The sequence below is a fragment of the Schistocerca americana genome, chromosome 3 (assembly GCF_021461395.2).
Source record: "Schistocerca americana isolate TAMUIC-IGC-003095 chromosome 3, iqSchAmer2.1, whole genome shotgun sequence".
Lineage (NCBI taxonomy): Eukaryota > Metazoa > Arthropoda > Insecta > Orthoptera > Acrididae > Schistocerca > Schistocerca americana.
In genome coordinates this window covers 759,821,991-759,882,938 of record NC_060121.1, presented here as the reverse complement: position 1 = coordinate 759,882,938, position 60,948 = coordinate 759,821,991, and the positions used below count along the sequence as shown (strand labels likewise).

The following is a 60,948-nucleotide window of genomic DNA, read 5'->3' as shown; positions in this document are numbered from 1 at the left end:
AAATACACAGACTGCTACAGACGGTTTGCTGGGACCATCCGAAGTAGGACGTAATAAATGAATACATCTTCAGATGACAGCACCAGCCAGCAAAGCTTTAGGCACTTCAACTCTTATGATGGGGACATCTCGAACTACTAGGATGCACTGGTTTGAAAGAAAGTGCGGGTGGCACGAAGTCACCTGCGCGGCAAAACGTCACCCCGGTTTACGATAGTGAAATTCGTTCATCAAAACATAGAACAACTATTTCAACATTTCGCTTATTTTGCCTGTATTCGATGGAAATCGTTCTTTGGTACATCTACATCTACATACATACTCCGCAATCCACCATACGGTGCGTGGTGGAGGGTACCTCGTACCACAACTAGCATCTTCTCTCCCTGTTCCACTCCCAAACAGAACGAGGGAAAAATGACTGCCTATATGCCTCTGTACGAGCCCTAATCTCTCTTATCTTATCTTTGTGGTCTTTCCGCGAAATATAAGTCGGCGGCAGTAAAATTGTACTGCAGTCAGCCTGAAATGCTGGTTCTTATATTTCCTCAGCAGCGATTCACGAAAAGAATGCCTCCGTTCCTCCAGAGACTCCCACCCGAGTTCCTGAAGCATTTCCGTAACACTCGCGTGATGATTAAACCTACCAGTAACAAATCTAGCAGCCCGCCTCTGAATTGCTTCTATGTCCTTACTCAATCCGACCTGATAGGGATACCAAACGCTCGAGCAGTACTCAAGAATAGGTCGTATTACTGTTTTATAAGTGGTCTCCTTTAAAGATGAACCACATCTTCCCACAATTCTACCAATGAACCGAAGAAGACTATCCGCCTTCCCCAAAACTGCCATTACATGCTTGTCCTACTTCATATCGCTCTGCAATGTTACGCCAAAATGTTTAATCGACGTGACTGTGTCAAGCGCTACACTACTAATGGGGTATCCAAACATTACGGGATTCTTTTTCCTATTAATCTGCATTAATTTACATTTATCTATATTTAGAGTTAGCTGCCATTCTTTACAAAAATCACAAATCCTGTCCAAGTCATCTTGTATCCTTCTACAGTCACTCATCAACGACACCTTCCCGTACACCACAGCATCATCAGCAAACAGCCGCACATTGCTATCCACCGTATCCAAAAGATCATTTATGTAGATAGAAAACAACAGCGGACCTACCACACTTCCCTGGGGCACTCCAGATGATACCCTCACCTCCGATGAACGCTCACCATCGAGGACAACGTACTGGGTTCTATTGCTTAAGAAGTCTTCGAGCCACTCACATATTTGGGAACCAATCCCATATAAACTCGTACCTTAGTTAGGAGTCTGCAGTGGGGCACCGATTCAAATACTTTCCGGAAGTCAAAGAATATGGCTTACCCTTCATCCATGGTTCGCAAGATATCATGTGAATAAAGGGCGAGTTGCGTTTCGCACGAGCGATGCTTTCTAAAGCCGTGCTGATGCATGGACAGCAACGTCTCTGTCTCAAGGAAATTCATTATATTCTAGCTGAGAATATGTTCGAGAATCCTGCAACAAACCGATGTTAAGGATATTGGTCTGTAATTTTGAGGATCCGTCCTTCTACCCTTCTTATATATAGGCGTCACCTGTGCTTTTTTCCAGTCGCTCGGGACTTTACGTTGGGCAAGAGATTCGCGATAAATGCAAGCTAAGTAAGGAGCCAATGCAATAGAGTACTCTTTGTAAAACCGAATTGGAATCCCATCAGGACCTGGCGATTTATTTATTTTCAACCCATTCAGCTGCTTCACAACTCCAGAGATGTCTATCACTATGTCCTCCACACGGGAATCTGTACGAGTCTCAAACGGCGGTATGTTTGTACGATCCTCCTGCGTGTAAGATTTGTCAAATGCTAAATTTAAAATTTCAGACTGATCAGTGAGTGACTGGATGAAAGCCTTCGGCCCGCTTACCGATTTTACGTAAGACCAGAATTTCCTTGGGTTTGCAGCAAGATCTTTTGCTAAGGTATGACGGTGGTGGTGGTTCTATGCTTCGCGCATCGCTCTTTTTACAGCAGCACAAATCTCTACTAATTTTTTCCTGTCCTCATTCTCCCGATCTTTCTTGTACCGCGAGTGCCACTGTCTTTGCTTCCTGAGCATTCTCCGAATTGCGCTGTTAAACCACAGTGCGTCTTTTCCGTCCGTAACCCATTTTTCGGCACATACTTGTCCAATGCGTGATTTACAATGTGTTTAAAATTTGCCCATAATTCTTCCACGTCCATCGTACTGGAAGTAAATGAAATCGATTCATTTACTAAGTGGGATGCTGACAACTGCTTATCTGCTCTTTCTAGTAACAATACTCTCCTAACCATCTTGACCGACTTTTTAACTTTCGTAACCATAGTCGTAATGACATCATGATCACTAATCCCTGTCTCAACACTCACACCGTCGATGAGGTCTGGTCTATTCGTGGCTACCAGATCTAAACTATTTCCATCATGTGATGGCTGTCGATTCAGCTGCTCAAGACAGTTTTCGGATAATGTGTTCAAAAGTTATTCTAGGTAGGTAGGTTGAAGTCGCCTCCGACTAATATAGCATGATCCAGGTACTTCTGCGATACAGAGTGTAGAGTCCCTTTGAATGATTCTAGAACTGTCACGGTGGAACCTAGTGGCCGGTAATAACACCCAACAGTTAACTTTATTTCCCCTAGCCCTGTTAAACGTGTCCAGATAACTTCACAATCACACACTACTTCGACCTCAGTAGACACAATATTTTTGTCAACTGCAATGAAGACACCACCTCCTACGGTGTCTAATCTGTCTTTCCGATACACGTTCCAACCCTCACTAAATATTTCAGAAGTTCCTATCTCAGGTTTGAGGCAGGTCTCAGTCCCGAGAGTAAATTGCGCACGACACGCTTCCTGGAGGGCAGTAAATTCAGGAACTTTATTCCGAACACTCTGAAAATTTTTCTGCTAATATCTTGATAGCACTTTAAAAAAAAAAAAAGAAAAAGAAAAAAGGAAAACCACTTTAAAATGCAGTTCGTATTTTGCGATACTGTCGCTATCGACGCTTTTGTCCGGGAATAGTCGAAGTATCGATAAAATTATTTCAGGTACGGATATCGATACCGAACACCGGGCAGTGGCAGTGTGTTGTTGTTGTGCGGCCAGGTCGGGGTCTTCGGGCAGCCGCGGCCGGCAGGTGTCCGGCAGAGGTGCCGGCGCCGTGGCGGGCGCCGCTGGGGACGACAGCGACCCCAACAACGAGGGCTCCGACTCGAGGTGACCCCGGCCCGCCCCCGCTGACCCCGCCGTCCCCGTCGCCCCCACGCCGGCCGCCGCCTGACCACAGCGCAGTCCGCTGCCGCAGCGTCCGGCCGCAGCTGTGAGTACCGCCTCACGTATTACACCTCAAATGCTCTCCGCAGTGCCGTGAAGATTTCACTAACCTGGGCCCACCAGATACCGGCACCCGAGAGATCTCGTAGCTCGCCCGCTGGGCAAGTTAGAGTACTCCCACGTGGTCCTATTGCACCGTGTTCAGGCCTCGTTCCGTCACGTGCGCACAATGTCTCTGTCACTGATACAACTAGTTGTGTAACTGACATTCGCTGCTCAAAAGAATTAGGAAACATGACTCTATATTTACTAAGATGGTGTCTGTTCTTTCGGACATGTCCGAAAGAACAGATACCACCTTAGTAAATATATAGTTAAGGCTCACCGGCCACTTGACCATCTTCTTCTTCTGTGCGAATGCACAAACAGTGCCCGATCTCTTACGGGAATCGACAACGCGCCGCGAGTAATGAGTATAATGGGCGGGGGCACTACGAATGTAGTGCGGGACAATACGTTGAGAATGTGGGTTTCGCTGGAGGCGTGCCAGAGATAAATCCCTGCAGTCGTGCCATCCTTTGCGTCTTCGGTGGTTCAGATGGATGGAGCGTCTGCCATGTAAGCAGGAGATCCCGGGTACTAGTACCGGTCGGGGCACACATTTTCACCTGTCGCCGTTGACGTGTGTCATCGCCTGTAAGCAGCTGAGGGTGTTCAATTCATTGTAAAAACATGACTCTGATCATCTGCCACACTCCATTGAGCAATAATTGAGGACCGGCTATGTTACCCAACTACACCTTTGTTGTTGTTGTTGTTGTTGTGGTCTTCAGTCCAGAGACTGCTTTGACGCAGTTCTCCATGCTACTCTATCCTGTGCAAGCTGCTTCTTCTCCCAGTACCTACTGCAACCTACATCCCTGTGAATCTGTTTAGTGTATTCATCTCTTGGTCTCCCTCTACGATTTTTAACCTCAACGCTGCCCTCCAGTACTAAATTTGTGATCCCTTGATATCTCAGAACATGTCCTACCAACCGGTCCCTTCTTCTCGTCAGGTTGTGCCACAAACTCCTCTTCTCCCCAATTCTATTCAATACCTCCTCATTAGTTATGTGATCTACCCATCTAATCAGCAGCCTTCTTCTGTAGCACCACATATCGATAGCTTCTATTCTCTTCTCGTCTAAACTATTTATCGTCCACGTTGCACTTCCATACATGGCTATACTCCATACAAATACTTTCAGAAACGGCTTCCTGACACTTAAATCTATACTCGATGTTAACAAATTTCTCTTCTTCAGAAACGCTTTCCTTGCCTTTGGCAGTCTAGATTTTATATCCTCTCTACTTCGACCATCATCAGTTATTTTGCTCCCCAAATAGCAAAACTCATTTACTACTTTAAGTGTCTCATTTCCTAATCTAATTCCCTCAGCATCACTCGACTTAATTCGACTACATTCCATTATCCCCGTTTTGCTTCTGTTGACGTTCATCTTATAGCCTCCTTTCAAGACACTGTTCATTCCGTTCAGCTGCTCTTCCAGGTCCTTTGCTGTCTCTGACCGAATTACAATGTCATCGGCGAACCTCAGAGTTTTTACTTCTTCTCCATGGATTTTAATTCCTTTACATTTTACAAATTCAGTACACAATAATACATCATTACATCCATGATTGTTTCATAAAAAAGAACTGAAATGTCTGACGGGTGTCGAAAACAAAGTGGAAAAAATCATTCATCCCATCGTCCTGGGTGCTTTTCATTGGACTTTGAGAGCTTCAATAACACGTACGCCCTCTGTGCCTGACTAAGTGGCATGCTCCAGTAAGGACGCGGAGGTCCACATTCTTCAATGTGAGCCCGTTACAACTCTTGTAGAGTCTGTGACCGGGCACTACGACCACGAACACGCCTGTGAAGCATGTCCCACATAAGCGCGATGTGATTTAGGTCGGAACCCACCGCCGGCCATTCGACTACTTCATTATCGTGACTACGCAAGACATCCCTACTGACGCCCGCCAGATGAGTCCTAGAATTAAAAGGAATTCAGGGACACCACCCTATGCAGCAGCCAGCGGTCACCACATGGTCCAACAGGATCAGTTTAATGTACTGCCTGTCATTACGGTGACCATGAACATCGAGAAGTTCCATACGGTCCATATGGTGTCAACACTGAAGCCTTCCCGTGACATCACAGAACCTCTTAAATCTGAAGAAAAAATTTGGCAGGTACCGCTAACCATGGGTCACCGCACACGGATACGGCCATCACCTTCCGTCAGAAGTTATCTGGACTCGTATGCGAATAGCACGGTTTGCCAGTGACGAAGTTGCCCGTTGACACTGGAAAAGCAGAACTGAAGGCGATCTGCAAGGTGTTGTCGTGTCAGGCGTTCTATTCGAACAGGACATGTGGGTCGTAATATCGTTCCTGTAACCTGTTCATTACAGTATGTTCGGACACAGTAGCTCCAATACCCTTCTGACGTCGTCTTCGATTGGGCTGGCGATAGTCGTACGACGCCGCAATGCACAGTGGCCAGATATCGGTATTTACGTGGGGTTTGTGTCTAACTCGCCATGTGTACTGGCGTGTCTACCTGTAGAGCGTTTACAACCTTTAAGTGACGCATGGAGAGGCATTTGCATCTAAGAGCACAACCGAAGGTCCATCCTTTTCTTGGTTAAACGAATCACCCGTGCAGGTTGCACTGGATTAAGATGTTGCTTTGCCTGTGCTTGGATGGATACAACGTCCACAAGTGACAACCGACGTCGGCGCACCTCAGTAAAAATCAATTAGACACCGGTACTCATTTTTTTCCGAGGCCTGACACTGTAATGCATAACATTGCCAACAGATGGTGAATGATTTTAATCGTTGCCTAAATTGAAAGCGAAGTTTCCAAGCCATGCAATAAGACCACAGGTATCGCCTGTATCAAAACGGATGTAACCTATCGGTCGTAGATACACGTGCTGCTCTAATTCTTTTGAACAATATGTGATAACGCAAGGAAAGAGTCACCTGGCTCATAATGTACGTGACAAAATTAAGGGTTATAAGAACCAACTGCATCTGTTTCGAAGGCAGCTTTGTAAAGGTATCTACTTTTTTCGAATGTCTTTCATTCTTACAATCCCCTCCACCTATATGTTACCCAGTTTACTAATGAGACGTTGTACAACTTTGTCAGTATTTTGAGGCACGGCTTCATGACTTGCTTACCAAAGAAAATGCGGTTGTTTACCACCTCGTTATCAGCTGCTCCACATTCTGTAGCTTTCCAAATGCAAATAGAAGTGACACATTTTCTGAATAATTGATACATTTTAAATGGAAATAAGAGACCTTATAAATGTTTGTATATAATTTATTATGTCAGGACCGCCTAATAACTACAACGGTCACATTAAAGCTTTCGGCAATTTGTTCCGTAATAATATATGATTAATCGACTGACAGCTTCGTCATCACATATACATTCAAGTTTGCCCTCTGAACGTCATAAACCGGTTTAAAATATATCAATTAATTGTACATCATGGTGTCACTAGTAAACATCCATTTTAATACGGATAATTTTGTAAATCAGTCACATATGCATTATTCATTACAATATAATCGCCTAGTTACTACAACGCTGTTATTACTGGTTTCGGAAATTTACTGCCATCTTCATATATGGTGTACAGGATGAGTCACGTAAGACGTAACACCCTTTTTCTTTCGTGAACGGTTCCAGACATCAAAATGAGATTTCCTGCAAATGTTAATACGCTAAGGGGTACTCGATAATACTTTAGTCTATAATAAAGACGCCTAACTCTTGTATCGAGCGAGATATTCAACCAAGTACGATTTTTAAATGGAATGATACATTTCTTTTAATGGCCTCCGAAAGCGCTTGAAAAGGCGAGTACAATGATATAACGCTTGTTAATTTTGAGGCTGAAACTTTCGCAAAACAACCCTAGGTATATGCTGAAATTGGAAAGAAATGCGGCTAGAGTTGTTTATCGCGGTGTAAACGCCACCCAGCAGAACTCCGTCGTTATATGCAGCAAGACATTTCTATGCTACTAAATTAAAATCTCATTTCCTGTTCGACGTAGGTACAGGGTCAGTTGCAGTTTCTCTATATGGATCTACGGCATATACTAGCTTCTGCCGCATCACATGGACCTTAGAAAAACTGTTTCAAATGTGTCTACGTTTCCAGATTTTGGCGGTAGCAGCTACAGTTTCGTCAGGCAGTTTCCATTTTAAACTCTCCCTGTCGATGATAACTTGTCACAGCCAAAATAGAGACGTGGTTCGTTTATATTTCATAGTGATAAATGGTCCTATTCACAGAAAAAGGAAACTAGTTTATTAACTTTCTGAGGCTTAAAAATAATAGTAATAATAATACCTGACGTCTCTTTGCATGAAGACGTCTGCATACCTATTAAGAGTAAAACACCTGCTGTCGGACAGATGAGTCTATATATACTACTCGAAATTGTAATTAGACGGAATACACTTCAAATAAACTAAATATTTTATTCAGAAAGGCTGACGTCATGTCTCCCACAAAATACCCACTCTTCTTAATTTTACACTTAAGCATGTGTTCGCATTGTTTACCATCAACTGCAAGGCACATATGAAATTTTGAGAACAGTTTCAGCCTCAGAATCAAGAAGCATTGTATCAATGAACCCATCTTCTCAAGCACCTTCGAATGCCGTTAAAAATGTTCATCATTCCATTTTAAAAAATCTTACGTTGCATGAAAATTTCGATCGATACATGAGTTAAGGCTCTTTATGACACACCATATTAGCGTTCATGGATCGAGGTCCGGGTTTGGTTCTGAGAGAGCTAATAGATTTTAATTCTCTGCTACCCTCTTCCCACCCCGCCCCCCACCTCCGCCCCCCCAACCGCCCTCACTGCAAATAGTACTTGCAGTCGCCCACACTTTTAACGTGTTATATATGCGTAAGATTCAATAATAATAACAATAAAATATGAACAGTATAGAATGTCTTAATATACATAGCAATACAATGTAACATCCGCCCTTTAACATCATTTTAAAAAACGTTCGAGATATTACAGTCCTGAGAATCAGAATACTTCAAAAACACCAGTCATTTAATTATTTTAAGAACCGTAATAGCACGAAATTATCACAAGTCTGACAACGTCATAATTTACACAATATAAAATGGAAATGTGCACTCATCTCAATCACTATTTCACTTAACAGTACGACTATGGAAATAAGTCTGAAGACTATGAAGTATGCTATTTTAAACATGGCTTGTAGTTTGAAAAATTGCTTAACATTTTCATGCTACTTTCCTGTCCCAAAGTTAGCAGGGAAATCTGGGACTTCATGCACGTAAAATCTTAAAAATGTCGAGTCAAATATGTTCAGGGATTTGTTTTGCGATTGGAATCACGACCCTAAATGCCCCCTCCTCCCGGTTGGATCCACATGTGCACAATAACTATTTTTTAGTGCCTGTCGTCAAATCACAGTCGTCGTGCGGCCAACTCCTTGGCGATGAAATCAACGGCATTCTTTGAAAAATTTGTATTTGATTTGAAGTAACTGTGTTTTTAAATGAATTTAATACATCACAGATGCCTAAATAATGAAGCTCCGTTTCTGGAATTAATATGTGTAATTGTATTTTGGCAAATTCAAGGTATCGGACAAAGGCGTTAGAGAAGGTTGCAGCATTTCACCCACCCTTTTCAACATTAATTTAGATGACACAATCCATAAATGGAGGGAGATTTTTAACAAGGGAACTAAGATTAATAGAAATTACCACTTGAATTATCTTTTATTTACAGACGACGCCACATTGCTGGCGGGAATGAAGATGACCTAAAAGGAGCACACATTTGTCAGATTAGATTTGTGAAGAGTACCATTTGACGACTTCGCTCGGTCTATGACGTTGGTGTTTTGTTGATAAGTGGGGTCGGTTTGTTGGTTTGTGGTTTGTGGGTTTAAGGGACCAGACAGCAACGGTCATCGGTCGATAAGTGGGGTCGCGTCAGAGATTTGGTCAAATTTTTTTTTTTTTTAATTGTACACTATAGTTTGGTACTTACTTTCTGCTAGCGGCTATCGAGACGAATCCTATGATGTGTAACAGTAAGGTCTTTGAAGGTCAACGAAGGTCAAGAATGTTGCATGAACATCCATTTACAGAAGGTTTTCTAAGTGATGACAATTGGTATCTATGCAGTGCCGCAATCTTCTTATCATGGCTTGAGTGATATTCTTTATCACTTCGCCACTTATCGAAGCAAATGCTCTGACAATTCTCTCTCTTATATCGTGCAAATAGTAAATATTTCCCGAATACTGCGTATCCATCTACCGTGCCATTGACATGTAAATACCATTCGACGGTTTCGCAGTACAACACTAATAGGAACGATAAGACTAATATCGTCGAATCAAGCGAATGTGAATGGTGTATTCCTTCGAAGAACAAGTCAATATGCTTCTCATTTAAGGAGAATGCCAACGAAATTCAGTGAGAGCTAGAGGCTTATACGCTGGAAGATATCCTCAACCAACTGACCGTACACGTCGTCCATTTAAATATGTGTACGATAAATTGAGAACAACTGGATCTTTCACGCCCCGGAAACATATCTGGCAAAGGAAAGTCACTAACGAGGAGACGGAAATTGGTACTCTTACCACTGCAGTTCGAGATCCTTGTGTTAGTTCGCGTCGAATCGCAAGGGGATTTGGCTTGAGGCAGAGTAGTGTTGCTCGTGTTCTGCATCGCCATAAATATCGTGCTTACCATATCAGTCTCCACCAAGAATTAACTGGTACGGATTGTATGCGTTGCATTGAATTCTGCCGATGGGCTCAATTTCAGATTCAGAGCGATGACACATTTATTAATTTGATTTGCTTTACTGATGTGGCTACATGACGAACCATGGAAATGTTGATTTGCATAACATGCGTTATTGGGCAACTGAAAATCCATGTTGGCCGCAACAAGTTGCACACCAAAAACCGTGGTCGGGGAATGTGTGGTGTGGGATTATCGAGGACAGGAAGTACACCACATTCCTGCAAGAAACATTAGGTCTGTTATTGGAAGAAATACCTTTAGGAACAAGGAACAGAATGTGGTATCAGCATGATGGGTGTTCATCACATTTTTCGCTGATGGCTAGAAGTGAGTTGCAGAGACCATTCCCAAATCGTTGGATTAGACGCGGAGGAGATGTGTCGTGGCTTCCTCGTTCGCCAGACATAACGCCTCTGGATAAACATTTCGAAAGAATGAAGAGCGAAATATTACCTGCCTAGATTCGAAGCATTGGTGAACTGTCAGAAGAAGTCAAGGAAGACCGAAGAAACGATGGGTGCCGTAACAGGCTGTCGACTCCGATGCTGAATAAGCATTTAAAGAGATTATATAGCTATGCCATTCAGTCTCGTATTCAGCCCCAAGACAGAAGAAGTGCATGCAATCATCTGCGTCTAGAGTAAATTCTGTGTGTAAGAGTGAGAAAGTGGTCTAAACTTTTCTGTAGCGTGCATCTCAGGCGAGACACGGTAACTATCCCCGTTCTTTCCTCGTAGGAGGCTGTAGTTTAAGAGGTTAGTCAGGAAGAATCAATGCCCAAAGAAGTGGGATACAGTACTACTGAGGAATTACGAGATACGATTCAAGTTCTCTGAGGCTATAGATACAGCAATAAGGAATAGCTCAGTAGGCAGAACATTTGAAGAGGAATGGACATCTCTAAAAAGGGCAATCACAGACAGAAGTTGGAAAGGAAAACGTAGGTACAAAGAAGATAACTGTGAATAAACCATGGGCAACAGAAGAAATACTTCAGTTGATCGATGAATGAGGGAAGTACAAAAATGTACAGGGAAATTCAAGAATATAGAAATACAAGTCACTGAGGAATGAAATAAAAAGGAAGAACAGGGAAGCTAAGATGAATGGCTTCATGAAGAATGTGAATAAATCGAAAAAGAAATAATTGTCGGAAGAACTGATTCTGCATACAAAAATGTCAAAACAGCCTTCATTGAAATTAAAAACATGGGTGGTAACATTAAGAGTGCAACGGGAATTGTACTGTTAAATGCAGAGGAGAGAGCAGATAGGTGGAAAGAATACATTGAAAGCCTCAATGAGGGGGAGGTTTGTGTGATGTGACAGAAGAAGAAACGGGAGTCGATTTAGAAGAGATGGGGGATCCAGTATTAGAATCAGAATTTCAAAGACCTTTGGAGTACTTGAGATGAAATAAGGCAGAGGGGATACATAACATTCCATCAGAATTTCTAAAATCATTGGGGTACGTGGCGAAAAAACAGCTATTCAGTTTGGTGTGTAGGTTGTATGAATCAGGCGACATAACATCTGACTTTCGGAAAAATATTATCTACACAATCCCAAAAACTGCAAGAGCTGAGAAGTGCGAGAACTAAGGCACAATCAGCTTAACACCTCATGCATCCAAGTTGCTGACAAGAATAATGCACAGAAGAATGGAAAAGAAAATTGAAGATAGATAAGGATCAGTGTGGCTTTAGGAACAGTAAAGGCACTGGAGAGGCAATTCTGGCGTTGCAGTCGACAATGGAAGTAAAGCTAAAGGAAAATCAAGACACGTTTACAGTATTAGTCGATCTGGAAAAAGCTTTCGACAATTTAAAATGGTGCAAGGTGTTCATAATTCTGAGGAAAATAGGGGAAGCTACAGGAAGAGACGGATAATATACAATGTGTACAAGAGCCAGGAGGGAATAATAATAGTAGAAGACTAAGTATAAAGCGCTCAGATTAAGAAGGGTGTAAGACAGGGATGCAGTCTTTCACCCCTACTGTTCAAACTGTATACTGAAGAAACAGTGATGGAAATGAAACAAAGGTTTCGGAGGGGGATTAAAATTCAAAGTGAAAGGATAACAATGATACGATTAGCTGATGACATTACTATCCTCAGTGAAGATAAATTACAAAATTCTGAATGGAATGAACAGTCTAATGATGGCAGATTATGGACTGAGAGTAAATCGTCGACGTTCACGATATACAATGTATAAAGCGATAGAAGATGTTGAAATGACTACATCTGCAGCTGATAAAAAGAAGAATACTATAAAATCTGTCGCTGCACACTCGCTACCTGATGGACCATCAGTCTTCTGTGGATGCAGATTGAACTTCAGCATTGACATTAATGATTCCTTCACACATGGCAACGGATGGTTGACAGTTGCTATTGTACGAGGTGGTTCTGGTGTTCCAAATGTAACTGGACTTGAGAGCTTTGTCGACCGTGATATCATTGCATATAGGACGTATCATGTTACTGAAAATGCTAATAAAGACTTTGGAAAATCTACCTATATGTCACCCTCTCCTTTTACCTTATATACACGTGGTAGACGTAAGTTATCAACTAATTAATGAGACATTAATGAGAACTAGCGGAAATGAACACAGCGAGAAACTTAACATCAGGATTGATGGGAACGAAGAAGATGAAGTTAAGGAATTCCGCTACCTAGGCAGCAGAAAAACCGATGACGGACGGAGCAAGTGAGCATGGACTGTGGGAAAACCGGAACATAAGAGAATCGAAGCATTTGAGATCAGGTGCTACAGACCAATGTTGAAAATTAGGTGGAGTGATAAGGTAAGGAATGGAAAGGTTCTGCCCAGAATCGGAGAGGAAAGAAATATGTGGAAAACACTGACAAGAAGAAGGGACAGGATGGTAGGACATCTGCTAAGACATCAGAGAATGACTTCTATGGTACTAGAGAGAACTGTAGAGGTCAAAAACTGTAGAGGAAGACAGAGATTGGAATACATCCAGCAAATAATTGGGGACGTAGGTTGCAAATGCTACTCTGAGATGGAGAGGTGACACATGAGAGAAATTCGTGGCGGGCCGCATAAAACCAATCGGAAGACTGACGACTAAAAAGAATATGGGAAACTGTCTCAAAACAGTATCTATGTTGGTCGGCTCATCGACACCTCGTCTTTGAACCGCCGGGCCGATTCGACCCGAGGCCAGCCTGTCTCCACGTCCCAAATGCAGTCGTGTTAGCACGCACGTCTTACGGGCGAGTACAGTGACACGCAAAACAAGGTAATACCTAATGCTTGAGGTGAGGATGATCCTGTAGGTGGCGACGGTAATTATAACCAACTCTCACTTTACGACATTCTACTAAGAGTTGTTTCAAAAGAGATTGTGTTTTCTTTTAAACTACGGAGTATGCTGACGCTTTTCGCCTGCTCAGTAGCACTTCATTTCGTTTTTTATTAATAAAGAAGGAGCTTATGACTGATGGTGGCCTTTGTTTATAACCGAAATGAGAACTAGAGCAACCCTGAATGCTACGACACGTAACCATCACAGCCAAGTTATTTCGAAGAAGTTATGTATCTAGGGAAACGAAAAATACCTTCCGCCCGTCTCGTGCCGGCGGCGACCTTCTCCAGATCTGCGCGCTGATTCCCTTTCGGGGCTTATTCATAGGATTAGCCATGAATCAGCGACCCAAGGCCCGCGTCCGTGGCCAAATGGCGGGGCAATTTAGCTCCGGGACTGCGTCCGCCGACGTCATTGATCAGAGCCCCGTATCTGTCACTTTTTTCGTGGGTGGCCGTCGAGCTCTCGTTATGTGAACAAAACAGACATACCAAACGACTGGTTAATCAAACACAGAAAAAGATATACCTCCGAAATGCGGCCAACAGAAATTTTGTGCAGGGAGAAAACGATTCCGGCACTCTAAACAGTTTCTCGTCGTCCTGCACCGACCAGGTTTAAGGAGGAGATAGAACAATAAGATAGAACATAAGGTCAGTTGATTCCTGAGTCGCCGGCCGGAGTGGCCGTGCGGTTCTAGGCGCTACAGTCTGGAGCCGAGCGACCGCTACGGTCGCAGGTTCGAATCCTGCCTCGGGCATGGATGTGTGTGACGTCCTTAGGTTAGTTAGGTTTAATTAGTTCTAGGTTTTAGGCGACTGATAGAAGTTAAGTCGCATAGTGCTCAGAGCCAATTTTGATTCCTGAGTCCGGTACGCCTAATTACACTATTTATCATTAAAACTGGGACACCGTGAAGGCGACCTGAAACAAAAGTAAAACTGTCACGAAATGTCCAACATTTAAACCACTGCAATACAATAGAAGAACCGGGGATTATGGTTTATCTAGAAGGACCAACCCATCATTTCGACGTATGCAGTGTTATTTGACTTTTTTGAAACTGTAAACATTTATTTAGCGTATGGCAAATACAGACATATCATGAAATTAAATTACATATACATATGTACATATTGACACACAAGAAACTTAAGTTTGTCTTTAAAACTGAATATCCAGTTCTTCAATCCAGCGCACTGCATCTGCAGTTGCTAGCAGGAAGTCCTCTTTGGCGCCGTAATAGGCTCGAATCCTGCATTCACTGACAATGTGGTGGACAGTCTGGTATGGAGCCCCGCTGTCACAGGCTAGATCAGCCAGCTTCTTCCACTTAAAGAGAGCATCCCTGCATCGGCCATGGCCGGTACGGATTGGCTTGGTTCAAATGGCTCTGAGCACTATGGGACTCATCGTCTTAGGTCATAAGTCCCCTAGAACTTAGAACTAGTTAAACCTAACTAACCTAAGGACATCACACACACCCATGACCGAGGCAGGATTCGAACCTGCGACCGTAGCAGTCCCGCGGTTCCGGACTGCAGCGCCAGAACCGCTAGACCACCGCAGCCGGCATAGGTACGGATTCTATTGAGAGTAGTCCAGGTCTTGCGTGGTAGGTCGAATCCACTTGGAAGTTTAGCATCTGAGAAGATGTTATGCAGGTGTTATGTTACGTTTCTTTAGCAAGAAACAGTAAACAAATTTGTATATATACCAATTCACTTCAGACTGTTTATAAACTTTGCGAGGACATAGTTTTACTTTTCTCTAAAGAATTATATAGTATAATGAACATTTTATATCTGATAATTAATACAAACAAATATGACAATAAAATGTGAAATGTGTACCTTCCCTTAGCAGAAACATTTGTTTCAACATACAATTTTGAACAGCACAATATACACTCCTGGAAATGGAAAAAAGAACACTTGACAGCGGTGTGTCACACCCACCATACTTGCTCCGGACACTGCGAGAGGGCTGTACAAGCAATGATCACACGCACGGCACAGCGGACACACCAGGAACCGCGGTGTTGGCCGTCGAATGGCGCTAGCTGCGCAGCATTTGCGCACCGCCGCCGTCAGTGTCAGCCAGTTTGCCGTGGCATACGGAGCTCCATCGCAGTCTTTAACACTGGTAGCATGCCGCGACAGCGTGGACGTGAACCGTATGTGCAGTTGACGGACTTTGAGCGAGGGCGTATAGTGGGCATCCGGGAGGCCGGGTGGACGTACCGCCGAATTGCTCAACACGTGGGGCGTGACGTCTCCACAGTACATCGATGTTGTCGCCAGTGGTCGGCGGAAGGTGCACGTGCCCGTCGACCTGGGACCGGACCGCAGCGACGCACGGATGCACGCCAAGACCGTAGGATCCGACGCAGTGCCGTAGGGGACCGCATCGCCACTTCCCAGCAAATTAGGGACACTGTTGCTCCTGGGGTATCGGCGAGGACCATTCGCAACCGTCTCCATGAAGCTGGGCTACAGTCCCGCACACCGTTAGGCCGTCTTCCGCTCACGCCCCAACATCGTGCAGCCCGCCTCCAGTGGTGTCGCGACAGGCGTGAATGGAGGGACGAATGGAGACGTGTCGTCTTCAGCGATGAGAGTCGCTTCTGCCTTGGTGCCAATGATGGTCGTATGCGTGTTTGGCGCCGTGCAGGTGAGACCCACAATCAGGACTGCATACGACCGAGGGGACACTGAATAGTGCACGGTACATCCAAACCGTCATCGAACCCATCGTTCTATCATTCCTAGACCGGCAAGGGAACTTGCTGTTCCAACAGGACGATGCACGTCCGCATGTATCCCGTGCCACCCAACGTGCTCTAGAAGGTGTACGTCAGCTACCCTGGCCAGCAAGATCTCCGGATCTGTCCCCCATTGTGCATGTTTGGGACTGGATGAAGCGTCGTCTCACGCGGTCTGCACGTCCAGCACGAACGCTGGTCCAACTGAGGCGCCAGGTGGAAATGGCATGGCAAGCCGTTCCACAGGACTACATCCAGCATCTCTACGATCGTCTCCATGGGAGAATAGCAGCCTGCATTGCTGCGAAAGGTGGATATACACTGTACTAGTGCCGACATTGTGCATGCTCTGTTGCCTGTGTCTACGTGCCTGTGGTTCTGTCAGTGTGATCATGTGATGTATCTGACCCCAGGAACGTGTCAATAAAGTTTCCCCTTCCTGGGACAATGAATTCACGGTGTTCTTATTTCAATTTCCAGGAGTGTACACTGAGGTGATTCCTCCTAATATTGTGTCGGACCTCGTTTTGCCTTGCTTAGTGCAACAACTCGGCGTAGCACGGACTCAAGAAGCCATCTGGAAGTCTCCCGCAGAAACACTGAGCCATGACGCCATTATAGCCGTCCGTAATTGCGAAAGTGTTGCCCGTGCAGCCTACACATACAGACTGGTATCTGCACGCTCAATCTTATCACCACCCAGCGCAGAAAAGCTTAGTCATCCGTTCTTTGGCAATCCGTGCGCAGCGCCTAAGTGATGCTCAAAACATAACATCTGAGCTTTAAAGGTTACGCACAACGTTTCTAGCCAATGGCTGTAGCCGTAATTCGATCCAAACAGCCTTGTCGACGAATACAAGTAAACAAGATATGCAAGAAGTTTTATTCTGCAAACAAGAAATAGACAAGCTGCAGCCATCAGTGCGCTTACCTTATGTGAAAAATGTTACGGACCGAATAGGCAAACACCCTCGTCGGGTTCTACATCTACATCTACATTTATACTCCGCAAGCCACCCAACGGTGTGTGGCGGAGGGCACTTTACGTGCCACTGTCATTACCTCCCTTTCCTGTTCCAGTCGCGTATGGTTCGCGGGAAGAACGACTGTCTCAAAGCCTCCGTGCGCGCTCTAATCTCTCTAATTTTACATTCGTGATCTCCTCGGGAGGTATAAGCAGGGGGAAGCAATATATTCGATACCTCATCCACAAACGCACCCTCTAGAAACCTGGCGAGCAAGCTACACCGCGATGCAGAGCGCCTCTCTTGCAGAGTCTGCCACTTGAGTTTGTTAAACATCTCCGTAACGCTATCACGGTTACCAAATAACCCTGTGACGAAACGCGCCGCTCTTCTTTGGATCTTCTCTATCTCCTCCGTCAAACCGATCTGGTACGGATCCCACACTGATGAGCAATACTCAAGTATAGGTCGAACGAGTGTTTTGTAAGCCACCTCCTTTGTTGATGGACTACATTTTCTAAGCACTCTCCCAATGAATCTCAACCTGGTACCCGCCTTACCAACAATTAATTTTATATGATCATTCCACGTCAAATCGTTCCGCACGCGTACTCCCAGATACTTTACAGAAGTAATTGCTACCAGTGTTTGTTCCGCTATCATATAATCATACAATAAATGAGCCTTCTTTCTATGTATTCGCAATACATTACATTTGTGTATGTTAAGGATCAGTTGCCACTCCCTGCACCAAGTGCCTATCCGCTGCAGATCTTCCTGCATTTCGCTACAATTTTCTAATGCTGCAACTTCTCTGTATACTACAGCATCATCTGCGAAAAGCCGCATGGAACTTCCGACACTATCTACTAGATCATTTATATATATTGTGAAAAGCAATGGTCCCATAACACTCCCCTGTGGCACGCCAGAGGTTACTTTAACGTCTGTAGACGTCTCTCCATTGATAACAACATGCTGTGTTCTGTTTGCTAAAAACTCTTTAATCCAGCCACACAGGTGGTCTGATATTCCGTAGGCTCTTACTTTGTTTATCAGGCGACAGTGCGGAACTGTATCGAACGCCTTCCGGAAGTCAAGAAAAATAGCATCTACCTGGGAGCCTGTATCTAATATTTTCTGGGTCTCATGAACAAATAAAGCGAGTTGGGTCTCACACGATCGCTGTTTCCGGAATCCATGTTGATTCCAACATAGTAGATTCTGGGTTTCCAAAAACGACATGATACTCGAGCAAAAAACATGTTCTAAAATTCTACAACAGATCGACGTCAGAGATATAGGTCTATAGTTTTGCGCATCTGCTCGACGACCCTTCTTGAAGACTGGGACTATCTGTGCTCTTTTCCAATCATTTGGAACCCTCCGTTCCTCTAGAGACTTGCGGTACACGGCTGTTAGAAGGGGGGCAAGTTCTTTCGCGTACTCTGTGTAGAATCGAATTGGTATCCCGTCAGGTCCAGTGGACTTTCCTCTATTGAGTGATTCCAGTTGGGGTGCAGCCTGTCTTCTTTAGTGGTCGCAGGACCCAGGACGTGCTAGGCTCCTCTAAGGAGAATGTGGATGCATTACACACTGCAGGCGTGTACAAGGTGGGATGCGAATGTGGAGCCGCGCGGGGTGGCCGCGCAGTTACAGGCACCGTGTCACGCATTGCGTGGCCCCTCCCGCCGGAGGTTCGTTCTCCCTCGGGCATGGCTGTGTGTGTTGTCCTTAGTTTAAGTTAGCTTAAGTCGTGTTAACACTAGGGACCGATGAACTCAGCAGTTTGGTCCCTTAGAAATTCACGGACGGCATACATCGGCGAGACTGGCAGGCCAATAGCAATGCGCATTGGGGAACATATTCGTCTAGGGCAACACAAAAAATCTGCAGTGGCATAACATCAGCAAGACTGCGGAAAAGAAATATAATTCAGCGAAGCCTGTGTGTTGGCCTGGCAGTCGGTTATGGCGAAACGCAAAATCAGAGCGGCCATCGAAATACTTAAACACCCTAAGAACATGAATGGAAAGCCTGACCCCATTTTGGCTGCCAGCAATCAGAGCCCACCAAACAGATCGCACTGTCAACAGGAGGCGCGACCACTACCGGCGAGCAACTGCCACTGCGATGCTGACATCCAGCTCCTGGTAAACAGGAGCCAACTTCTCATTTGCTGGTGACCATCAAGCATGGCACATAATACAAGAGCCATTAGACAAAAGAGGTTACGCTCTCCCTCCACCGCAGTAACCTATTAAAATAAAGTTCCCTCTCCTTCTTTCTTAAGTGACCACTGAAATGAACTACGTTTTTAAAATTATGACGTAATGGCATGCGCAGTGAACAGCAATAACAAAACATAAGGGACACTGCATATCTAGAACGCACCAGCAGTGCCAGAAGAAGGCCGCTGCAACCGTGGCCAAAACGTTGGTTTTCTCCAGCAGTAGTTTTATACAATATGACGTGGTACCACACCCAGTAAACTTTTATGTCGACTGACTCTGGCCACGGAAGCCTACGCAATTATATAAGGCAACATTGTCGCATGAATGTATATTGGCTGTTGCAGAAACAAATTTCGTGGGTTTCTTCTGTTTCAGATGGTGCGATTGTGGCGCGGACTGTCTTACCAGATGAGCTCTACGTCACGCACATTACGACAACAGGTACGTAGCGACCACTCGTGGTTTCACGAAAGAGGAAATAGTGATGCTTCATGTTCGAAAGTATCGGTTTCGAATTCTGGTTTCATAGTGGTGGCAGCTAGTGATGTATAGGGTGGTTATAATTAAACTTTCGTTACATGAGATGGCCACCATGAAAAACGAGTGATCTTAGGACACTGAAACTTCGTGGAAACATTTGTAGAGACATTCAGGCGAGAAAGAAACGAATAGACCATTGAAACAAACACATTTTAAGTTCCACATAAGAGGGTCACATTTGTTAATTAGATACCATGGTTAGAACCCCAAGTTAAAAATGTTGCTCTCTGTGACGACCATCTGAGTTGGCAACGTGATGGAACCGCATTAGAGACACCATTTCATAATTTTCGCAACACTTTTCGAATGGTGAGCCATGGAACGTTTAGTTGTCCTGATACATCTCCTGCACTGCTTGTAGATCGCACATAGCGCCCATCATTCTCACAAGGGAACCTCCCCATCGCACCCCCCTTCAGATTTAGTTATAAGTTGGGACAGTGGATAGGCCTTGAAAAACTGTACACAGATCAATCGAGAAAACAGGAAGAAGTTGTGTGGAACTATGAAAAAAATTAGCAAAATATACAAACTGTGTAGTCCATGTGCAACATAGGCAACATCAAGGAGACTGTGAGCTCAGCATCGCCGTGGTCCCGTGGTTAGCGTGAGCAGCTGCGGAACGAGAGGTCCTTGTTTCATGTCTGCCGTCGAGTGAAAAGTTTACTTTCTTTATTTTCGCCAAGTTATGATCTGTCCGTTCGTGCATTGACGTCTGTGTTTTGCGACCGCACCGCAAAACCGTGCGATTAGTAGACGAAAGGACGCGCCTCTCCAATGGAAACCGAAAAGATTTGATCGCAAGGTCATAGGTCAACCGATTCGTCCACAGGAAAACAGGTCTGATATATTCTATACGACACTGGTGATGGCATGTGCGTCACATGGCAGGAATATGTTGTCGGCCCACCTAACCTGTACACTTGGCGAATGGGTAAAAGGATTCTTCTACCTTGCCCGATTTAGGTTTTCTTGTGGATGTGATAATCACTCCCAAAAAAGTGATGAAAACATAAGAGTTTGTCACATAAACTGCAACAAATGAATGCAACAGTTTCACAGTCGCACAGTTATCCCTGTGCTCCGTAGAAACATATGTTTTTAACGTTTTCAAATTTTTCCATGTGTAAACCGCCAAATCCTGCATATGTCCAAGCAAATTTTAACATGTCCTGGAATTTTGGAGAGCGAAGATGATTATGTGTGAGAGCCTGAACTTTGATAATTGTCTGAAAATAAAAAATTAAACTTTTCACTCGAGCGAAGACTTGAACCGGACTTCTCGTTCCGGAGCTGCTCAGGCTAACCACGAGACCACGGCGCTCCTGAGCTAATATTGTCCTTGATGTTGCCTATCTTACTCATGGACTACTCAGTTTGTATATTTTGCTTATTTTTTCATTGTTCCATACAACTTCTTCCTGTTTTCTCGATTGATCTGTGTTCAGTTTTTCAAGGCCTATCCATTGTGCCAACTTATAACTAAATCTGAGGGGGGTGCGATGGGGAGGTTCCCTTGTCAGCCATGGCAACAGTATCATCAGCAATTTGTCGCGCAATTGGCCTTCAGCCTTCCCCAAGAATAATTCCCAAATAGCCTGTTAATTCGAAGCTCCGAATCATATTCTACAATTTCGTGTGGAAAGTGGACGTCTCCGTATTAATCTAATATCGATATTGCTATTATTCTGATAAAATAGCTTTACGAGTAAAGGCCCGCTCAACATGTCCAGACCCATGTGGACCGTCAGCATCTGTAATTCACAGTGACGCTTATGTTTCAACACTACACCTCCGGACTACTAACGGCGCCTAAGGCAAATCATGACATTAATAAACAATGCAAATCCTGCAGCGTACAGTCTGAACATCTTTCCTATCATGTTAGGTATCCATACAGTAAATTGTTTTCCGTCCACACCTGTTCAAGTAGCTAAATTTTAATTACAACCACCCTCTTCTCAGCGACTACTGTGTTTGACGATTTTGACGTCTGCTGATTACAAAACTGCTATTGGTACTCAATCTTTCACTTTATTACGGACAAGTAACTTACATCAGCAGTTATAATTTGTGCAGTGATATCACGTTCACCCAAATTACGTTGTACCTCCGATACGTCTTTTCCTATTCAGAATACGTAAAAATTCAGTGGACTGAGTTTTCGTGCATGGCTGTGCTGGTGGTGGTGACCTTCTTGATCAGGAAAATTGGGGTTGGTTGTTGTGTCTGTGGATTGCGAGGTCAAGTTAATTTAACTTTTCGTTTTTCTTCCCTAGTTGAATTTTACTTTCGGATGGTCTGTGTTTACGTCATTGTAGAGTTGTTCGATGCAGCTGGGTGTATCATCTATAAGGCTTTTGATATCATCTTGATAGTGACGTCAAGATACTATACTGTGTTGTTGTTGCTTACTATGCTTTCAAATACTTTGTTCCCAATGTTGTAAGGAAGATGTTAGCGAGAAATCCACTGAGTGGTAACCCCAAGGGGAGTTCACCTTTTTGTGAGTGTTCATTATTTCTTTTAGGTGATATATTCAAAAGTCTTTCTAGTCTTCTGATCGTTATTTCATGATGTTGATGGTTCCTATCATGGGAATATCGGTGTAACTGAATGTGACGTTGAGTGATGTAAATGTTGCTATTGTGGGTATGTTGAGGTGTTGCTTGCTTCTGTTGTTTGTGTATACTTAATATTCCTGCAAGTATGTATGTGTTTTAAGCATCCGGATAGATGAAATGCAAGTGCTCTTCTGAAATTACAACTGGTTGTATCGATTTTTCGTGCCCGTGGGTTTTTGGGGGCCTGTTTAGAGTGGGTACCATGGAGTTCTTTTGTTTCAGCGATTCATTTTCTGTTTTGTCAGTATGTGTCAGATATTTTTTAGAAGCAGCTCCTTATTTCTTTCGTATCTTTCTGTTGGATCACTTGTTATTTTTACTTTATCGTCGTTTTCTAGAAATGTTACGGTTTTGTTTTTGTATTCCTCCAGCTACGTTATGACCATAGTGTTGCCTTTGTCTGCTTTTGTGATGAGACCCTTACTGTTTCTAAGTTTATTCATTATTCTTATGAATGTTTTTTTCTCCTTATCTTTTTCGTTCCTGACCAAATGTTACTGTTTCTTTTTCCCTCATAATGCATCTAATTTACTCTGCAACTGACTCTCTTGCATCCTCAAAGAACTTCAAGTTATTTTCTTGTAGTTTTATTATGTATTCACTTTCTGTGATAAAATTCTCCATTGTTTTGTGTGTAATGTTTCTGAGAACTTCGCATTTAGGTGCTTTATTTAGCAGATTTGTTTCTTCGTTGGTGAGTTATGTGCCAGTAAGGTCGACCAAACGTTTATACAGTAGAATGTGTGGTTTGTCTGCCTTCTGTTCCTACATTTATGGTAGTACTTTGTTTCAAAAGTTTGTTTACTTCTTCTTGTTGCTTTTACCCATTGTAATTTTATTAGTGTTTCTGTAGTTTGTTTGACAGTATTCATGATTTCATCAAATATTTCAGAGATTTTCATGCAACTTTCTAGTTCTGTATGAATTTTGAGTAGTTCTACATTGAGTTCCTGTTTCATGGGATCTACACATTTAATTTCCTGATTCAGCCAGCCAGTTTAGCTTTTCTTGTTTGATATAAAATGGGTAGCAGCTGACACACTGTTTACATTTACTTGTATAAATTTGAGTATTACATAATGTAAACGAGAGATTCTGTTGTACTTTGTCTTTAGAACAATTTTATGGTGCTCTGCTCTAGTGCTTCAGAATTTTTTGTTGAGCTTACTTGGTGATGAGTGATATGGCGTTGAAAATTTCATCTTCTGTTCCCCAAATTGGTGAATACTTTTCTTAAAATATGAAAACAGCTATAGGTACAAATACTCGTAGTAAAGAGAAACTTTCCGGTTATTTAATTGAAAGAAAGTGAAAAAAAAACACTGGTACTAATGGTGCTTAACTTCAAAAAAAGACGTCTGGTTAAGAAGAAGACAAAATTTATTTGTCAGCAACTCGGACACAAGAATGAGGTTCAACCTCAACATAATCCTTGATATGTTGGATACAGGCAGCGGGAGGTGTTGACGTTTGAGCTGGTCCCACACATGTCCTATCAGAGAACCTTCTGGGGATTCTGCGGGCCACTGGGGTACTTCATCACCATGCAGACAGTTCATAGAGACGTTTGTGGACAAGTATTACACTTTCATAATATGGCACCACGTTATTGTAGCATGAAAGGTAACATCTGCTGATGTAGGTGTGCTTTATGTACTGTTGTGCAATCAGAGGTACCTCAGACACTACCAGCAACGATCTGAAGTCTTACCGGGTGGCTGCCCCCAACATGATGCTGGAAGTAACACCGTTGTGCCTCTCCAGAGGTCGCCATTGTAGTCGTCAACGATGGCCATCCAGGACAGTGTAGAACCGCAGTACATTGCTGAACACGGTGCGATGCCATTCATCAGTAGTCCGTACTTCCTGGTCATGGTACCACGCAAAATGCAGCCGTTGTGTCATGTGGTGTTAATGGCAGCCTAAGCATAGGATGGTCATTCCCTCGTCCACCTGCTGCTAGTTCCTGACCAGTCGTGCAGGACGACACAGAACATTGCACAGCGCCCGTTACTCACCTCATGTGGAAAACACACATGTCAAGGTTGCGGCGGGGCGGGGTCGGTTTGTCTTTCGTACTGCTGTTATTAAAATGTCCACCTACCTCAGTACGGCTTCCGCTCGACGTCCCTTCACTCTCCAATCGTAGGTACTTACTAGGCAGCGAAAAAGCAGCGTTGAAGAAAAATGCCACCTAATACCTACCCTGCTGAGGCCGCGTAACTCTAATAGTGAAAAACAGTGCTATGAATCATCGCTAAGACAAAATTCTGCAGCCTCCTTTCAGCCACTGGCTCCAACTCTGCGTATCTTACTGCAATGAATGTTATCCCACAGTAATTTGCTACGTTACAAGGAGTTTCGATGTGCTTGGTGCACAAAACTGCAATTGTCCCTTCTGGACGTCATATACGCTCAGCCGGAAACATGATGTCGAATTTGACTGCTCTCACGTTCACAAGCAGTGCAACACCGGACCACTGCCTCAGCCGAATGTCCTACCAATCTGGATGTTGCACAATTAGACGAGTTGATCAAATGGAGGCCCACGGTTAGGCACCTTCCAAACTGTCACATGGCGATAATGCTGTGTCTCACGACTGTCCGACGACTTCAAGTTCCTTATATACGTTACCAGGATGGGTAACAACACTAAACACGAACAACACTCTTGAACTCTGGTGGCCGCTCTACCTGTCTTACAGAACTGCATGCGCACCAATGGTATGCATGCATATCTGACCATGTCTTCTGGGTGCTTCACTTTTCTTGTCATGTAGTGAACATTTTGTAACACAGGAATGAGGAGTAGAGGCAACAAATATTTCAGATTAATATCAGTGAGAAAGACAAAGCCACAAAGTTCGTAATTCCCTGTGACTTATCAACCGCTTCAGAGTCAGAATTTTGAAAATATTCGACGATGTATTCAACGAAGTGGAATAATCTTTTCCTGTGCCTGACTAAAATCAAAATTTATTTTGGAAAATATGGTCTTTAACCCTCTGCTTACCAGGAAACCCACGTAGTGTTGCCTATCAGTTTGGCTTCTCAGACCCGTGTTGTTTAAAGTAACATAAATTGACACTATTGTGATTACCTATGAGGTGAATGACTCTTCAGGCCCAAATAATTTGTATATTTAAAGTTAAAATGAGTATGTATATTTAAAGTTTACATTTTAAACACAATTTTTATACTTTTACTGGTATCTTTTATTCTTACTGAAAATGTGCTCAGGGTCTGCAGACAATAACAAACTGTTTTGAGCATACACGTTTGGCGCACTTATAACAGGTAACTTGACTTTTTCTATTGTTCTTCTCTACACAATAAGTACATCTTCTCCTTTTCTTAGCTGGTGGTTTCACTGCGCTTCCTTCATTCGGTGCTATTAATGAACTCATTAACTTCTATACCCCTGCTAGCTGCTTTCCCAAATTGATTATGGAAGTCAGAGGTCTCTCTTTTTTATTGGTAACCAATATCATCCAAATTATGTATGCATTCATTAAACTTATCGATCATGTTGAAGAAAACCACCAACGGCCAACGCCTTGTTTTTCTCTTCAAACTGTAGCGTCACTTCTTCCGGTCCATGGAGTTAACGCCACCCTTTCTGGCTTTGAATCTCATAATATCTTCGGTTTTCTTTACTCGTGATGGTAACACCGTTGGTTGGATATGAAGAGAGCTAAGGACGGTAACAAGTTTTTCTTAGGAAGATAAGAGTGTCATCATATCTGGTTCAAAACCAAATAGTGTAGAGTTCACTTCACATCCTTTAGATGAAATAAAATAGGCAGCTATCTCACCTTTGTTTTTTCCGATAGTACAATCTAGTGTCAGATCTCCTAGCAACAAATAATGAGCTAAATCAAAAATCAAGATACGTAAGAAAATTATCACAGTTGATACTACGCCCAGACTTTCGAAGTTCACAACGTTCTCCCCAAGTTTCTTCCTACTACCCCAAATTCACTTTACTCTTCCAGCAGCAGGTTGTTCCGTTGTCATAAACTGCCCAGAACTTTATTCCGCGTCTACTAGTTTGTGATGGGATGTATTGTCGAAATGGTCGGCGACTTCTAAGTGTGGCCAACTGCTCATTCACTGCCACACACCATCCCGGAATGTAGGCATCGTTAAGGGTAGTGTCCCACATCTCAAAAACTTCCCTGGTTGGTTCCAGTTTGTCACTTGAACTCTGTTTACGCCGGGCTGGGCTGCTGCAATATCAAAGCGCAACGTCCTCAGAATATCATGGAAGCTGCTGCGAGACATAATTTCATTGAACAGTGGTCGGCCAGTCTCATCATTCCAAAGCAGACTGATATCTTTATTGCTTGGCTAGTAAGCGCCAGTCAGGATCAGAAGACCAAGAAAATTTCTCATTTTACATATAACTATATCCACCCAGCCCGTCATAAAGTATTTGACTTTCCTTGATGGTCCACATACACACTTTTACAATGAGTGTTACCCTAAAGAACAATATAAAACAAGTTGCTTCATTATCACAGTCCCTGATCGAATATCTTGTAGGTCCCTGGTCGTCTTTCAATACATCCCGTTGTACTCCTCCTATTAGGAATTCCAAATTGAGGAGCTGTGGCCCATATTTCATTCCCGTTAAGAGAAAACAGTAAGTCACACTCAACAGAATTTGGGCTAAAACGTTCTTCTCATCTCCGTAAAGGGATTCTTCATGACCATCATCTTCGTCTAATTCTGAGTTGTCATCGACCTGTACCTCAGTACCATTGTCACTAGAAGATTCACATTCAGTAGATGGGTTTCCAGAATCAGAAGACTGCTCCAACAATTCCCTTACCTCCTCCTCTGATAGTCATTTTCTCCGTAATATTTTCAGTTTGCACAACAACAACTGTTATGAAATAATACACCAAAGTAGACACGTGCTTATCGGAAGGAGGATCGTTGGACACTGAAAGAACAACAGTGCGAGTCAAAAATGGCAAATGGCGTAACAGACGCTGGACAGGTAGACATCTAGTTGTTGAAAAATTGCTTCTAACTGCACGGGCTTGCGAGGTCCGTGTCGGGAGAAAATGTGCATCAACAGTTTAACACGAAGCTACAGGTAAAATTTTATAGTTTTACACAAAATTATGTCTAACTTGACAAATTAGGAAAAGTAATATAATTTCATTAAAATAAAATGTATTGGTGCTAACAGGGAAGATATCAAACACCACCGAAGGGCCTCTGAGGACAGATGGTTAATAAAGGATTCTTGTTGATGATGATAATGTAAAGAGTTTACAAGTTTTTAAATAAAATTTCCATTCCAAATGGTACCAGGACATTCAAGCAAATAGTTACAGTGGGCAAAATTGAAGAAGGGAATAGTATATGTAGAAAAATACCAAAACTTAGTCTTGTCGATGCATTAACGATTTAAGTTTATTATTTCTTAGTTCCAAAATTAACTGTAGGATTAAACAAGGCCAACTCGATATTTAACAATCTGATGCACTAGCTCTAAAAGAATCAAAACTCGCGAAGAATATATTGGTATGTGATCTAAACAGTAATATTACGCTTCTCTCTGTAGTGTGGGTTGGTTCAAATGGCTCTGAGCATTATGCGACTTAACTTCTGAGGGCATCAGTCGCCTAGAACTTAGAACTACTTAAACCTAACTAACCTAAGGACATCACACTCATCCATGCCCGAGGCAGGATTCGAACCTGCGACCGTAGCGGTGGCGCGGTTCCGGACTGTAGCGCCTAGAACCGCACGGCCACTCCGGCCGGCTTGTAGTGTGGGCTAGCAAAATCATATCAATAACCTCACAATATCAATCAGCCACTCCTGCCGTTGTGAACCAACGGGAACCTTGTCACTATTCTTTATGACTGAAGGTACAGAGAGAAGGATAAGCTACATGCAGCTTAAGGATTATTTTTCGCTTTGAATGTGTCATTCATTTGAACGCACTGTATAAAATTTCTTATAGATTAAAACAGTGTGCCACAGCGTGCTTTCAAACTAAAAGTGTCCTTCCCAGAAGCAGTTCTCTTCCTGACCTGAACATATACCTTAAGGATAATTGGCAAAGTAGTTGTCGGACCATCGACATATCGGACATGCGCTTTGTATTATTCGTTGTTAGTGATGGGGAGGTACACAATTACAGGTGAGAGGTGTTAACGGAAAATTACTGCAAGACTTAAGACAATTATGAAATACTCGTACATTTCCAGAAATGGTTTGAAATAAAGAAGGGGTTTGTGGTGAAAATAGTAAGTACTGAGCGCCCCCGACAGTAATCAGTCTGCAGTCTGTACGAGGTTGCTTTGTGCGTAGTATATGTCCAAATAAATAGATTCCCTGTCACCGTCAACATTGGCAACAATGCAACGTATTCTGATGGAAGTTAATTACTTGTCTGTATGTTAAGTTCAATGCACATAATAACTCTAACAGCCCACTATAAAACTGTTGAATGAAATTTCATGAGGCATAGCTCGGTTTTAATGATCCTAAGAATAAATAATATGTGTGTTCATGGAGACCACAAACCTAATTTTTAAATTCTGCTAATGTTGAAACTCAGTTTCAAATTTCTTGATTTCACGAACTTGCTATGCGAGAATGCATAGTTTGAAGCTGACCCAACCCGCCAAAGAGAACCTAAAAATGAATGTATCTACAAATTCGGTATGTAGCAGAATCATCGTCAGTTTTCACAACTGACTCACTTCACCCTTCTTGAATTTTTACAGGCTTATGTTACAACATACGGCGTCTTTTTCCCATATTTACGCTTTTCCGCACTCTTGGTAAGCAATGGTGTCGTTAGTGTACACATGTATTTAAAAGCGCGACACACATTGAATGAAACTTACCCATGGTGTAAAAAAACTATCTTTCGCTTTTCTTATACACAGTGAACGAAACAGAGCATACGGTTGCATTTTAAACGGAGTCGTTTCGTCTCGTCCTACATCGCTACACGGACTCATTAGCTGTATTCATTGTCTGTCCTCTCACGCACAGCTTTCTTAAGCACGTGAAACAGATTTCTATAATCAATTTTTGGGGGATCAGTAAACATTAGTTTCCTTAACAGGTACAAAACAAACCTTTATTTCAAAAACCAATTACAATCTTAGTAGACTCGTTTCTAATGGATAAACGACAATAGACTCATTCATTCAAACGGAAGACAGCGATGCTTTTACCGGCTGTTGGCGGCTCCATTACTCAGACGTGCTGGGGGATGTTCGCGAAGCGTAATCAACAGTGCTACAAACATTTCATATTTTAAAGAGAATTGGAGGAAATTTCTGTCTCACCATCTCGAAGTACCTTCCTCATCAATCAGCTACGAATAGATCACTTCAGATGAATCGTTAGCTCGTACCATCTTGTCAATTCCTACAAGAAAGGAAAATGATTTATCTTCAACGAAGGTCCATGCTCAGCTCAAGTTCCATTGAAAATTCTGTGCTGGTGTGAATGATGCGCTAGAGAATATTGAACTTGGGATAAACTAATTTCATACAAAGAAGTAAATTTTCTTTAGAATCATCAAAGCCTCATTCCTCTGTCATAATATCTTACACGAATGTGCATGATACACTGTCATGAATTCACCTATGCATTTCACTGCATTTTATGCAGCATCGTGTTGAACAATGTCACGTCTTCTTGTGTGATACAGTCTCCTTCTTGTTCTAACTGTGCACTCTGAGTCTTCTGGATATCTCAATTGTCCCCGGCAATCAGAATTGGATATTAGCTTCTCTCATAAATATCCAGTGCAGAGTTATTTCGTTCATTGGTGTTAACCGATTGTTGGAATGTACAAAACCTGACGGCACGAACACCTGTGTCTGTGGAGTCAGTGATTCATGCCCTATTTTGCAGTATCTACTAGAAAACCGTCTGAAATTAATGTATTTACAGATCAATTTTTTGATAAGAATTTTTAATATATATTTTAGTGTCGACCTTACTTGTGCTTGTCGACCTATATAGATTGAAGGCACATTGCAACGCAGTATTTACGTTGCTTACTGTTAGCATGCCACACTAAAAATTTTCAACCCTGACAGTTGTTGCTTTATAAGCGTATACCGTATTTAATTTGATATTATCGATACAATTACCCATTTGCTAACATATCTAGTTGCTCAAAATGTATGAAATCGCACTCTCGACCCCAAATAATAATGCTTTTTATTAGAAACTAATGTTACTATCATATAAAATTTGTTTACTTGAAAATAAATATCACGATTCGGTTATAAGAGAATAAAATGAATGAGTAAAGTTGGTTTATTTTCTAATTTAATTTTCGCCCTTTTCCCCTAACTTTTAAGCAGTTGTTTCTGGGATGGAGCAAGCTGCTCCCTGGGTAAAAGTCAGCAGTGCTCGCAGTGCAGAAAAGAACACAATCGTCCGTTACCACCATCCCCGTAACTCATCTTCGATTCTTGTCGTTCCTGTTTTATTTTCTACTTTCTTGTAAAGTCTTAATTTTCTCCATCAGGTGACAATACTATAAAGCGCCCAATTACAATGCTAGTCTGCAGTATAGTATGCGATTTTTAGTGTGACTTCAGTTACAATCGTTTTTTGACTGCTATCCCAATAATTAGATATATTAATGCATACCATCTATACATACTCATGTTATTTTCGATATCAATAGGTGCTATGTGACAAAACAAATGAGAAACAGAGAACGTATAACTATGTCATCACCACAAGATCTTATGCTCACTTTTGAACGTTGTGACCCCATGAACCAAACCAAACGTCTCCATTCTCGATGGTTACCAGCTACTTTTAGAGTCTGCTGAAGAGGTAGACTGTAGATTATTTGATGTGTCCACCTGCTCGCTGGTGTTCCCCTCAGTCTCTTTACCTCGATCTTTACTTCCACGATTATTTCCTTTAGATTTTCTGCATCTTTTCTCACAAAATTGCCAAAGAACTGGAGAATATTTTGGTTGAAACGAAAAGAAGGGCGCCCGGAGATATCAAGTACCTCAATAATTGACACATTTGTTCTTCTTTCGGTTCATTTTATGCACAGTATCATGCGCCTGCATCAGAGCTCAAATGCATCAATACGCTGCTTGTCTCTGGCCTTTAGGTCCATGTTTCTCAAATGTAAAAGACAACGGAAAACACAAGTGATTCAACAAGCCGGATCTTTACGATGTTCGCCATCGCTCTGTCCTGTCATATCTTGGTGCCCCTAGAGCGATGAGTCTTCTCATTGTATCTTCACAGCTTCCCATGTCCCCGATGGTTGACCCAAGATAGATGAAAGAATATACAACTCTAGTTTCCTTTTATCAATCTGAGTTAGGACTTGCCTAGACAGATGTCTAATCCACATGATAGTGCCCTTTTTCTTTGTTAGGTGCTCAACCATTTCACCTTCTATTCTGGCTAAAAGCACGATATCATAGGGAAATCGGAGGTTATTACTAGTTCTACCAATAGTTGAGATGTTTTTAGTCCAGCCATTAGGAGCATTTCTAGTGATATGTTCTGCATAGAAGTTGTGTAGTTGAGGGGACATAACACAACACTGCCTGACAACTTTTGATATACTAAAGATATGAAACAAGCCGAGAGGTGATTATTGTATAGATTTCTGATCAGTGCTGCCAAGTATGGTGAGACACCGAAATCTGTTAGCGGCTGCCACAACTTTTTCCTTGCAACACAGTTAAAGGCTTTCCTGTAGTCAAGGAAGCAGAAGAAAACAGGAACACAGAACTCTCACGATTTCTCGATTATTTGTTGTATCTTGAGAATCTGTTCACGAGTTCTTTCCCTTCAAGGAAACCTGCTTGCTCTGTCGATATGAGAGGCTGAATATACGGCTTTAAACGCTGGTTCAAGATGTAGAGCAAAATATTGCTGGCATGGAAAATGAAAGTAATAGTTCGGTGGTTGGAGCAGTTCCAGATTGACCCTACCTAATGTAGAGGGATGAAGAGAGACTTCGACCAATCTTACGGCCACCACCCAGTTTCCCATATTCTTGTACACAACGAACCCAACACGTCAGCACCTTCCTGCCCCATTTCTCTGATGATCTTGCCATACTTACTGTCTAGACTAGGAGACATATAGTTCTTCAGATGATGAATGGCTTTCTCTATCTCTCTGTGTAAGACTGTAAGTTATAATGTAAGTTCTGCTTGACTGTCCGTATTGTTTTTAATTCCTGATTATAACTTTACACAGTACCATCCGACGTCTCAGCCGAGAACCATATTCACACAGTATTGTTTGCACCTTGCAACAGTGTCTTCCTTGTCTACGATAGGATTGCCAGTCTCATCGTCTACCACCGACACAAGAGGATTAAATTCACCGGTGATGCTGTTGAGTTTCTTGAAGAGCTCATACACTTGGTTTTGATTATGATGGTGACCTAACTCATCACAGAAACCGTTAATGAAGTTAAACCTGTCTTTTCTACAGTACGGCTTTAAACGCTGGTTCAAGATGTAGAGCAAAATATTGGTAGCGTGGGATATAAAAGCAATATTTTTGTAGTTGGAGCAGTTGTATTTCTTTCCACAGACTCTTATTTATGTCTTGATCCCGGATAGCGCAGATACGAGTTTTCTTAGGATTGATTCTCTCTTTAATTAAATTCAGTGCGGACTATGATATCCGAGGATGTTTAGTACTTAATGGTCGTTCTGATATTGGAGAGACGAAGAAACGACGTCCATCATTCGATCCCATGTTTGTGATTCTGGTGCTTCCTTCTCAAGACTGATGTTGTGTTCTGGTCTTGCAAGCTCACCAGATTCTCGAAGAGCTTCCTTGTTTATCAGACTTAGCTGTCTTTCTGCGCTATTCTAGGTGGATTTCACCTTAATCCGCATTTTCATGGACAACAGATTGTGATCAGTTTCACCGTCAGCTCCAGGAAAGATCTTACTGTCTAAGATTAAAGTCTTCGCACTAGGATGATGTCAGTCTCGTTTCTTATACAATCACCGAGTGACATCCAAGTCCACAGTCGTCTTGGGTGACATCGTAACATAATGTTGCAGACAGTCACGACGTTACGCAGAAATCTAGTAAGTACCTGCCTGGTTCATTTATCTCGCCGAGATCATAAGATACAATCACAGACTGTAAGTGGGTGTCTTGGCTGTATCTCCAATTTCAGAATTGAAGTCTCCTTGAACCGTCACCTGTTGCTTATTACGGATCTTACTAAGGACTTGTTCTAGTTGTTCTTAGAACTCGTCTATCTCCTCATCCGATGCTGCGATTGTAGGGGCAAAGATCCGAAGGATATTTTGTTAATAGGAGAAACTTTCAATTTAATAGACATTATCCTGTCATCTACGGGCTCATAGCCGATAACACAGCTTTTCAGTTTTCGGGGAACAACTATTGCAGCACCGTTTCTGCTTTGGTCACTGGTCCATGGAATGTACACATTGTTCCTTCCTTGGGTCATGAAATGGCCACTTCTGCTCCTGTGAGTCTCACTAAGCCCAAGAATATAACGGTCATTTCTTTTGCTACTGTGGAAAGGAAAGTTTTCCACGCCCAAGCCGTGTTGCAATCGAAATGCTCTCTGTTCACCGACTGTTTCCCGCTTGGTTTGGTTACCCAATCCTCCGCTGAGTTGTTCGGCTTAACAGGAGCATCACTTGTAGGTATGAAAATGGAGAATGGAGGTGACAGAGCCTTAGTTAACTCACTTGCTGAGTTCTTGTAATCGCGTATCGCACTCATTTTTTCTTGCCAGTCTCATGGCGTTAACAGAGACTCCTCCATATTACAAAGTAAAGAAATATTTTTCTGCAATTATGTATAATTTTAATTCTTTCGTAACTTCAGAGGAATTTTGTGTATGTGTCTGCTAGACTAATAATCATAACCTGCGTTTCCCATCGTAATGGTAAATGATAATCAATTTTCCTTGTTCATTATGTCTGTATGTATTTTCTTCTTTTTAATTTCACTTCAGTTTCGATTCCTTGCTGAGAAACTTTAATTCTCCTCTAAGTCAAATATTATTATCTATAGCAGGGGTTCCCAGATGGTCGCACGCATACCAAAGGTGATACGTGAGGACGTTTCAGATGACACGCGTGCAAGTAAACAAAACACATGCTGATACAAGTAAAATTATTATACCTTGTTACTTTACTTTTAAAGTAAAATTAAAGTGAAAGAAATGATCGATAAAACTAACGTTTGTATAATGTTGAAATGGATTTACCGCAGAATATTTGCTTTTGATTATATGCAGGACGCATGGGGGTCGGATTATACCCTTCCCATCCCAGCCTTCATTTTTTTTTCTTTGCCGATATATTCGGGTCTTGTCGGTGGTTATTCGAATATTTTTGTGTTGGTTTGAAACTGCCCCCATCTTTTGCGCCGAATCGATGTTGCCGCTGCAGCCATTGCACACTGAACGGTTTGTTGTTGCTACTGCCGCTCTGTTCGCCGTTGCCTCAAATGGTATCATGATACGAAGAAACATTGCTTTTGGAACCGAAGTATGCGTTTTACAGCCATCTCATTCTTGACTACTATGATTCTGATGTGTAGTTTAACTTTATTGTGTGATTTACTCGTGAGTGTGTTTTATGTTAACTATAAAGCTATTTTTAACCCAGAAAGTTCGTCTTACCTTCAAGGAAGTAGTTAAAGAACCTGAACCAAAATCTGACCGCCAGTATGACGAAAACTACTTACGCTTTGGACTTACGGTAAAGGCCAGTACAGAAATCAGCGGTAGCCCAATCCCCCAATGCGTTAGTTTCTTTAGAACACTTTCAGATCAAAGCATGAAGCCTTCTTTCTTGAAATATCGTCAAAGTTCTCTGTCTTTGCGTTAGTTGGTAAACTTATTAACTTTTTTCAAAGAAAATCTCTGATTGGTAAAAATGAGTCCCAATGCTTGGCAAATTTTAATAACACCGATACTGACTTGATAACAACGTTACACGTGACTGGTTTTGGAATTGCAAAGGAAGGAATACCTCACAGATTTGTGAGTTTCTCTTACCGCCAGCGGCTAGAGAAATGGTGTAAGCAGTTTTGGTGGAAAAAGGGCCATAAATAAATAAAGCTCCGTTATGCAACAACACGGTAAAAAGGTCAACTGAAGACAGTCTTCAAATATTGAAGAAACGTTGCTATTATAGCTGCAAAAGGGCATTTATTTCGCTCTTCAAACAGACGAGAGTATAGAATCACAAATATGACGCAGCTACTCGTTCTTGTACATTTTGATGTCATGAAGATATGAGACAAGAGTTTTTTTTTTTTCTTTGGAGACCACTTGAGTCAAAAGAAAACATTTTCAGTATGATCGGCCTTTATTTGTTAAGTGTAGGTATTTATTGATAGAAATGTGTTGCTATTTTACAGACGGCGACAAATGAAATTCGTGGTACTTAATAGGGCTGGAAGCAAAAGTGAAGAAAGTAGCACATAAACTCTATAATACACGGAGAAGCATTGGCTTCTAAGACTCTATAACACACGGAGAAGCACTGGCTTCTAAGAATATGCTATAAACTCCTCATTTTGTTTTGGCAGAGGCTGTAGAGGTTATAATCTTCATCAAAGCAAGAGCTCTAAACTCACGGTCAGTCACGCTGTTGTGTGAAGCTATGGGAGATTTAAAAGTTTGCTTCATGCTGAAGTAAAATGGCTCTCTCATGGCAAGATTTTAAATCGAATCTTTAAACTGAAGTACGAAGTTTTTACGTTTTCTTATGTTTCTCAGTGACAAGAACAAAGACATGCAGAATTCTTTGTCTGATTAGTGGTTACTGTGATTCGCCTAATTAGCTGATATCCTTCGCAGACTTCAAATTTTGAATACGGGCCTACAAGGACGAGACACAACACCATTCTTAGCAGGTAACAAAGTATCTTCTTGCAAAAGGAAGTTGATTCTTTTTAGTTCACAAGTGCTGAACAATATCTTTTTCCGTTCCATACTATTGCATAATTTTTGTAAGACATTGAACTAGTTCCCACGAAAAATATAGTTCGAGACATTGTTTCACATTTAGGGGTCCTTCAAGAAAGTTTTAAAGAGCTCTTTCCCAAAGACTACACAAAAACTGTATGGCTGGATAAGAAATTCATTTTCAGGAAAAGTACCGGAAGAAGCATCACGAAAGAAACTCCCATCGATATAACTTGCGACAGTTCAATGGAAGATGCTTTTAAAAAGAAAACTCTTGTTTCTTTCTGTATGGGAACAAAAACAGAATGTCATTCTCTTTTCAAACAAACAATCCGATTTTTGTTACCATTTATTAATTTTTACATGTGTTGTACATTAAAAATAAACACAGAAAGAGACTTAGCGTTGAAGAAGACTCTGGAGTTTAGTTGAGCTCAATCGAGCCAGACCATGAAGCTCTGACTACAAACGGCAACATGCTGCGAAGTAAAAGATGCTGCGAAGTAAAACATGTAGATGTTCTTTCATCAGAATCTAAATTTGACAATTGATTGATTACTGATGTTGAAGTCAGATTATATTCTGAATTATTTTTCTTTTAGTACTCTAATTTACTATACTTCACGTTCAGTTTGCTACTGTATAGACAGCTGGTTTATATTATTTATGATGTAAAAATTTAATAATTTTTTTAAAATGTATCCCCCCTTATACGTTGAATATTGTGTTAGAACCTCCTAAACTTAATTTCATATTATTTCCCACAAGTAAGTGCCACTTGTGAACATGAACGACAATGTAAAAAGTGCTTCCACGAAACCTAATTGCTTATATGTGTCACATTTCTGTCGTGCTTAGTAGCTGATCAACATGACGCAAAATCCATATGTGCGTTGTTAGCACTGAGGAAGATGGTGAAAATTTTCCCCCCGTATCGTTTCTCATCCCTGCACCTGTCCTCTCCCACCTCCAGGGTTTGTTAAACATAAACACTCTGTAGTGGTACGCCTCAATTTCTAAAGAGAGTCAAGTGGTTCACAGTGACAAAAAGTCTGGGAACACTCAATCTATAGTAATATTTTATTCCGCGAATCTAAGATTGTTTTTTCCCATAATTCAAGGTTTTTGACACTTGTAATCAATTTAGTCTAATGTGATTGTGTGTGAGCTTAAACCAAGTTATAATCTAAATATTGCTGCTGTTGTGGTGAATACGGTCGTAATACAGTGCGGGTATTAACATCGAAACTGTAAATAGACTGCAGTGGAATAATCACAGTCCTGTACTTTGATATGTAAATATACAGTTGTTTCAATAAGGAGCAGCGGTTGCCACCTTAATGATCGCTTGGTTTTTATTGAAAGATGTGACTCATACTCAATTGCCGTCCTATATTTCAATAACTGTTTTCACTTAACTCTTCTTCCATCGCTATGTAGTAAGTCATTACAAAAAAAGCTGTTTGCTCCCCTCCCTTACCCTGGTCATTTGTATTATTTTTCAGTTAATACTACTATATACAAAACACCAAACAGTCTTCAAAACTGTGCAGAACTCTCCAAATTTTGTAACTGTGTCTGGAATAGCCTGTCTAAAATTTCCTTCTGTAAAATTTCGAAGATACAGATGTACAACCACCCATTTACAAACTATAAAATACCAAAAAATTCAACCACATTGTCATTTTTACGACTAATTTATTTGTCTATTTTCTTTTTTTTTCAGACCAATAAGAAGAAACAAACTGACCAACTATATCAAGGAATTGTGCATCTTAAATAAGTAGAGTGTAAAACAAAAATTTTACAGTGATATGTGAAAAACAGAACAACCTGTCTCACCTTCTGTACAATGTGTGTAATCGTAGTTAGCCCTTGCAGCATATATGTGTTTTTTCAAATAAGAAATATTTTTGTGGATAATTAATGACAAATATTTATGTAATTGTGATGTTACAATTGTGTATTCTATTGGATAATGTGGCTTCATTCGTGTTTGTGTACTCCAAAGTTTCACATCTGTTTAGAAGCTTTACAAAATTCGCCACAATATTCAATTTAAACTGCAGAAGCTAGAAAACGACTGTTGGATAAAAGCCGAGTCCAATATACGCCGTGGAGACATCATTTAGAAATGCAAGAAAAAAGCTCCTGAAATTCGGTAGTTTTCTTTACAGTCCAAGATAAATAATATTCCAGATCAGGCATGAGCCTATGAAAAGCAACTGAAACTCGTCGTATTGGCCCAAGACGTCTTGTCGTGTATTTAACTCCCGTTTGGATTGTGTGAACTGTTGTGAGTCTTCTCAGCTTGCCGGCGGTGTTCCGTGTTGTTATAGCCTGCACAACCGGAATTATCACTTCAGTCTGTGAATGTCACAACATTTCTGTATATAGTGAGATAAAATTTCTGTGAAAAGAGAAATAGTAACATCGTTGGTCGCCTCTGCGTATATTGTCATAGCGCTTAAGGGATGAGTACTCAGACGGAATGAATATGCGTTTTCAAGCTCTTAGTCATTATAAAAGAAGAGAGGAAGAAATATTTTACTTGTTGCCAGAATTCAGCTGGATTCTTTGGAGCTGCAACGTGCAAAACCATATTTGGCTTTTAGACTGCGCAGTTTTAAGGTCGCTTCCTAGTTTTCAAAATTTCAGGAAGCACAGGTTTTCAGCTTCAAAGAATCGGCGTATCTCTTACGGGTCAATTTCTCTCTCCAAAAAGTAAAAACTATAAGTGTCCAAAATCTATAACATATTGTAAAATTTGTGTAAATATTGTTGTTATTGTAATCGTTTCTTGCCACCTATCACATCGCCTGATGCATCAACTGAAATGTCTACATTCTGTGTATATAACACGCAACAATTAAAATTATAAACGGGTATTTATTATAAATGTAAAAGTCAACTATATAATAAATATGATTGCTGTAAATTTAGACCGCAGTTTTATTTTATTTTATTTTTTTTTTTTTTTTGTCAGTGGGGAGCTAAACAAAACTTCCAAAATGCCTTTGATTTGAATGATCACTGTATCTGTTCAAACAATTAGTGGTTTATGAATCTCTAATTACTTTCCAAAATAACTGCTGCGAATATTGTACATAGTATATGAAGTTCATTAAAATGCCATTTCCAGATGATATGTGGACTTAGGTTCCGGACAGCATAAAGTACTGAGTGTTTAAAAAAGTATGGATTTGCATCGAAAACATATTTGCTCATCTTGTATTTCCTACTTCGAGTTCATCGGCTCCCTACTTGGAAGAACACTATTTATTGAAGCTGCTCTACTTCAGTCCAAAGGTAAATGGGAGAAATAGTTACAATGTAGAAGAAGTTTACATAAATTGGAGACTTTTGTAGTGGGAAGGGGGATCGCGGTTAACTTAGGTGCCCCGTCGATTAGACAGTAGAGTTAGAGAAACACTACATTATTTATTGCATCAGATACTGCAGTTGTGTTGGCACAATTAGTTGTCAGGTTCGCACGTCGGCTATGGGGTGCGGAGAAGGCACTGGACACGGCAAGCAGGCTTTTCGGATAAATTACAATGGCTAGTAAGCCGTGGTAAGGCAGACACACACCGTCAGCGCTAGGGCAGATGGGGCAATGCAGAGTTAGCCGCAAGGTTGTCGTCTGCTGAAGCCGGTCCAGTTTGTGGCGAGGGGCGTGGCTCAGTGCAGGGAGCACGCAGAGTTGAATCAGCGACCCCAGGGTGGATTGCAGCGGCGATGAGCAGCGGAAGTAGTGTGTGTCCACAGAAGGTAGGCGCCGACAATGCACGTGGTCCGACCCAATGGTGGACTCCCGGTGAGGTGGCCTGGAATCCGCAGCAGTCAACCAGTGGGTCGGGCCCGTCTGGAAGGCACCAGTTCGACACACTGCAGCATCAGGTCTACACGCAGCCTGTAGCAGTTAGCAGAGATGGCGTCTAAGCAGTGGCAGCTACACTGGTATGCAAAACGTAAGGACGAAAGTAACTTTCTCATGATGTGTCACTCCCAAGAAACGTAACTCAATAAAACTTGGACCACACTTGGGAAGAACTGCTGTAGTATGGTATACTACTGTGTAGTATAGAAGGCAAGCGAAAGAAATACACAATGACAAGAACAGGAACGACGTTTTCATACAAAGCCTATAATTATACTGATTTCACCAAGACACTTGACATGAAAAAGGTTGGGACATGTTTCTTAACAGGGTGTGTGATAACCAAGGAGGGCAGTGCATGATCAGCAACGTGCTCCCATGCCGGCCATATGGTTGATACGGAGTTACTGCGGTAGGTCGTTCCGTTTTTCCACTAGAACAGTTGGGAACTTCTGGATGGTCGCTGGTGCACATGTATGTGCTGCAGTACATCTCCCCAATGCTTCTCACTCGTGGTCCACTGGATCGGGAGAAAGGCTAGGCCAGTTCATTCGTCGACTATCCTCTCAGTCTAAGAGCTCCCCCATCTGTGCAATTCGACGCGATCAACGTTGTCATACATTAAAATGTAGTCAGGGCTGGCTGAGCTTTTGAAAAGACGTACATGGGGAAGGAGAACAGTATTGAAAAAGGTTGACCACTGAGTGTACTGTGTTAAAAAATTTCGAGATCAGTACTCCCATGCAACATTATGCCTCTTCAAACCATTACGTGAAAACGATCGTGTGCAGAGCTCTTCACAGAACATCAGAAAAGGCCACAACTGCCGACATTATAGAACTTCTGACACCTCAGAAGCAGACTCCAGCAAACAGGTCAGTGCTCCCTCTTCCAATGCTACGAAGCCTCCTCTGGCAGTCAAACCAAATGGGAAGCATCATCTACAGAAGGAGACAGGCTATAAACCTTCGAACCATGTAGACCTCATTTAGACGGTTCTAATGATTTGCTTTGGAGACAATGGAAGCCGTAGCCCCCTCAAGCAACTATATAGCCCTCCAACTAGGCCTCCATCTGCTGCAGGATTTACTGTAAGGTGGAGAGACGAAGTGAGTGGAATACTTCACCGTTAAATGGCCGCCACACTACAGTTTAACATGAGGGGGTTCAGGAAGCATGTGAAGGAATGACAACTACTAGCACAGAAATGTTCCCTGTGCTTCTGTCTACAAGAAACATATTAAATCTACTGACCCCCTTGAGTTGCAGGGCTTTACCATTCATTGCAAGGATAACCTGACTGGGGAAAGGGCCAAGAAAGGGCTAGCTGTGTTTGTCGATAACCTTTACCACCCCTCTGCTCTACCCCTGGTAAGTTCTGTATGCCCTTTGTATTTACCACCACAGGAAGCGATAGATTCTGAGGCTCTCGCAGTTCTCAAGGACCAACTCTCCCAACCATTTCTCCTACAGGCACACTTCAGCACATGTATTGTATTATGTGTCTCACGCTCTACTTATCTCAGGGTTCGAGTTTGAGAGAGACTTATAATATCTCAGGATCTTTGCATCCTCAAAAAGGACAGTACCATTCATTTTCCTGCTGCTGCTAAGACGTCCTCAGCTGTAGACCCCTCTTTCTGCTTCCCTGCGCTCATACACTCTGCTCAGTGAGAAGAAACAGATGGCCTACGTTCCAGTGTCCATTTTCTACTCCGTATTCACAATATGCAGCAATCCTTGAAAGAAAGCCATCGAAAATCAGCAGACCAAAGTAAACACCGTCTGGCCAGCTGGCTGAGAAAGCATGAATGAATGGGCCACATCGCAAGTGTCATACACCATGCCACTGACATATCCCTCCTAAAATGGGATGATCTTAGAAAGCAGCCTGTACCTTGGTGGACTGATGCATGCAGTTCAGCAGTCCAGATCAGCGACAGTTCTGTGATGATGTAATTTCCGTTCAACAACAGAAAATCGCGCAGCCTTGTGTATCCTGATAGCCAAAGCTCGATGCATTATCAAAGAGAGTAAGAAAACGTTATGTCACGAGATCCTGGACTCTCAACCGCTTCGCATGTTCTACAAACGTATGGTAAGCCATCAAGAATGTTTCTGGTACGTGCATTCATTTAATAATAGTAGCGATGTTGGTTTAGGGATGACTGCAAACAACGCCTGGAGACACTGCCAACAGGGATACAGCATTCTGCCAGTACTCTGCGAAAGTGGAGATGAGTGAGTGGGACATCGGATCCTACAGTTCTGCCCTACAGCTGCTGTTTCCCCAAAAACGTCCAATCACGACCAGATCCAGTACTTGCATTAGCCTCAGTCGAAATTCTTCTCTAATGTTTTAATTCGATGTTGCAGACAGGAAAATTTTATAACTCACTGCTAGAGGCAATTTTGATGTATCTCCTCAAATCAAGAAAGGACCAAACGTGTCACAGTAGTTACCAGTGCTTCACCTTCACGAGCTCTGTACAGAAGTTCTTGGCGCATATTGTCAACAATCGTCTGAGCTAGATGTTAGAGACGAAGTAGCTCCGTAGCCACTCTCAGAGTGTATTCAGGAGACATCGATTCACTGACAACAGTCTGATCCAGACAGAGGCAGCCATTCAATAGGCTTTCCTGTACATATGTATGTATAAATAAAGATATCACTCATGAACAATTCCTACCTGGAGTTTAACATATTCAAACCATTTTCCACATTGTTCTGTTTATTCTATTTTTCGATAATTTTCATGTTCTATGTGCAAATGTTCAATGTAAATGCTATCTTATGCTCACATTAACAGTTGTGGGTTTCTAGTTTTTGCAGTCTAACTATAATACAGAGTCTCATTCCAGCCAGGACAGCTACAAACCATAGTTCTTCTAAATGTCAACACGACAATAAGTGCTAAAGCCACTGCAAAATTTCACACATGTATGTGGATAGCTGTGGAGGTAATCCATATACCGCTGTCTGGTCTGGGTTAGTATATGGAAGTGGATCCATCGTATGTAGTGTCTTGGGTCACCCACACAGCATCTAGAAATATCATTTGGGTGGATCCAGCACATGCTACATTTGGAAACAAGACATTACTTTGAACCCACCCACTGATGCCACCCTGTCCCCAGTCCCCCAGTTCCGCCAGGGCAGGTGCTTTGGTGTTCTGTGGTGGGTTCAGAGTAGTACGTGGAAGGTGGATCTGTCCATTTTAAGAGTGGAATATTGTTTGATGTGGATCCACAATGTGCTGCATGCAGGATTACTGTTTAGTGGACAATCGACTTGTGCAAAGTCCAGGATATTGTTTAGGGTTGATCCATCTGAACAGATTCTCTGATAATGTTTGGGGTGGCATCCACATGCACAAAAAATTCTGGAATAATACTCACTTTGGATGCAGTCATGCATAATCTGGTTTAGCATCCAGAATTAGATCCACTGATGTATGATACAGGTAGTGTCCAGAAATCGATCCACCTGCATTATATCTGAAATATTCTGGTGTGTCCAGCTTGCACTACATTCAGGGTTAGAATACTACTCCAAACCCTCGCCATGATGCTTCTGCCATCGTCCCCTGCCATCTCCACATGCCCCTGATGGCACCTGCAGCATCTTAATCTCAATGGAGGGGAGGGAGTGGAGGGCCCCTGTGGGAAGCCAACAAACAAACTAGTGTAACTTAGCAACGTGTCTTTACAACAGCATAACGCCGACCCATAACCTCCACAGCAATCCATGCACATGTGCGTGTCTTAGTGTTGGGTCTGGCATTTAGTGTTATGTGTGTTGACATTAGGAAGATCTATAGTGGGTAGATGTTCTCGCTGAGTTGAGACTCTGTATCGCAGTTTGATAGCAGAAAAAGCAATTGATACCTGGTAGTTTAACCAGTAAGAGCATGTATGCAGTTGCACATTTACTTGCAGTACATTGAAGAATATTGGATAAATGTAAAAATGCAAAAAATGAGGATAAATGCTGAAAATGTCAACAAACGGTAAATCTGGATGTGACATGTTCATACTGGATGTCTGCATTTATCCCTATGAACCAGTCGAAACTTTTGTGATATCTTGGATACCTTCGTAGAAAGATACGAATTTGTACCAAGGAAGAGAACTATTAGTGATACAGCACTATATGTTCCCAAACTGTCTGTGAGTTCTTTGCTAAACGTTGAGAGGGAGCTTCCAGACATCTCAGAAAAAACGGTATAAGAAGTTTGTTATTTCTACAGACGGATGGAGGCAGAGATATGATGTCATACATACACCTAGAAATTAAAAATCGTTATACACTAGGAATAATCAGCAGCTATGGGCAGTAACGACTAGGTATGAGAGAGGGTATGACAAGTGAAAAGACGTTGCGTTCTAGACGGACGTGGTGACATGACGTTATTGTCATACTCGCCCTAGTTCCATGTGCGTGAGGAAATGGTAATGTTACTTTATTCTGAATGTTGTGGTGTTCTCTCCCAATACATGTAAGTTGCAATTTACGTACACAGATCTGGAATCGTAAAAATATTTGGATTCAATTTAAACTGGTATTTTTCCATAACCGAAAAGTGATATACGTGGATCACATACTGACGATATTATAGATGAATCGATAAAATATTTCTGGTAGAAGATAAAAGGGGCTCTGTGTGCAATATGCGTTTCATCTACAGGACTTAGATTAGCACCTACTACTATTGCTTGGTGTCTGTCTAATTTTTTAAACGATTTATCCTACAGTTAACCATTATTTCAATTGTTTTCCTTGACAGTATCGGTAGTGGGCTGTTTACTGCTTACGACCCATATGCAATTGAGTGTTTTGGGGTAGAGTGAATATATCTCGGAGAGAGATGGTCGAAGACTGTAGTCACTACAGATAATGCCAATATGTCTCCGTAACGGTGTGGTAGGTAATACGCTGATTGATCAGGGTCATTTGATAGCTCCATCAGCCAGCCTGTGAGCTCCTGTCACCATCCTATGGTTTTAATGTGTAACATTTTATAGCCACATCTTATTATTTTCTTAAAATAATAAATTAAATTCTTGTTCTAAGTGGACGTGGTTGACATTGGAGTGACTATCTTCAATTAGTATGTGTTTTAGAGTGTTGAGTAACATCACGCAAACAGAAAAAAGATCACATCCAACATACCCCTCGCCATGAGGTGTTCACATCTCAGTGTACACACACAAAATAGTTTGTGAATACATCCACGCTCAGAGGGTATGACCGAAAGTACTGATAACTTGAGTCTTTAACCATATGTGTTTTGCTGCTGATAACCCGTGGTCTAGGGGTAGCGTCTTTGGTTCATAATCAAAACGTCTTCGGTTTTGGGTTCGATCCCAGGCACTGCCTAAATTTTGGTAAATAATCAGCATTGGCGGCCTAAGACTTCCGGCATAAGAAGTCAGCCTCATTCTGCCAACGGCCTTGTCAAAGGAGGCGGAGGGGTGGATAGAGGTTCAGGGCACTCTCTTGTCCTATGGGTGGAAAATTGGCCCTAAAGGCGGAAGAATCAGCAATGATCAACGACATGAGGATGCAGAAGGCAATGGAAACCACTGCATTAAAGACACGTAACGTGTATCCACAGGACATGTGGCCTGTAATGATGATCTCTCCATTGGCAAAAGATTCCGGAATAGTCCCCCATTCGGATCTCCGGGAGGGGACTGCCAAGGGGGGGTTACCATGAGAAAAAGATTGAATAATCTACGAAAGGATAACGTTCTACGAGTCGGGGCGTGGAATGTCAGAAGCTTGAACGTGGTAGGGAAACTAGAAAATCTGAAAAGGGAAATGCAAAGGCTCAATCTAGATATAGTAGGCGTCAGTGAAGTGAAGTGGAAGGAAGACAAGGATTTCTGGTCAGATGAGTATCGGGTAATATCAACAGCAGCAGAAAATGGTATAACAGGTGTAGGATTCGTTATGAATAGGAAGGTGGGGCAGAGGGTGTGTTACTGTGAACAGTTCAGTGACCGGGTTGTTCTAATCAGAATCGACAGCAGACCAACACCGACAACGATAGTTCAGGTATACATGCCGACGTCGCAAGCTGGAGATGAGCAAATAGAGAAAGTGTATGAGGATATTAAAAGGGTAATGCAGTATGTAAAGGGGGACGAAAATTTAATAGTCATGGGTGACTGGAACGCAGTTGTAGGGGAAGGAGTAGAAGAAAAGGTTACAGGAGAATATGGGCTTGGAACAAGAAATGAAAGAGGAGGAAGACTAATTGAGTTCTGTAACAAGTTTCAGCTAGTAATAGCGAATACCCTGTTCAAGACTTACAAGAGGAGCAGATATACTTGGAAAAGGCCGGGAGGTACGGGAAGATTTCAATTAGATTACATCATGGTCAGACAGAGATTCCGGAATCAGATACTGGATTGTAAGGCGTACTCAAGAGCAAATATAGACTCAGATCACAATATGGTAGTGATGAAGAGTAGGCTGAAGTTCAAGAGATTAGTCAGGAAGAATCAATACGCAAAGAAGTGGGATACGGAAGTACTAAAGAACGACGAGATACGTTTGAAGTTCTCTAACGTTATGGATACAGCAATAAGGAATAGCGCAGTAGGCAATACAGTTGAAGAGGAATGGACGTCTCTAAAAAGGGCCATCACAGAAGTTGGGAAGGAAAACATAGGTACAAAGAAGGTAGCTGCGAAGAAACCATGGGTAACAGAAGATATACTTCAGCTGATTGATGAAAGAAGGAAGTACAAACATGTTCCGGGAAAATCAGGAATACAGGAATACAAGTCGCTGAGGAATGAAATAAATAGGAAGTGCAGGGAAGCTAAGACGAAATGGCTGCAGGAAAAATGTGGAGACATCGAAAAAGATATGATTGTCGGAAGGACAGACTCCGCATACAGGAAAGTCGAAACAACCTTTGGTGACATTAAAAGCAACAGTGGTAACATTAAGAGTGCAACGGGAATTCCACTGTTAAATGCAGAGGAGAGAGCAGATAGGTGGAAAGAATACATTGAAAGCCTCTATGAGGGTGAAGATTTGTCTGATGTGATAGAAGAAGAAACAGGAGTCGATTTAGAAGAGATAGGGGATCCAGTATTACAATCGGAATTTAAAAGAGCTTTGGAAGACTTACGGTCAAATAAGGCAGAAGGGATGGATAACATTACATCAGAACTTCTAAAATCATTGGGGGAAGTGGCAACAAAACGACTATTCACGTTGGTGTGTAGAATATATGAGTCTGGCGATATACCATCTGACTTTCGGAAAAGCATCATCCACACAATTCCGAAGACGGCAAGAGCTGACAAGTGCGAGAATTATCGAACAATCAGCTTAACAGCTCATGCATCGAGGCTGCTTACAAGAATAGTATACAGAAGAATGGAAAAGAAAATTGAGAATGCGCTAGGTGACGATCAGTCTGGCTTTAGGAAAAGTAAAGGGACGAGAGAGGCAATTCTGACGTTACGGCTAATAATGGAAGCAAGGCTAAAGAAAAATCAAGACACTTTCATAGTATTTGTCGACCTGGAAAAAGCGTTCCACAATATAAAATGGTGCAAGCTGTTCGAGATTCTGAAAAAAGTAGGGGTAAGCTATAGGGAGAGACGGGTCATATACAATAAGTACAACAACCAAGAGGGAATAATAAGAGTGGACGATCAAGAACGAAGTGCTCGTATTAAGAAGGGTGTAAGACAAGGCTGGAGCCTTTCGCCCCTACTCTTCAATCTGTACATCGAGGAAGCAATGATGGAAATAAAAGAAAGATTCAGGAGTGGAATTAAAATACAAGGTGAAAGGATATCAATGATACGATTCGCTGATGACATTGCTATCCTGAGTGAAAGTGAAGAAGAATTAAATGATCTGCTGAACGGAATGAACAGTCTAATGAGCACACAGTATGGTTTGAGAGTAAATCGGAGAAAGACGAAGGTGATGAGGAGTAGTAGATATGAGAAGAGCGAGAAACTTAACTTCAGGATTGATGGTCACGAAGTCAGTGATGTTAAGGAATTCTGCTACCTAGGCAGTAAAATAACCAATGACGGACAGAGAAAGGAGGACATCAAAAGCAGATTCGCTATTGCAAAAAAGGCATTTCTGCCCAAGATAAGTCTACTAATATCAAATACCGGCCTTAATTTGAGGAAGAAATTTCTGAGGATGTACGTCTGGAGTACAGCATTGTATGGTAGTGAAACATGGACTGTGGGAAAACCGGAACAGAAGAGAATCGAAGCATTGGAGATGTGGTGCTATAGACGAATGTTGAAAATTAAGTGGACTGATAAGGTAAGGAATGAGGAGGTTCTACGCAGAATCGGAGAGGATTATGTGGAAAACACTGTTAAGGAGAAGGAACAGGATGATAGGACATCTGCTAAGACATGAGTGAATGACTTCCATGGTACTAGAGGGAGCTGTAGAGGGCAAAAACTGTAGAGGAAGACAGAGATTGGAATACGTCAAGCAAATAATTGAGGACGTAGGTTGCAAGTGCTACTCTGAGATGAAGAGATTAGCACAGGAAAGGAATTCGTGGCGGGCCGCATCAAACCAGTCAGTAGACTGATGACCAAAAAAAAGAAAAAAAACAATCATCAACTAAACTTTGACCTGTGGGGGTCTAAAGAAAGATATTATGTGTCAGTCTAAAATTTTAATTATTTAGTGTGTATATCGATTACGCAAAATCGTGCTGTTGTTGTGCTCATATGAAATAATGTATACAGAGACACTTACTACTGCACACGGCGGATAAACACTGGACTTGGCACCTAAGTCTAGATTTTGCGTATTATTTTATCAAAATACTCATCTTAGTTGTACTTTAAAAGGTATCAAAGTCATCCGTTCATTATGATAACCCTCCATACTTGGGTAACATTGTCACATCCTCCCGTACGGTTATCTGGTTTGAGAGTGGCATCTCACATTTTTTGTAGATATCGAGACTGATACGTGAGTAATAAATGCACACTGCTAAGTATGCGTTTTTTGTGTACAGAGTAGCACTATGTATACAAACAAAGCACCCAGCGACTTGGCACTGTGGTTGGCACACTGGACTTGCCTTCGGATGGAAGACGATTCAAACCTCCATCCTGCTATCTAGATTTTGATCTTCCGTCATTTCTCAAAATCGATTCAGGCAAATGCCGGGATGGTTCCTTTGAAAGGGCACGAGCGATTTCCATCTCCATCGTTAACACAATTCGAGCTAGCGCTCCGTCTCTAATGACCTCCGTGTCTATGGGACGTTAAGCCCAATCTTCCTTCCTTCCTTCCTCCAAACAAAGCACCTGCATATTACTTGTCCCTTTTGGACCCACAGTACTACTCCAAGGCCCTCAGATCTCCATGTTGTGGTATACAGAAATCACTGCAAGCCCAGTTACATTTAGAAGGTATAATCAGAAGATCACGTGACTATAAGAGTTTCCATCATGAGCTATACCCGAAGGTCTTTGCTACTCGTATGATTAGTCAGCATCAATAAAAAAGGTATTTGATGTTGGTGGACATTCCGATCATATTCCTTTGCTGTACCACATTTCAGTATTTGTGTTACACATTTACGGGTACTAACGTAGACTGGCATGGGATCTAAACCAGCACCTTCCAGAGAAGTAAATTAAATATTGTTTACTCCTGTGGATTTGCATACATTCCACGTAATTGGGCTGATAAATGGTTAACTATGCTCTGTAAGTCTATAGTTTTAATTATTTAACCTGGAAATCGATTGCATGGACTACCAAACAGCGATGCTAACAGTTACACTGTAGACTGCATCTTGGCAGTACTATGTTTTCCATCTGGATGACAGTCTTTTCGTCGTAAGTAAATGACATTTCGAAATTAGTATGGGATACAACAGCTTCCATGACGTTCTTTTGCTAGTGTTAACCATGTGAAAATTCTAATTCCAGTAAATCTGAGAACGCAAAAAACAGCTATACGTAGCCAGTGGTCTGACTGTCTTGCTACCAAAGATACAGAACAAGTTACATCTTCCTGGTAGATGAAGGTGGCTTGTGTCAAGCAGACCTAGACCGTTTTAATGGTTCAAATTGCTCTGAGCATTATGGGACTTCACTTCTGACGTTATCAGTCCCCTAGAACTTAGAACTATTTAAACCTAACTAACCTAAGGACATCACACACATCCATGCCCGAGGCAGGATTGGAACCTGCGACCGTAGCGGTCACGCGGTTGCACACTGTAGCGCACCTAGACCGCCATGTATTAAAGTTATCGTAAAGTTATTCTGCAGTCTGTCTGCCGGAAAGTATATGTTGTTGATCCCGTGATCATGAAGTCTTTTTCTGGTTATGACTTCTAAAATTAGAATACATGAGCTTATATTTTTAGTTGTATGTGTGCATGTCGTAGAAGACTGTTGTTTTAATGCAATATTTGGTAATGGCAGAATGCAATAACATACCTTAATATTTTACTTCGGAAAGACAATCAGGTCCCGTAAGGGATTATAAAACTATGTACTGTACATCTGTAGTTTTGATTATTTAATGTGGAAATTCTTTACGCAAGCAGTGGTACTGGCAGTCGTTTTATGAATAGTCTCTTGATGAAATACTATGGATGACTGTCTATTCATTGGTCGTAAGCAAATCAGTATGATATGTATATGAATTAGAAGAATGCTGTTTCAACATAATATTTGTTGACGACAGAAGACTGTGGCTATCTATTTATCGAACCGTTTCCTACGCCAAGTTACTTGGGTCGGATTCAGGCTGTAGAATTAACACTCGTGTTCGTTATTTGCGGTTACCAATGGCCTTCAAACGCATCACCTCCCCGTAAATTTTTTACTAATCTAAAGAAATGGAACAATTTCGTGACAGTAATACTTGTAATGCGAAAAAGAGGCCTGCCTCCCTTTCTCGGAAATATATATATCAAATTAGGCCTCCCTGATACGTGAAGGAGGCACTGTGTCATGCAGACTTAGACCATTCCCCATCTTAATTGTTGTATTTGCAGTCCTAATATCGTTCTGCAGTTTTGTCTAATGGTATGTTATATGGGCCTATGTGTTGACGACTTTTCCTGTTATCATCTCAAAAATTAGAACACAGTTTACGTGGATGTTTAGAAGTTGTAGAGCACATTAATATTTGGTATCGTAGGATTAAATAACATATCGCAGCACTCTACTTAAAAAAAAAAGACAATCAGGACCAATTACGGGTTATAAAACTATGCACAGTGTGGCTATATTTTTAATTATTTTAAAATGGAAATCGGTTACACAATCAGTGATACTTAATGGTGGAATTCAGTGTTAATATGATGAAGTCGTTAGCCACGTTACTGACGTCATATATTTCCTATAAAACCAGGACTGGGAAACGTGTTTTATTATGCGCTTGCAACTACGGCTTTCAGAAACTAAGCCTTTCCAAATGTGTTACGGATCTAACATGCAGCGCTAATCTTTGTATGGTGTTATAAGCAAATGCCCACAATTAATCATCGAATCTACAATTATTTACTGTATACATGACATGTTTAGTACTTTTGTGCTTCTTTCGAAAAGAATATGGTGTTTGCTTGTCAGTCAGCGACACTTATCAGTCTGGATTAATAGATGACGGCTATAATTATTGTGATGACTACATTACAACTCTTCCATAGAAGTCTATTTTACTGCCAGTCTAGTGCGTACATGTGTATATTTCAAAAAAAAAAATATTGGACATATCCTTGCGCATAGAGTCATCGCGTTTTTTCAAATGTATGTTAGAACTCTAGGTCGCTTATTGCATATAAGATGATCACTAAATTATGAGGTCTGTTCCTAAATTCTTTTAGAACACACACACACACACCCACACACACACACACACACACACACACACACACACTCCTCATGGTACCTTGTGCCACTCACAAAAAACGGAGCTAGAGAGGAAAACGTCTATTTGTACGAGTCCGAATTTCTCTTATCTTAGGTGAAATGTATGTTGGCTACTAATGTCAGTTGTCAATAGTGTTATTGTGAAAAGAGTGTTGTCCGATTTGAGTTCATGTAATACTAGCATGTTCATTGATTCTACTAGTAACAAGTTCAGCACTAGATTAATTGTTATGGAAAAACTCTTCTATTTAGTATGGATTCTGTTACAGCATTTCTGCTGAACAAAAGGTTCGTTGCTATAGAGTGTTACCACCAACCTTATAAACCACATTGAGGGATTTGCTGGTAAGTCTGAGACCCATACTAGGTTGGATTATTAGATGTGGGGTATAATTATCGCTCAACCTTCCTTAAACGTATGTTTCCTAGATACATTACCCAGCAGAATGGTAGCTACAAGAGGCAATCATCACTTGCAAGGAATACATGCATTTTCAAATGAATTGTCATATATACCGCCTTTGAGGAAAAGGTAAAAGAAAAGGTTCAGTAATCTTATATACAGCCTTCTCCTCTCAGCAGCATCAGGCCCTGAACGTGACTACCACATTGATTGGTTTGTGCGTCTTCAGTGACAATCTCGTAGACAGGGCGTTGTCGCAGCTCTAACGAAATGTGAGAAACAGGAGAGAGAGAGGGATTAGTGGTGACGTTCAACACTTAACACTTGATTTTATTGAATCGAGTACACGTGGTATTCAAATAACATACTTTATATTAATAAGAGTGCGTGGGTAAACCCAGTAGCTTGCAAATGTGTTGAAAAACATACAAGAGTGATGTAATAAAAATAATTTTAGAGCGTTTGTAAGGTCACCTTCATATAGCATCTGCTTGTTGTCATGCATGTTCGGTACGTGACACATTACCAGCATTATCAAGTACCGGCTTCCTGCAATGCTACTTTCCTGGTTAAAGGGCACAATTTTGTTCATAGTACAGAGAAGTTACTCTTGTCAAAGAGATTTTAGCACTCTGTACACGAGGCATTGTGTGTGCGCGACATCAGAGGTGGCATGCGTTAGAGTGACAAATAGTCGTGGGAATCGAAACGAGATGGTTTTCATCAGGTAAGTGCGAACTATTTTTGCCAGTAGTCATTGTCCGTGTGTTCTTTGCAAGTTGAATCCCGTCGGTTACAGGTTAATTGTCATTGCAAATGCTTCTTTCGAGAATCTTCTAAATTGTTATTAGTAATTTAGGGATAACATCTTCGTCAGTATGCTTACAGAAAGTACGACAAGGAATATATTCTCGTACTAGTTAATGTATTGCAGAAAATCGTTGCATTTTGTTATAATATTGACCCACTGTAATTGTTTATAGCGATATGTTGTGGAAAGACATAAGTATGCATATTTTCCCCTAGGTATTTACGAGTCTTACACTATCTTGAAAAACCAGTTATATTGCAGTGTTTATTTGTATAAATATCGTACTGTGGCAGGTTAGAAGTAATGCGTAGGCACACACAATGTCATTCATTATTAGCGCACAAATGAGTTTTTCGTAAGAATTTTTGTTTTAAATACTGCAGTGTGCTAGCTGTCCAGTATATGCAGCATATATCTTTGGAATTCTTTGCATCAGTGGAAATTATGTTAATTCATATTATTTTTTTCTTTTTCTTAATCTACGAGACTTGTAGTAATGTCGCATATACTGTTAATATTGCAGGATGTATTTGTTTAGATATCTTTATTGTAATTACTTATTTTCATTCCAATTAGAAGTGCTGGTTGAAGAAGCGGTCGATCATGCATAAGTGCTAGTTCTGAAAGCGTATTGCTTGCGCTGAGCTTGACTCTCATTGGACCAGAGAGAGGAAGAAGAGGGTAATGGTTGGCTATTACCTACAATTCCGTCTACATATTTCAGCAGACGTGCCTGGGGTGCCTGCTTTTATAACAGAGATTATTGCACCAGCAAACAGGTCGGAGACGATTACGCTCACATTGTGCAAATACCTGGGTAATTGCTGGATTGGGGACGGTTGCTCACGACCCTACTCCTCATGTCAGGGCTAGGGGGGGGGGGGGGAGGGGGGGTAGTATATCCTGCAGGCTTAGGTTGTTGGAAAAACTGCACAGCTCTCTCTAGAAGCTAAGTTTGTAGCGCTGTGCTAATTCTCATACACACAGTTTCTTTGGTTGGAAATTGGTAAAACTGAAGTGCTTATAGATTTTGCTATGATGTAATTAGATGGTGTGACACCATTATTCCTACCAATGTGTACGTTTTTAACACATATTGAGATATCACACACACACACACACACACACACACACACACACACACACACACACACACCCTACTAATGGAGTTGTGGTAATGATCAATAATTCGGATTCTTATGGACACATGATATACTGTGGCTGGCTGAGTGCATCACGACATTGATGCATAGCAACATTGACATGCAGTCGAGAGTAGTGGAATGGAGTTCGGGTAACGTGATGAAATAAGTAAAATTTGGGCAAAATACGAAAAACCTGGAGAAATTCGTAACATTGTGAAAAATATGGGAAAATACGAAAAACGTTGAAAAAATAACTAAAATTGTTGAAAAATGAGAAAACTTACACATTGTACCTATGTGTGGTCTCTGCTGACGCCTTGAATGACGGGAACCACGTAACATAAAACTGTTATTAACAAACAGACCTAGAGTGACATGTCTTAACGTAAGTACAATAATTCATTTAACAGACAGACACAGCCTGATCCTTTCTCAAGGGCTGTGCCGGAGCATTGGTACTGTGCACTTACTGCTGTTACATGTTTTCATGCTTCCAACGTCTTTTGCTTGCTTAAGCCGATGTTATGGCATTAAGTATCATTTTTTTATGTTTTGAGGTCAGCAACGGCGTATAATTTTCTGGTGAAATAGCGTGTTGACACGTGAATTGTCACAACAGGTATTTTCCATTGTGAAGATAGTCCGTAATCGAAATCGATTATGAATAAATACACTGTAAGACAGCACAGTGTGTCATGCATTTTTCCAAATTAAACGTTAAAGTTTATGCTACCGTCAGTAAAGTAATGATAGAGAGAGAAAGGCACTCTGCTACATAAGAGAAAGACTTTCAGCATCATTGGAGAAAGCCCATAAAAACAACCGAAATTTTTATACATTTATTTACAGAAATAATTGGGATGATAGATTACTGCATATATTTCAGTGAGTATGAAAATTATATTTTTGGCGTGTCGTCAGTCGTCTGGCTTATTTGATTCGAATCGCCACAAATTATTCTCCTATGTTAATCTCTTCATATTATCGGAGTTGCCCTTACACCCAACTTCCTCAGTTATTTGTTGGATATATTCCAATCTTTGACTCCCGCTACAAATTTTAGGTTTTATGTCTCCCCCCTTTATTCAGTTATTCCCTCATGTACCGTCATACTCTCCATTTAATTAGTGTCTTCCGCATACTACTTTTCTCATCAGATATATCATCTTATCAGTGCACTTAATGTACAGAACTTTTCTGTAGTAGGCGGGTGAGTTAAGTCGACGAAAGGTCTACAGACTGAAGTTTCACGAGACCCAAAATGTTGCTCTGTCGGAATAACTGGCTTAGGTTCATACTTCTGTGGCCGGTCCACAACAATCAGCCTTTTGTCAAAGTCGCTTATCTTGGTGGATTTCCGCATTTGCGCCACTTGTCTTCTCTAGAAAGATCCCCGTTCGTCTCTGTTCCGCTCATATACTTCTCTTATTGCTTCACGTGCCCTCGGTGCCATCACTGCGATGGGCAGTGGTCAAAATGTCCTGGCTCGTTAGTGTATGATTACTAGATCACATGCCATCGTCTCTGAAGTTATTATAGCAACAGCGGTTAAAGAGGAGCCAACCACAAAAATATCAAATCCGAACAAGAACTTTCTTTAAAATAATAACAGCAATTATAATTAATCAAAGCAGATAAAATGATTTAAAGGTGGGAGCTATAGTTATGAAATTCCTAACAGAAACGCTAACAACAAAGTTTGCTATTTAAATATATTAATTAACATAAACTGATAACTACAACAAAGGTGCAAGAGTGATAATGCAGAATAATTAATGGCCAAGCTGAATATATTTGTTGCAAAGGCAGGTGCATCAAATACCTTTTTCTTATGTTTGAAGTTAACTGCTTGTCATTTCATCAAATGCTAGTTTCCTAAAACTCTCAGTTTCTAAGAAATTATCTATAGTGAGTCGTTTAGTGACATCACTAGAGACTAATCTCTCCAATAAACACTTTGTGGTGATGATATAACGTACAGCACAGCACATAATCTTACACAACGTGTCTGATTGTAACAGATACTTTTGGCTACGAGAATTCACATCTTCCCTTCATTTCCCTTGAGCAAGAAGCTTTCCAGTAACGTCTTTCGGGCGCAATAACCATTCTTCATTCTTACATGGCACAAGATCGCTTCCACGTTGAATTAACAAGAGGAGGTTTAATTTTGTATTTCCACCTTTAATGATATTTTTGACCAATATTGGTAGAAATACGAGTCACTAACACGAGACAACAGTGACAGCCTGAATGGAATTTCACATCTAGGAGCGTCAAACAGTTGCCTCAAAGATGTTATTCATTCCTTTTTAAGTGACTGAAATTTGCAGAGCTGTGCAGTCCCTCTGTTACAGGAAAGCTTAGGGTCAGCCTACCAGGCCGCCAGTATTTTTAGGTCAAATGCAGGGTTTGGTCATGTGACAGAGGATTAGGATCTTTGTGTATGGTTTTTTAAAAAGAGGACTATGTTGTGATGATGGGTGTGGTGGGAAATGATCTGAGAAGGAATAAGATACATGACAGAGGTGGTGACCTGGATAAGATAATTTCCCTGAGTTGCGGCGTCGTTGACCTGCTCCGGCGTCATAATCAGCCACACCTTAATCGAGCTGTAAGGTGGATTAATGTGGGGGTTAGCGACGGCGCTATTGGCAGCAGACTTTCCCCACGTTGCTCTGGTGCCTGCGGGAACAATAGATGCGGTTTCAATAGGCATGGTCTACACCTAAACAGGGCTGGAAAGGGAAGACTGGCACAGCTGATCCATGAAAGTATATGGTGTGGATCTCGAGCCACACGTTGTCAGATACCTGTTGTTACGGGTATGAGAAGTAGATCTTTCTTTTTAGGATAAATCAAAATGATAGGGTCGTCAGCCCAAAAGTTTGTCATCAGCAGCAATAAATAATCACTCACAACATAGATTATAACACACAAAGTGACACACATAACTGACTACGTCTTATAAAGAAAATGAAAACATCGCAAAAAGTAACATGAGGCATACCACAGACTTGACAATCGTTCATCAAACATAGAGTCGGTAAAAAATGAAATACAACAATTTCTTATTGAGCTCCAGTCTTTGAAATGCACATCGGTTTGTGTCACTGAGTACTGGTGAAGGGAACAGATATCTAACATATAATGTTATGTCTATATGAAAGGACAGATTCTTATCGTAGGACTATTTCGAAGGGTGGAGGATCATTCACTTACGTCAGGAAAGGAACAGAGCTCAAATTCATACGCGACTTCGTTACAGTAAGGGAAAAAAACACTTTGAAATATCAGGTATTGAATTAACAGAGCTTGATAACAACAATAAATTATTCATTTAGTGTGTGTATCGATCTCCCAACGGCAGTGTGGACACTTCTTCAAGAAATTAAAAAGAAGTTCTAGATAATGTTTCCAGTACAAAAGCAAACATAATTTGGTATGGAGGCAGAAACAGAAACACAAATATCATAATGAGACTAGTTGCACCATCATAATTAATATCCTTCAGAGTTTTTCTATTAAAAATATGTAGCAGCCAAAGATACAATAACAAAAGACAGTAACAAAAATCTGTGGTCTTTTGAAAGCGTTCAGAAACAACCTGTAGCCAAAGATAGCGAGATTCTCAAGAAGCTTACGCAGGATATTCACTTTACTCGATGAAGTCCTTTTCAAATCAAAAAACCGAACAGAAGGAAGTGACATTAATTCAGAGCTTGCAAAATATGGTGACATTTTACTGAAACTTAGGGTGCTATGTTTCTGTAACTACTTACAGAGGAAAATCCCAGATGAATGGAGGATTACGGAAAGGAAATCAAAATGAATGCGAAAATGATAGAGGTATAACTATAGTAGGTGCAGCATATAAGATATACATCGGAACATTATGTAGGAAGCGTACAGATAGTAAGTGAAACACTTCCTTAGACGAGCAGAACTGTTTTAGCTAGGGCAGTTTTTGCAAATAAACGTAATGTTATAAAGAATATGCCCAAGAAAATCAGAGTGTGTAATAATGAAACTTAGCTAAAAGGTGATGAACCCAGAAGGGGACGAGGAAGCGGAATGAAATACCACGACTTGAGAAGGTGTAGGACTTTATTTCAGTGATTACAATATCAAGTCATATCTACAAAGGACATGGAAATATGAGTGCCTTATCAGTCCGATGCTGAACCAATTCTGGCAAGGATGCATGCACTGAGTCGGTTGGAAAGGGTGTCACGAAGCCATTGCATCCTCTTCTGAGGCAGGGTGACAGAACTGTCGTACCTGGTCCTTGACATTCTGATACTAGCACTGAGACGCGGATTCTCTCTGGTTTCTGGCGGTTATCTGAGTTGGTGAAGACTGCCAGTCTTGCTAGCGAGATGAAGGCAGAGCTCACCATCTGCAGCATCGTCGACAGGACCGATTGCCGACCTCTGGTACAGAGCCCAGTGGAGGGTCTGAATCAGAGGCTCAGACGGTTCTGCGACCGTGTAGGCTGCAGATTCCTCGACTTGCGCCATAGGGTGGTGGGTTTCGGGTTCCGCTAAATAGGTCAGGTGTCCACTACACACAGGAGGCAGCTACACGGGTAGCAGGGAGTGTGTGGCGTGGACTGGGCGGTTTTGGGAAAAACATCAAAAAGGGCTCCAGTCTCAAACGTTGCAGGGCAAAGAAACGACGAGAATCGACCAAGCAACAGTCGGTATTGTAGTTGTAAGTTGTTGTAGCTGTGTTCGAAAAGTACGAGAACTTCAAGCGCTGATAGAAAGCACTGAAGCTGAAATCGTTATAGGAACAGAAAGCTGGCTAAAGCCGGAGATAAATTCTGCCGAAATTTTTACAGAGGCGCAAACCGTATTCAGAAAGGATAGATTAAGTAGAGTAGGTAGTGGTGTGTGTGTCTGTTGGTAGTAGTTTATCTTGTAGTGAAGTTGAAATAGATAGTTCCTGCGAATTACTATGGTAGAGGTTATACTCAACAGCCACACGAAAATAATAATTGGCTCCTTCTACTGACTCCCCGACTCAGATGATACAATAAGCGAGCGTTTCAAAGAAAACTTAAGTCTCATTACAAATTAAGTACCCCACTCATACAGTTATAATTGGTGGAGACTTCAATCTGCCCTCAATTTGTTGGCGAAAATACATGCTCAAAGCCGGTGGTACACAGAAAATATCTTCCGAAGTAGTACTAAATGCTTTCCCTGAGAATTACTTTGAACAATTAGTTCATGAGCCCACATGAATTGTAAATGGTTGCGAAAACACACTTGACCTCTTAGCCACAAATAATCCTAATCTAATAGGGAGCGTCATGACGGATACAGGGATTAGTGAACAAAAGGTCATTGTAGCGAGGCTCAAAAGCGTATCAACCAAAACCACTAAAAATAAACGCAAAATATATCTATTTATAACAGCAGGTAAAAATTCGCTTGATGCCTTCCTAAGAGAGAGTCTCCATTCCTTCCAAGCCAATTATGTAAGTGTTGACCAGATATGGCTCAAATTCAAAGATACAGTATCGACAGCAATACATAGGTTCATACTGCATAAGATAATAAGAGACGGGACTGATCCATTATGGTACACAAAACAAGTCAGAACACTGTTGCAGAAGCAACGAAAAAAGAAGGCCAAATTCAGAAGAACGCAAAATCCCCGAGACTGGCTAAGTTTCACGGAAGCTCGAAAATTAGTGCGGACGTCACTGCGAGATGCTTTTAATAATTTCCACAATTAAATATTGTCTCAAAATATGGTAGAAAACCCAAAGAGATTATGGTCGTACGTAAAGTTCACCAGTGGCAAAAAACAGTCAATAAAGTCACTGCGCGAAAGCGATGGAAATGTTACCGATGATGGTGCCACTATAGCGGAGTTACTAAATACCGTTTTCCGCAATGCCTTCGCGAAAGAAGACGAAGTAAATATTCCAGAATTCGAAACCAGAACAGCTGTTAGCATGAGTGACTAATGTAGATATCTTAGGTGTTGCGAAACAACTCAAATTACTTAAGAAAGGCAAGTCTCCCGGTCCAGATGGTATACCAATCAGGTTTCTCGGAGTATGCAGACAGAATAGCGCGTTTCTTGGCAATCA

At 41.6% G+C, this 60,948-nt stretch overlaps 1 long non-coding RNA gene across 1 annotated transcript; it reads left to right on the top strand.

Moving 5' to 3' along the window:
- The first annotated feature begins 3,273 nt into the window (after positions 1-3,273).
- Positions 3,274-39,575, top strand: LOC124607066. Its single transcript, XR_006978760.1, has 3 exons — positions 3,274-3,400; positions 19,939-20,004; positions 38,417-39,575. It is a non-coding gene; the product is annotated as an uncharacterized LOC124607066 (long non-coding RNA).
- The last annotated feature ends 21,373 nt before the right edge of the window (positions 39,576-60,948 follow it).